At 36.7% G+C, this 64,529-nt stretch overlaps 6 protein-coding genes and 1 long non-coding RNA gene across 14 annotated transcripts in view; 3 read left to right on the top strand and 4 right to left on the bottom strand.

Moving 5' to 3' along the window:
* The first annotated feature begins 5,079 nt into the window (after positions 1-5,079).
* On the top strand, positions 5,080-5,932 carry LOC125799040 (uncharacterized). Its single transcript, XR_007437858.1, has 3 exons — positions 5,080-5,300; positions 5,413-5,454; positions 5,844-5,932. It is a non-coding gene; the product is annotated as an uncharacterized LOC125799040 (long non-coding RNA).
* A 2,209-nt stretch (positions 5,933-8,141) lies between these two features.
* Positions 8,142-16,304, bottom strand: adad1 (adenosine deaminase domain containing 1 (testis-specific)). Of its 4 annotated transcripts, none has more exons than XM_007228023.4 (12): positions 16,205-16,304; positions 14,282-14,469; positions 14,054-14,188; positions 13,286-13,453; positions 12,675-12,749; positions 12,057-12,182; positions 11,827-11,950; positions 11,449-11,619; positions 10,839-11,071; positions 10,389-10,623; positions 9,228-9,360; positions 8,142-8,653 (listed from the first exon to the last, which is right to left on the bottom strand). In XM_007228023.4, exons 2-12 carry the CDS (start codon positions 14,460-14,462, stop codon positions 8,540-8,542), a joined length of 1,695 nt encoding a protein of 564 aa, XP_007228085.3. In that variant the 5' UTR covers positions 14,463-14,469; positions 16,205-16,304; the 3' UTR covers positions 8,142-8,539. The 4 variants fall into 4 exon arrangements, with proteins under 4 accessions (XP_007228085.3, XP_022521436.2, XP_022521437.2 ...); XM_022665715.2 differs by having other exon boundaries at positions 16,209-16,304; XM_022665716.2 differs by having other exon boundaries at positions 16,131-16,273.
* A 5,934-nt stretch (positions 16,305-22,238) lies between these two features.
* tcof1 (treacle ribosome biogenesis factor 1) lies at positions 22,239-32,415 on the bottom strand. Its single transcript, XM_007228024.4, has 8 exons — positions 32,172-32,415; positions 29,997-30,052; positions 29,820-29,872; positions 29,098-29,165; positions 28,047-28,221; positions 24,572-26,536; positions 24,394-24,473; positions 22,239-22,724 (listed from the first exon to the last, which is right to left on the bottom strand). Exons 1-8 carry the CDS (start codon positions 32,286-32,288, stop codon positions 22,659-22,661), a joined length of 2,580 nt encoding a protein of 859 aa, XP_007228086.3. The 5' UTR covers positions 32,289-32,415; the 3' UTR covers positions 22,239-22,658.
* An 11,547-nt stretch (positions 32,416-43,962) lies between these two features.
* arsia (arylsulfatase family, member Ia) lies at positions 43,963-48,908 on the top strand. The gene is made up of 2 exons (XM_007228025.4): positions 43,963-44,461; positions 46,361-48,908. Exons 1-2 carry the CDS (start codon positions 44,160-44,162, stop codon positions 47,757-47,759), a joined length of 1,701 nt encoding a protein of 566 aa, XP_007228087.1. The 5' UTR covers positions 43,963-44,159; the 3' UTR covers positions 47,760-48,908.
* A 2,660-nt stretch (positions 48,909-51,568) lies between these two features.
* On the bottom strand, positions 51,569-54,847 carry LOC103036461 (interleukin-17B). Its single transcript, XM_015608187.3, has 3 exons — positions 54,470-54,847; positions 54,074-54,378; positions 51,569-52,429 (listed from the first exon to the last, which is right to left on the bottom strand). Exons 1-3 carry the CDS (start codon positions 54,488-54,490, stop codon positions 52,177-52,179), a joined length of 579 nt encoding a protein of 192 aa, XP_015463673.2. The 5' UTR covers positions 54,491-54,847; the 3' UTR covers positions 51,569-52,176.
* A 3,579-nt stretch (positions 54,848-58,426) lies between these two features.
* rpl26 (ribosomal protein L26) lies at positions 58,427-62,269 on the top strand. 3 transcript variants are annotated; one of them, XM_007228027.4, is made up of 4 exons: positions 58,427-58,530; positions 59,453-59,625; positions 59,899-60,039; positions 62,095-62,269. In XM_007228027.4, the coding sequence occupies exons 2-4, from the start codon at positions 59,458-59,460 to the stop codon at positions 62,221-62,223; spliced, it is 438 nt and encodes a 145-aa protein (XP_007228089.1). In that variant the 5' UTR covers positions 58,427-58,530; positions 59,453-59,457; the 3' UTR covers positions 62,224-62,269. The 3 variants fall into 3 exon arrangements, with proteins under 3 accessions (XP_007228089.1, XP_015456255.1, XP_022521442.1); XM_015600769.3 differs by having other exon boundaries at positions 58,485-58,535; XM_022665721.2 differs by lacking the exon at positions 58,427-58,530 and adding an exon at positions 58,533-58,623.
* Positions 62,270-63,659: 1,390 nt separating this feature from the next.
* Positions 63,660-64,529, bottom strand: part of LOC111195788 (sterile alpha motif domain-containing protein 3) — a 7,452-nt gene continuing 6,582 nt past the window's right edge. For all 3 annotated transcript variants that reach the window (XM_049474727.1, XM_049474728.1, XM_022684048.2), the window contains one exon: positions 63,660-64,529. This exon is cut by the window's right edge and continues 55 nt beyond it. In XM_049474727.1, the coding sequence (XP_049330684.1) occupies positions 64,288-64,529 (242 nt within the window). In that variant the 3' untranslated portion in view covers positions 63,660-64,287.

Here is a 64,529-nt window from a genome sequence, read left to right as displayed (position 1 = left end):
GTCCAACACATTAGTAAAAAGTGGACAGACAGTGGGGAAACATCATCTGCAAGAAAGCAATGTCGCCAAAAAAAAAGAAAAATGTATGATTGTGATCAGTGAGCACTTAAAATCAAATAGTAGAAAAACATCACAGGAACTCAGGGATATGTTTAACAATGAAAGTAAGAGCATTTCCACATACACAATGCAAAGGGAACTCTAGGGATTGGGATTAATCAGCTGTGTAGCCTTAAGAAGAGAGGGTACCCAGTGTGGCTAACCGGCAAAAGCGGCTTTAATTTGCTAGACAGCACAAAGATTGGACTTTGGAACGATTGGTGAAATCAAATCTCAGAAAAACAACAGTATAATCAAAACAAAATAGAAATTAAGCTGAAATGGGACCTTGTGCATTGGAATCTAATAGATGCCCAGTCCTATTTAGAACCACATAGATTACAGGGACAATGGCAAATCACATGTTGTATACAAGAAGCTTCAGGAGCTGGAACAGAATGACGGCAGTCCTGATCTATCACCAGTAGAGAATGTATGGGGAATTTAGAACATTTACACACCTTAAAATGTGTTTGTACAAAGAATAAGACAAAACACTTGAAATAATTCAGCGCTGTGTACAGCATAAAACCAATGAAATGTCCTCAACAGTAAATGGCAATCAGTATGTCTAAAATCAGTGGTAGACAGGTTGTTATATATAATTTTCACAGTTAAAATGTAATGTAGCAAAATAATAAATAAATAACCCTCTACATTGTAGCACTTTGTATTGTGCGACGTGTTAAGACCATTTCTGTGCAAAGGTGCTTAATTGTTGGCTTGTCCTTCAAACTTCAGGTGCTAGGATGCATCTTACTAACATTTCTATATTTAGCAAACACTGTGTGAGAGAGTGATAGCTAGAGATAACATACGGAAACCTTGGAGAGGTGTAACAAGCTTTCCGTGACAACAGCAGTCCACTGAAACCACTGGCCTACAATGACACTTGTGATTCAGAGGATGCCAGAGGGCTTTTCCCTATCAATCTGCTCTCTTTCACAAACTCTCACTGTTGTTTCCAATATGACTTATATGACCCCTAAAGGGCGTTTTCACTGTGTCCTGTGGTGCTAAAAGCTTTGCTAATATTTTTAAATAGAAACACACATCACTAGGATTATTAGAACATTTAATACTTGTAATCTTAAGACCACAAGACCACTCAGTGTGGAAGACTTAACCACTAAAGGAGCTACACTTACGCCAGCTTATTTACCACTTCCTTGCACAAGTTAAAGGCTTAATTAATTATATTTAAAGAAAAAGTTACATTATTTTTCAGCTGGTACTTCATGAAATGTCATTGGACAGCCTAGTGACCAACTAACAAAATGAAAAATCAGTGGTCTGAAAAAGTACAACTGAATATCACATCCAGTGATTCATTTGACTCAATGGGACCTACACAACTGCAGTAGCGTGTCCCATTTACACCTAAACCACATTTTGACGTCACTATCTTGACCAAAAATCCATTTTGACCACGATTCTAGACCCTTTGTCTATTAGCCTCTTGCTCAGCTTTGAAGGTGCTGTGATGGTGGCTTGGCATATGTGGATTCGATACCTGGGTTTGGTGCAGCCCATCACTCTGAGCACATTTTCACTAAAATCACTGTGTGGGGCTTCTCGGTGTACTCCCTAGTGTGTATGTATTCACCGCACTAAATAGATTAAAGGCGAAGGCCAAATTCCATCTCTATCCTGGACAAGTACGGTGTATAAGGTTGTCTTGTGTTATACCTATATATAAGGAACATATATCTATCACTGCTAAAACTGAGCCTTTTAACATTAGTCTTGTTTCTAGAGGTGGGACCTGAAGGGCATCTCCCAAGACACTGCCCAAAATCACGATACTGTAATTCTGCAAGTCAATATACCACAAGACATTTCTCTACAATACTTCACAGCATTTCTGTTAATTAAGCAGATACAATCCCAAATAAGTAAATACCAGGACTTATTGATTTATTGGTGTCAGTTTCACAAAACTTGACATACCAATATTCTTCACAGCAGGTTTAACCTATTAATTTGATTAGCACCACCATGTGGAATACTGCAGCAGTAACTCAAAATTGGTTAAGTTGTTAGACTTAAGGAGCTTAAAACGTCTATGTCACAATACAATAATCAATATTTGACGGCACATATCGATAATGTTATACCAAATAAAAATAAAAGAATATATTGCAATATTTTTATATATTCCAGTCGTATAAAAAATAGAATGGATACATTCATACAATATTTTAGTCATAGCACAAGTACAACTGGGTGTTCTGGTAGTGTGGAAAACAGACAAACATTTTACAGAAGAGGTTTAATTCCTCTTTTTTGATGACATATTTTTGATACATTTATTAAAATGTTATACATTTTAAATATATATGCATTTTTTAACGTTCTGTACTGTTTGTCATTTCTGCAATATTTTTACAACAAAGCGTTGAGGCCAGTGTTTGCCATTTGATTCGTCACACAGTTTTATTTATTCACTTATTTATTACTTTTTTTTGAAAGCAGACAACCAAAATTACAAACATCATGTACAGTTCTGCTTGTTTATTTTCTAGAAATCGGTTTTACCCAATTCAGCATTCGTTTAATTTATTTAGAACAAAATAGAATATTTACAGTCTGATTTTGTAAGTAATTTTAAAAAAGTTTTGAAGAATGCAGGTTATGACCTAAAAAAAAAAGATTTACCAAGACAACAAACAAGTTGCAACATGTCAAGGCTTGGCCCCATATGACCATAGTAAAAGGTACCAGTCCCTATTTTTCCACTTCAATTTCACCCCACTTTCACATTCAGCAACCACACTGCACCCTGGTGATTAGAATCAGTTGGGTTCCCAAAAGAGGGGAATACCCATTTGTGACACATACATGCCTTAACAACTGCACACCTGTTTTTAACTGTACAAAGATCAGTTCCTTCAACCTCTAATAATCTCTTACATTTTTAATAAGGTTGATATGTTATCTGCATATGTTACCACAGTATACAATAAAAACACAGTAATACAATGTATGTTTTTTTGGTGTACATTTATTAAATGACTTTCACTGATTTTTAGACACACACACACACACACACACTTTCATTTATACTTTTCCCTTCTCCGCCCACAAAGCCCTGCATTTGTTTTCAAATTTCTAGTAGACTGAGAACGCATTAGGGAAGAAAAATGAGGGAAAAAGTCCCCATGCACTCTTTCAACACTGTATTGCCTACATGATTACGACTGATACAATTTATATATATTTTAATACTTTTTATATCACTTATAACCTTTACATACTGTCTGGTCCACTTCCCGCATGCAAACTAAGCCAATCTTTATACAGAAAACCTTCAATACGGTAAGCTTTCCTCAAAAACAAATATGATATTTTTCTGATAAATATTAGACTGCAACTCTTCAAGCATGTTTATCGAGAAAACAATAATTATAAAAATCTAATTTATTACATTAGATTTTTAGTCTTAAAATAAGTAATTTTTCTATCAGATCAGAGTTCTTGTCCTAGATTACATCACTGTCAAAAGTCTTGAGCATGCCATGTGAATGCGACCAATCAGATCCAATGCCATGTGTCTTTTTGTCTGCGCTTAGTGTTTCTGGTGGAAGATGCTAAATTCATTTACTCAGCTCCTCAGGTCACAGAACACTGATGGAAACAGAGCTTGCACAGTTGTCCCCTATGCTGAGAGTGTTGCACCCTGACCCATTTGCTGGCTCGCTTCATCCGTCTGCCGTTTGTTTTGTTTTACTGTATATTTACTGAAACTACAAACTAATGCACCTCATTAAAAAAGCACAGTAAAGATTCATCACTAACTGGACTCCACACATAAGAAAACTTCACTCAGCCCCATACAGTAAGCATCAGACCACAACAGATACACCTTTAAAATGATGAAGTAAACAAGACTGAGATGTTATATTAAAAAACATTTTATTTCAAGGTCAAATGAGCACTGAATGTTAATTTACACAGATTTTTCTCCTGAAAAGCGCTTATGTTTATTTACGGCAGGCTTGGTTTTCCAATTTTGTAGCGTGGTTATTAAAGCTAACGTTAGTAAATGTCATCCGATAGTGCTACATTAAGGAACCCTGAGTGATTCCGTAAGCCAGGGCGCTATCAGCTAGCAGTTCATCCCATGTAGCTTGTTTTAACACTGTAAACACGCAGACTACAGTCCAAAATACTCACCACTGAACAGGGAAAGAGCTAAAATGGCAGTTTGCAGCTAACAGCCAATACTGCTCCTGCAACGGTGCAAAGAAACTTCACTGAAACTCCTTTTTAAACGTTGTACTTCAGCACAGTGACTACTGCTTACAAACCGACTGGTAGAATTCATAAGGCGCAATGTCGAATTTTGAGAAAATTCAAGGATTTAAAGTGCGCTTTATAGTCCGAAAAATATGGTATTCTAATCTTACATGAGATGAATTCCATGACTAAATCATTTTAAAGGAATGAAGGTGGGAATGAGAGACAGAGGGATTGTGGACCGTTAGCTATACAAACACCATACAATTGTGGATGGTTATTTCTTAAAAACTTGCACTGTGTGCAGGAATTTAGCATATTGCACCAACAAATTCTACGCATTATATGTGCACACTTTTTGACAATATCAGTGCTGTATTTTTGTGAGTGCAAAAAATAAGCAATACAGCTTAAACAAGCCCATCAAACTTTTACATGTGAGATTTTTTTTTTACACAAACCTGCCAGTCAAACAGACACCTTCATCGTAAACATACCACAACGACAGTGAGAAAGCAAGGGCAGAGTTTTTTTTCTCTCATCCTCTAGATGGACCACATTCACTCTCTTTCCTTCACTCACTCACTGAACACAGAAGAGGAGGTGTGGTGGTGAAGGTTGGTTGGGAGGGGGGGGAGGTGGGTTGAGGGAGAAAGAAAAATCCCAAGAGTCATCAAAGGGGAAAAAAAAATTCAGCAGCTGATTGACTCTGCTAATATACCACCCATTCATTTTCCACACTGAAGAGTATAAATAAGATGCAGCAATTACACCAGACTACAAGCAACTCTCAGGCTCTTATGCTGAAGATCACTCAGTGGAGGAACTACTCAACCAAAACCATGCTTTCTCTAAACTGGATATTAGTCCTGACACTGGCGCATCTACACTACCTGGCAACTAGCTTGTCATTGAGTTCTGTGAAATGGAATCATTTAGTGGAACTGAACGACACCATCTGTGTAAGTGCCACCATCTGTGTAAATATATTAATTCTGGCTTAAAGTTTTATTATTTAATCGTGTCTTGTGATGTTATTTAAAAAGCTAATTTTCTCCTTTCACTTTACAACAGAAAGAGAACACTTCCTTTCACAGTCCCACGACTCATGTTGAGGTAAGCAAACAAATACAACTTATTTGTTTCGAGTTTTTTTTTTTTCTTCAACAATGTTTTTTTCCCCCAACATACACTCGCTAAACAGATAAACAGATCCGTCACACACACACACACACACACAGGAAGAAGGTTACTATGAAAATGCCAAACCCCAAGCCAGAAGCTCTTACAGCTATTCTGAGAAAGAGAGAAAGCACAAAAGAGAAAGGGTAGTGAGTTAAAAGACTGCACAGAAGTAGCACTTCAAATTCACTGATAAATGAAGATGTACTAAGTGGTAGCTGACAGCATTCAAATGTAAATTTCAATGAAGATTCAGGTATCAATACAGTACACTATTTTGCACAGGCACAATTCTAACACTGCTCTATTTTTTTTCTCCTCAGCATAATTGTACTGTGTCAGCTTTGAAATGCACCATGAGAGAGCTGGAAAAAGCTCAAAGCAAGTGCTCTTACATTAGACATCACCTGCAGATTAACGGGAAGGCAAAGCGCATAATTGATTCTCTGACCAAAAGATCTGCATCTACAGTACGTATTATTTATCTAATTCTGAAACATGTAAAGGTATTTGATGTGACAGAGTTCCTAATCATTATTTTTTGTGTCTTCTAGGATAATGCTACTAACTGCACACCATGTGATGGCTATGAAGTAGAACCCTATAAGAAATTTATCACAAACCTGTATCCACTCATCAATCGGCTAATCGCGGTGGGATAGGAAATTCAACTCAGAAATGTGCTAGATAATTTATAAACCATCTCTGCGGCAATGGATGTATTGAATGTTTTTACTTGTCTAAATTGTTAGGAATAATGCTGCTAAATTCCATGAAGATAGTGAAATTCCAATCTCTTTCCATCTCTTTCTCTTTATTTTTTTACATAAAGCACTAGTAATGTAATATAAACTTATGTTAAATAGTATTTATGTATTTATTGAAGTATTTAAATTAATTTATACAATAAATTGTTCATTTGTTTTAAAAAAAACGTGATCTGTGTTTATTCGAAAAACTTGCCAGATATTTAACTGTTCAGAAAAGTACAGGTTATCTCATTTCCATTAGGGGGAGTCTGTAGGACTGACCTTTATAAAAAAAATGCTTTAAATAGGTCGTAAGGTGTTCCACTGCTAGGTGGACATTAGAGTGCCCTCATATGGGAAATCCCTAGGTCGCACATTGATGAAATGAGGCTATGAACAGCATGGAAAAGTTCTCTTCACCCACTACTACTATCAGCCTACAGGTTACTCATTCTTCTTTTATGTATGGATGCAAACATCATTCTAATTAAACTCCATATATGATGATCCAACTCACATGGTCAGCCAGGTTTGTAAAAAAAAAACATACAAAATAAGATTCTGTGCATCTTAAAGAAATTCTGCCAACATGCTGGTAACTGATAATTATTTTCTAACATGCTGGTAACTGATAATCTTTAATTCAATACAAATGCACTACCCAAAATGCTTGTAAGAGCCGTGACAAGACCACATCTTAATAAGATCAGACAGAAAAAACATCACAAGCTAGTGTGTATTTATTGCACATCTGTGGACATGAGCCCATGTTTGACAACGGTGTCTCCAAAAGAAGTGTAAATGTTTTCAAAAACAGACATTTGTACAGTAAGAAATTTGCAAAAAATCTAGTTTGGGCGTTAACTTGATTGTATAGAACTTCCTATAGCTTATGTCACACTGCTTTCCAAGCACATGGCTATATAAAAAATGTTTCTTTAGACTAGGATAAATACTATTATGTGGGTGACAATATGGGTCTTTAAAGAATACATATATTTATAGATAACATACTCTTGCGCATTCTATCAGTAGTATCACATTTTCTTTGTACCTTACACTGAAAAAAGTGGTGGTTCAGGGAATGACTAGTAATTTAAGACTTCAGATGCCCCCCAAGCTGCTTGTGGTTAGGTAGAGCCAAAATAGGTTAAAATGCAATAAACTTCAAAAGGTTTCTAAGTCATAATTTAGCATATTTTCCTACAGTAACCAATAAGCAGGCTTTAAAACACTGAAGGTGCCCAGGAATTGTATTTTGGATTTTAAAACTGCTACTAACAAACGTAACAGATCATGTGCAGCTTAAAATAAATGCCAATAAAACGTTATTTTAAACTGCTTCCCAGCTACACAACAAGCAGTGTGCATGAACTATGTATATCTGCACCCCAATATCTGTTCTTGCGACTGTTTCCCTAAAAACCATAAAGCTAAAATATATGGCTTTTGCAAAAAGTTCAAATTGGTACATACAAGAAATGATGTTGGCAATATGTGATCCATAATCCTCAGAGATGCGTGTGTATGCCCAACTTTCCTTCCTTTGCAAGTAGCACATGGCATCATGAGTAAGTTTGATCCTGTCTTGCATCTAGTCGCACTCTCACTTTATAACAGGAAGCCTGAGGTTTCCTGTGTACTACTAGTAACGAGAGGACGCACACTTACCTCAGACCCTCACCTTTTGAAACTATTACTTTATGAAGGAACACCTATCCTCACCGCCACCTTGTGTTTCTTACTGCTGTATATGTAGTAATTAGATTAAAAAAATTAAAATAAAATAAACAGGCAAGTACAGGCAACTTCGGTTTGGATTTAAAGACTGGCTATCTAAAGAATAAATAATAGGAACCTAAAATGATGGAGCAATTTTATGTGTTATCTAAGAACCTTTTATTTTGTCAAGTTTTAAGTGCCATTCCCTTTCTTAACACAAGTCCACACTGACCAATAGACTTACACTTCCAAAGTACAGTCAACATCTGAGAAAGACTTTTCCATAGTAATCAAACAACAAATATTTCTTTGGTCTACGTTTCAAATTCGACACCTTTTAAAGCTTAAATTAAAAGAAAATCAACAGAAAACATTTTGCTGATTCTTCAAGAAACAACAGATTCACACAGCCAAATATTCTGTAATTAGGGCCAAAAACTGTTTCAAAAACGTAATGTGATATCATAACATTATGGTAATAATGATAATAAACAAACCATATCCTGAACTATCAAACCTGTCTTCAGTGTGATTTTCATCTGAGGATTTCACATAGTGAAGTGATCACTGATTGGTGGCTTCTCTACCCACTGTCCGTAGCCCCTCGTGGCCAAATATGACTTTAACACACTCTTTGCTTCCTGGTATGGCTTGGCCATCATCTAAATAACAAAAAGAAGCTCAGTCAAACAATTTACATTAACTAACATTTAAGAGGATTTATAAATTTATTGTATATCTGTTACAAACATAAATGAAACAAAGAATAAAATAATACAGTGCAGTATTTGTGGACTTGACTCCAGTGAGAGAAACTGGATTCTCTCTTCACTAATCACACACTTATTTAAACTCAATCTGGTAAGAACTTCCATCTTGTCACTGTTGACTTACTTATCACTTCATTAATAGGGTAATAGGGTCATCATAATATAAAGAGGAAACATAAAGGTGTTGGTAAACAGTAGTACCACAAAATCTGAACATACTAAATAATTGACTAATAAGTTATAACTATTACTGTTAATAATAATAATAATAATAATAATAATAATAATAATAATAGATTTGTTCATTCCTTAAACATATTTAGCTAAACTTTTGACGAGTTCATCAAACACTTCAAATGCAGGCCTCAAAAACAGAATAGACAGACAAGGTGTTAAATCTTGCTATTTAATTTATATAAAAAATGCTCCTGATATGTTTATAAGTGTAAACCACCCCATGCAATACCTTGGCTTCCCTGTAGGAAACAGCAGTGAGCAGCTCTTCTCTTTGTGCCTCTTTTGATACCAAGTTGAAACGACTCAACATGGCAGCCTTACACAGGCGACTGGCAAGAGCAGGGCCACTCTTAAAGGGAGACCTGAGAGTAATGGACATAAAAAATTAAAAACATGCTGCATAAACATATTCAAGGACATCTATCTGAAAAGCAAACAATTCAGAATCAGCCAAATGGGGGTAAATATCAGATCAAACAAACTGTATTCTGCGGGGGTGGTTTTCTGTAGAGTATGCCTTTTAGAACAAACCAAGTTGATCTTTGGTTTCTAAACTCTTCTGCTTCCCATTTTAAAATATGTTAAACCAACAATACACAAAACTCTGTTGAAGCGGCAATAAAAGCTACTTTAGCGTAAACAGAAACTTTGGGGGTAGAGGAGGTAGCACATAAAACATTTAGCCACATATTGCTGTTGTGTTTGCATAGGCAAACTAACAAATTGTTTCACATATTGAGATAACGCATTCTTCTCAATCATGTTGATAAGAGAAAAATTAACCGGAAAGTGTAAAGTCATTTTTACAAACAGCAATTGCCAGGCTTTGCTTGTTGCATACTGGTAGAGGGTGGCTCCTGATGCTAAGCTTGATGTTTACCACTCACCACAACTCCAACACGTTTCCACAAAAAGCTAAGCTTACTCAGCAACTACTGGGGCCATGACAGATGAGTCAAACTTGTACCTACTTACAGCAACAAAATTAATTTATGGTGCTTTTCCTCAAGCAGCAGAAGCACAAAAACACACACACACAGTTCATGAGTGTACTGTGTGGATTAAGTCCCCACCCTCAAATACAAATCTATATACCGGTACATATTCTCTAAAACAACCTTGCAAGACAAGCCAATGTCAGTCAGAAAAGTAGACAAAGCCTTACTTTAGTGTACCTTGCAAATGTTTTAGTAGCCACTTACAATCCTTTAAAATTCTTGCAGTTTCTTGTGTTTTTTTCCCCATTCCACTTTGGGATTTCTTGCATGTGGAGCATGTTTATTGTCAACATTTCTATGATATTTAGTTCACCCACAGGTTGCAAAAGGGTCACTAAATGGTGTAATAAAAGACAGACTCAAGGAAAAGTACAGTAATAAAAATTACTCACTCCTCCACTGTTTTGCCATCCAGACTGTCAACAACTTCAAGTGAGACATCTCCTTGGCTCCAGTTGAGGCTGAGTGTTCTTTGGGTGCTGTGGGCATCTGTAGCCATCACTGAGGGCACCAGACTAATGTGTGGCCGATACACACAGTAATACATAGGAAGCTTGGAAGTGATGCCATCCACTCTCTGATTTATCGCTACCTCCATACCACGAGTATCACTGCAGCTCTCATCACCTAAAGTCACACAAACACACACACAATCATCTTTTACATATGCAGACCACACAATCTATACACCACAGAAAATTTTAATGGACTAACAGCAATACTCCACTTTAATGGTTCTATTAATCTTATAAAACAACTGTTTGAGAATAGAAGAAGATTTATCCTTAAAAGTAAAGACACAAAAAGCTGCTCGGTTTCTATTATATGAAATGCAGGCTTACCGATAAGAATGCTACTGACGTAGATGGGCTCAATGAAATGGCTCAGGAGTGCCCCCTGAAAACCCAAAACCTGCCACTGTGTGATCTTGTCAGTAGCAGACATACTGACCACATGAGAACCACACTGCTCAAATGTAGAGGAGAAAACGGAGAAGACCTTCCCATCAATCGTCACATGCAGTCCAATCTGATTATTTACTTCCCATGCCGAAATGGACAAAGGATTCAGCCGACTAGAGAGAGTACATGAGAGAGAGGGGGTCAGTTTACTAACCCTTCACAACCAATGTAGTTTTGTAATTGCTTTTTATTTAAAAAAAATAAATAAATTATACACACACACATTCAGGATATTTATTTAATGTTTAAAAAACATTGCAAAACTATTTAAGACACTCAAATTATCTTAACTGTTAATAAAATAGTATAATTTAGTCCAATAAAGTAATCTGTGCACTAAATAAAATAAAATAAGTATTAAATACTTAAATGTGCTATATTTTGAAGCTACAGGCAAATCCTAATTAAGAGTCTATTCTAAAACCTCTCTTAGCAGTTCTCTAGCTGAAGTGGTAGCGATTGGCGAAAAAACTGTTGAATGCACTCTTACAGGTGAGAAGGTATTTGAGCAGCTCCTTTGGGCAACTGGTTGAGGTACAAATGCAGGGTGATGTGACTCTTCAGACTCAGCAGTTTGGTATTCTGATCCTGCTGAAAGATAGATTTCTCTTCCAAAGAACGGTTCTTACTGAAGAACAGCAGAAGGTGTCTGTACAGATACCTTTCAAACATTTAACACAAAAACAGTGTGAGACTCACTTTTACTCAACAGAGCAAACACAAATAATTTGCATATATTTAATGTAAAAAAAACAATTAATACAAATGCAATTTAAACTAGCTCAATGACATAATGAGAAGTTGTTTTCACAAGCATTTAAATACACAGTGTACATTTACCTAAAAAAAACAAAACATGCAAACAGACCTCATGAGCGATCTCCGTGCAGTGACCACAGCATGGGAATCATGAAGGATGCGTCCACTAGGTGTTAGGCTCTCCTTAGTGTTTAAATTGCCTGTGCCAAGAGCCACTACTTCACAGCCAATTGCTAAAGGGAGACAAGATAACACAGCTAAAATCAGGTTTGATCCTGTGGCACAAAAAAGTAAAATCAACCTTGTGTCACCCTATTTTTTGTGATCATGTAGACTTACAAGTCTGTGTAACAAAAGCAGCCACTGTTCCACCACAGCCAGCAAACTCTGGGTAACTGTCCATCAGCTTGGAGAACATCTCTTTAATGGTACTGGGTATCTGGTCTTTTACAGGATTCTTCCTCTCTGAGTTACACACATTATAAGCAAATATAAACCAATCAAGCAGTTTCACACAAGCTTTTAAATTCTGCAAAGAGCATTAGGGCTGCATGATATTGAAAAATTCATGACTTCGATAATTTTTTGCGACACATAATACAATACAGGAATTTTACAAATAATCCAAAAGGTTACTGATACACAAATAATGTGCTTTGTTTATCCAGGATTGGGGTGATCTAGGCAATATTGGACAGATAAAATCTGCTTTAGCTAGACAGCTCAGGAATAATTAGAACCCTGTAAGTAATACTTTTGAAGCAAAAGGTTTGGGCTCATGATTTTTGATTTAATGTGCCTTATGTGACCATCCTGCCATGTGACTACAGTGCATGCACATGTTGCGATGGCAATAGTGAAACAATATTTTGCAGCCCTAAAGAATTTCTAATTAGTTTTCTTATTGACACTTCGTAAAGGTCAGCAAGTGACTGACAGTAGTAAAAATAAATTTACCAAACACTGTTCTTCCAAAATGGGTCTCTGACAGTGGGTATTCTCTTTCCTTCACTGGCAGCGGAGGGGGTCCCACTGATACACAGAAGCATATGCACAAAGAAATACATCCAAACGCACTTGTAAACAATTTAAGTAACATGACAACTTCAATAACTACTTGATTTTAAGAACATCTCATACAGACAAACTATTTTACCAGACAACAACCAGAAAAATACTGCAATTTTAAAGATGTATATGGTGAATCTATAACACAAAACATGAGCACTTCATAGGTGAAATAATGCCATCTCTTTGATCAGAACAAGTTTCCCTCTGCCTAACCACAGAACTAATACTGACGTCTGCTACTTCCTACACGCTGGAAAAACCATCAGTAGGGCTGCAAGGATGATTGTATTTGGGAGACGTGCAGTCTTTTCAACATTTAAAAAAGCAACTGCTTACAATCCATGACAATTATGTAATAAATTTGCATGTTCAAAATAAACACGTTATAACTCCCCATGAGTCATAACATTCAAAAACTTAACAACTAAAGATGTGTGTAGTTTAAAATGAGAGCATTTACCAATGGCTTATCAAAAGATTAAGAATGATTTAAATACCAAAAGAATCAGGAAGAACACCATCATTCTCCAGAACAGGCAAAAGCTCCTCGAGAGCCAACTGAGCTGCTTTGGCCCGAGCTTCCTTCTTATTGACGCCCATGCCAGTCTTATACTCCACTCCATCAATCACAGCACAGAATGCAAAGTAGAAACCTGTTATTCCTCCTAGTAAAAATTTAAAGAGATAAGAAAAAAAGGCAAAGAAAAGAACAGTGGTCTGTAACCAGTTTGTCAGGGATATTGCCTATATCTGTTTTTTTTTTTAAGCATCCATTGTGAAAAGTGCTTCAAACACAAAACTAAACTGAATTGATTGATTTGGTAATATTAGTGGATTTTGCAAACTGCAAATTCTTCTATTTGCCTAGAGACTGTTTCCTCAGAGACCCAAAGTTAAGGCCAATTTATACTTCTATGTCAAAGCCTTTACCATAATCCTGCAAGCACCTTTCCAGAACTATAACGATGCAGACAGCAGCTGCTGTGATTGGTCCACAAAGCCACCACACATTCCCACCTTCACAGTTTAAACTGCAGAGTGACACAGAGACGCAATAACGTAGAAGCATAAACGCGGGCAACTGCATAGGGTGCTTACACAGGTTATGTCGTAGACAACCTGTTGACTCAACACAGAAGTGCCGGTATAAACTGGCCTAACTTACAATAAACAACAGTATTTGACTATCTTTGAACAAATTACAGCAGACCTCTTTCCACTCTTCATTTTAATGCATGAACACAACCCAAAAATGGGTTAGATACCTGTAGTGACAGTCTCTTTCATCTCCACCTGGAACTGTAACACCTGAGAGAGTTGGTACAGCAAAGACACAGCATGAGTCTCTCCTCGCTTGTACCTTTCGATCAACTCTTTGGGAATGTTTTTTGGTCCAGAGCCTGTTGAAATACAGAGACAAACATTTAACTGAAGTTTCATCAGAAAAAATCAAAGACAGAATGAGAATGAGATTCAACAGTAAGTGACTAAACTGATTTTGTCGGGAGAGTTGCCAGCCTGGTCGAGTGGTTTGGGTTTGGTGTAGGTGTGGAAATCAGATGCAGGTTGCGGGACGAATGAGGAGCAACCGGGTGTAACAACCATGTTCTTTTTGAGGACCTGAGCAAAACTGGTCCCTCTGGACACACAATATGATCCTCCACGTCCCATCATTTTGGCACTGCAGAAACAAAAGATTTTTTTTGTTTGTTTGTTTTTTTACAGATTGGGCTGAGATTTCATCACAAAGAAAATGGTCGAGTAAGGACTGCACTCAGAACACTCTCTCTCTCTAAGAAAATAAAGTGAAGATACTGAGCCATAATTGGTTGGTTTAACTAGCAAACAGAGACAGGGGAACTTATGGTCAATATAAACAAATAACAGTTAACAGGCCAGCACTTTTGTCAATATTCTGCCTGATATTACACACCTAAATCTTGAATATTTATATTCAAACATTACATAAAAAGGTTATATGTTTGTTAAACTTTACTACAAATTCTTATTGTAACTGTAATAGAAATAATTTAAGAAAATGTAAGTAAATCTGCAACTTTAAAAATATAATACCAATCATAAAATTGGCACATTCCTTAACTTAATTTTAAAATCAGTACTTTCCTGAATACAAATCAAACATTTAAGGTGCTCCAAACCTTTCATTTTGTTGAGGGTGTCTATTTTTTATGTCTATTTTCAAACCTGCAGAATTTGGGGTTGATTTCATTTACTGATCTGGAATTATTAAGTGGAGTAAAGTGGACAGGCAGCTTCTCTAAGTAACAGGGTTCATACACATTTTAACCAATACATTTCCTTGATTTTCATGCCTTTTCCAAGCCTTCAAGGCAGATTTTTTAAAACATCAGTGCAGACAGACAATAAAACCAAAAATCAACTAAAACTATAATCAAAATGTATTATAGTAGATAGAAAATGAATCAGATAAAATGTTGACACACAATCTTTAATAATAAAATGTGTATTAGATCCTGGGAGCTATATTGTGTAGGGCTAAATTACTGAATTAACTCTGATGTATTTGTTAGCTTAAAATAGATTTTCTCCATCAATAAACTGAAACACAAAGATTTGTAGAGAAAAACTTTCTGGGAATTTTTTTTTTCCAAAACTTGTCCAGGCCTAGAATTTGCTATTTTTTAAATTCCAAGCGTTTTCCAGTTTTTTTCATTACCGTAAAAACCCTGAAGTAACCTGTATGTGAATAACACATTTTACTGCAGAGAAAAAGGGTTTAGTATCACCAAGTTACACTTGTAGCCCGTATACGGGACAAGGCATGTTAGAGGGTTAAAAAAGTATTAGCCAACGTTACTGATATCAGGATGGTAAGTTACTGTAACATGGCATAACTAACCTAGCTAATTTGAACTTGAATTAGATGTTATAGGTTAGATATTTTCTTGTTTAAAGCAAGAATGTTCACACCGCTGAACACTTCCGACACTAAAGCTAACTATAAACCCCATATTTATTTTATTATTTATCTATTTTTATTTTCATTTCAGTAACCAAACAACACAGTCTAACTGCCTAACAGTACAGGTAACAGCAATATCTACCTAAAACAGCGCTAGAAGTCTGAGTGTAAAGGCATTAACAATGTGTAAGCGCATTAGTTTACATTAGTTTAGCTCCGTTTAAGAAACTAACGTCAGCTAAAGCTAGGTTAGCTATGGTAACTATTGAACTCAGCTAGCAGAGCTAGGCTAGTTAAGCTAAGCTAGCTAAGCTAACGTTAGTTAGCTAAGTTAGTTAACCGAACTCCGTCCTTGTCGTGTTAGAAACGGGATTTCCACAAATATTCGGCTTTATTACCCCTTTCTGCACGTCCTGTTGTATCTCTAAAACGAAAGCTCCACTAGAAAACCAGAAATGTGTATTTTATTTACCTACAGAAAGCGTTTTTTCACGCCGGTTCTAAAGACTGCCAACCGAAAACTTGGCGGTTCCCTGACGAACCCTCTGCAGCGCGAGGATCACATGATCAACTCTCTGAACCACCACACTGCCAGTTCCCTACAGTTACATTAATTTACTTCTAAAATACATCATTTAATCATTTAGCAACTCACCTTTGGGTTTCGTGTAACTATAAATTATTTAGGGTCATCTTACTGTACACTCAAACCCATTCCTGACACTTTATATAAATTCTCTTTATTAATTAAATTGCAATCTCATTATTATTATAAGATGTTATCAAAAAAAAGTAATATTCTTGGAGTAATTAAGTCGTTATTTTGAGATGACATTATTTTATTATGTTATTATTTTATTTTATCATTTGAAGACAGTATTTTAAAATACGGAGTCATTATTTTTGAGATGTTCTTATTATTCTGAAATAAGTCATTATTTTAAAATACTAAGTCATATTTTTAGATACTAAGACATTATTTTTAAATACTGTGTCACTATTTTGGGATGTTCTTCTGATATAAGTCATTATTTTGAGATACTATGTCATAATTGTAAGATATTTAAGTCATTATATTGAGATACTAAGTCATTATATTGAGATACTAAGTCATAATTTTAAGATACTAAGTAATTTTTTGAGTTACTAAGTAATTATTTTAGATACTAAATTGTTATTTTTGAGATGCTATTTCATTAATTTGAAATCTTAATTGTATCTTAATTGTATCTCAAAAATTACTTAATATATCAGAATAATGACTTAGTATTATAAAATAAGGACTTTGAATCCCAAAATAACAACTTGGTATCTCAGAATAATGACTTAGTATCTCAAAATAGCAGAATGTCCAACTCAAGCTTATCAAATTGCTTAAGCTGGTTGACCAGTTTAGATTTGGCTAGCATGGAGTCGATGGATGGATGGTGGCTAAATTAAAGAGTAATGCATGAATGGGTGATGTATATGTAGTGGATGGTTACAATTTGTCAGTGTTTTTTGTGCTGTAAAACAGCTCTGACAGCTCTGACCTTCCAAGGCACAGTTCTCTAAAGCTTCCCTGTAATAACTGCCTCCAAGCTTTTGCAGAAGTTCCTTCAAGTTCCACCAGTTGAGGTGGATCAGGTTTATTGTTCTTGCACATTCCATACCTGTGTAATAAGACTGAAATCTGGGGGATCAGAGACTAGAAAAACAGTATTCGAAGGTGGCATTATCTCACTGAAAGGGGCCACTGTGACTGAACTCAATGTCTGGACCCATAGTTTCCTAACATAACATTATCCAGAGCCTCACAATCCCCCATATTACATCCTGGTGTCATCATTATCATCCCATGTAAAATTGTACACATAGAGGCCCATGTACTGTAGTATGAAAAAATAAGACCTGTAGAACCAGGTGACCTTGTTCTCTTCTTAAAAGTCACTTTAGGCACTTGTGGTGGTGGACAGGGGATATAATGGATGATTTGACCCATCTGCAGCTTTTAAAGCATTTAAAAATTACTCTTCAATCGATTGATATATACCATTCTTAAGAGATAATTAAGATTATTTGCATCATAGTCACATGTTAATTCTGTTTTAGCTTTTCTGGTTATATTCTGGTTATATAGTGGGATTAAATAATTATTTCATGCTGAAAACAATAACTCATGCGAAATTCCACCACTGGTTATAAATAGCTGTCAGAAAAAAATATTATGCCTTATTATTTGTTGTGACAAATATATTGTGTAGTTACTGGTTATTGGATTCTATTTGTTACAGTCTCCTACCTCACAATCTGTCCAAAGCCTCAGGGACCACAGAATATTGAAGGGCAAAAACACTTACCATGGTCTGTTAATTGATTCACAGCATAAACTTTCAAGGGTCTAGGTTTTCCATCTTTATTTTTTTCCAGAAAAAAGCCCCCGTTATGTAAGAGGTCAAGAAGAATAGGAAAATCATATTTTACAGTTTCATGATTCATGAATTTGTTGTGACACCTTTATCAGTGGACTTCTGTGAACTTCTATTGCTCTATTAGTTGCAGTATGAATGCACTGTGATTAAGAGTGAAAGGTGGTCTGTGTGAATAAGGAGGTGGGGAGAAAGTGACATCATGGCCTGTGCTGGATGGCAGAAAGGGACAGTGAAGGGGTTTTTCAGATGGTTAACTCATGTGTATATCTTTTTTACATCAGATCTTGAGTCCTATGTTTGTGTGTGGTTAGGGTTTTTTTTTTTTGGAAAATTAGGTCAGACTACTCATGAAGATAAAAATGTATAATCTTTTCATTACAAAGCAATAAATCTGATACTACAGAATGCGGACAAACAAAAAATCTAAATCATGCCTTAACCATATCAGATATTAGATGCCTATTTGACATTATTAAGTAGAGGCATGTGTTAAAATTAATATTAACAGTTAAATTCTGTGGGTGGACGACCATTCCATTCATACACGGATCTGGAAACTGTGTAGCATTTAGAGAAAACTCTCATGGAGATTGTTTTGTGGTGCTAAACACAATCCATTGAAATGGAAAGGAATGGGGGACATTGAAAAGACACAAAACCCCCTCCCCCTATGGAAACTTTTACTAACCCATGCTAGGCCAACTCTCTGAGCAGCTCTCGCTGCGGGCCTGTGCTAGGCCTATCGCAAAAACAGTAGGGGTTTCCCCACCTGATTCATCTCATCTACACGCTGCATTCATCCTTATGGAAGTTTCAGAGATACAGTAAAAAGATGATTTTTGCATGGTTTTTTTTATATATTTTTGTAATTTCTATTGAGAAAATAAGTGTGTCCTAAAGACCTAAACAGAATAATTAAAAGAGGAAGCTACAGCCTAACTTTTCACCTCAGTGGCAGACATAGCCCACACATACACGTACACACCAATATCAATGCCTGGAAAATCCTTAATACGTTCTGTTTCCATAAAGAAGCATTCATATCTCAATAAAAGAGAGCAGCCCCTGTTCTGGCCTCAGTGGCCTATATAAATTAGCTTTCAATCAATACATATATCTAAAACAACGATGCACATGATCAGCGAATAGCAGCGCACGTTTCTGTACAACTGCATGTGCTAATGTTGACGCACCCAACCCTGTATGCTGTGGTTCTGTGGTGTGCTGTTGCGACCATGCTGACTTTATCATCTTCCTTCCTATAAAGGGTTTTATTTTCCGTCACTGTGTCCTGGTAATGTAGTCATACGAGGATTCGGGTCGGCCTACCCATGGTGGAAACTCCAACGTATGCTTTTTGGTTGCTTTTGAAAATGAACTTTGATTTCATCCCTAAACAAAAAAAAAAAAACAGTCGCAACAACTAGTGGTGTGAAATTGAAATCATTTGCCATGGGCTTTAAAAAACGCAATGGTTCAAGTGTGCACTTTCCATCCCTGCACCCCCTCACTTATTAACCACATTATTATTTACTCAGTGAATCATCTCTTCTGCTGCTGTCTAGATTGTTTGAGGAATTGATGGAGAGCGCAAATACAACTAAAAGAGGAAGAGCTTAGTCAGATGTTAGTCTTTTGCCAGATTTGTCAAAATGTTATAAGTGGAAGATGCTTATTAGTTCTGTTGTATTAGCTTTAATATGTGACCTAAGCCTTGATTCACACTTCTATCACCTTCGTTACCATCACTAACTACGGCTAACTTTAAAACCACTGCCTGTTTTAAAATGGAGCTCAAGACCTGAAATTTTGCTGGTAGCTGCATTTCAGTGGTCTAACTTTGTCTTTGACGATTAAGGTGGTTGAAAATCTTGACATCCGAACAAAAAAAAAAAAATTGTTGGTTAACCAGCTATAGACTAGCAGAGTGTATGTGCCATTTTATTTTGTTCTTGCTGGTCATGCTAGTTAATCATCTTGATGATCCTGGCCTTGCTGGTCAACCAGCTTGGTCATGCTGGTCATGCTAGTCAACAAGCTCTTGACTAGCACAATGTATATTGTGTTGCTTTGAGTGATCCTGGTCATGCTGATCAATCAGTTTCTTGCTAGTCATGCTTGTCAACCATCTTAGTCAAGTTTGGTCAGGTTGATCATGTTTACCAAGCAGATAAACCATCAAACACAAACTAAAACATATCCTATTGTGCTCAAGATCTAAGCTGGTCTTCCAATTATTCCAACCTGACCAGCTCAAACTGGCCATGCTGCTTTTACAGAGATGCCACAGCTTTTAAAAAGCATAGTACCTAAACACAACCTTTCTCCCACTGCCAGAATTAATTCTTAATCAAAGCATTATAAATTATGAACTCCCAGCTTATTTAGTAGACATTTTAATCAGCCCTGTCAATCACACAGTTTCTATTAACATTAAAGTGAGTAGATAAGAACTGTGACATCAGGAAAACCCCATGTGGGTGACTGATGAGGTGTGAACTAGAAAATCACAGTTCTATTACAACCACTGGAGGGCAGAATACTCAACTATATTTCACATACAAGGTCACAAGTTCAGCAACACAGTTCAGCAGCGAGTTTTAGAATTACACTGCGTTGCAGGTTCTTTCCACAGGAGCTGAATCCATTTTGAGTGTAACCTTTAAAGTAGTCCATCTGTGCTGTTTAAAACTGTACAGGAATATTTTAAAAGGTCAACATTAAACACAAACCAAAACATCTTAAATATAAAAATATTTGATGCAACAAATTTTGGGGCAAAAATTAAGGATCATATGTAAGGTTTTAATTTATGGGGTTAATCAATTTAATCTCATCTCTAATAGTCATAGCGAGAAACACTGACAGCAGCAGAATCCATACAAAACTATACAGTACTTCCTTTAGTCTTTCAAAAGTGTAGAAATTATTTTTAATTTCTTAAAATATCTCATAAAAATATTTTAGACATTCTTGTCCTTGATGTGAGAGTTAAAAGTCAAAGTAATAGGAATTTTATACAAATTTACAGATTTTTTTTTTTTTTTTGTCGTCATCTACTACAGATTCTTCCAAACAATATCGGTCACACTTATACAAAAGCTATGCAACTACCAGAGATGTATTTATGTTCCTTAACTAGAGCTAGATATCACATCATGGAAGGACAGCACAATATATTGTTTAAGGGTCTACACTGCAATATGTGCTATTGCAATAATTACATTGCAGGATGTGCAATGTCCATCCATCGATCTTCTTATCTGCTTCTTCCTGGTCAAGACTGTGGTTCAAGTGTCTAATTGGAATCATTGGAAGCAAGGCGCGGTATTATCCCCTGAACAGGGCTCCAGTCCACTGAAGAGTACCATATATAACCATTTACTGGCAATTCATCCAATTTATCTACCGTGAGTATTTCATTGATTTCTATGATTCTATGAACACAAGGAGAATAAACCAAACTTAACTGACAACTTCTTTGCTGTTTCATACCAAGTTCCATGATATACAAGAGGTAGTTTACACCTAGTCCAAATTAATAAACTGTTCTCTCCAGTTGAACACGTTTACATGAAGTAAATACTGAATAAAATTGATTACATTACAGTAACCTACATAGCAAGTAATCAATGTTTTCAATGTACAAACACCATCATTAAAAAAAAATAATAATTAGGACAATATGTAAAAAAAACACACTCTGATTCTTATTCTTATTGCAAGTGATTTTAACTTCAAGGTCAATAGATTAAACCGGATCAACCTAAATATTCAATAAGAATATGTAAACAGAAAAAACAATTAAAGATATGTTTGATTGTGTTTATGTAATGAAAGGTAAAATAGGATAATTATAGAGAGCTGCCCTGTATTATTGTGCTTCTTAATCCTAAAAATCCATTGTGTTGTGACAGATACCACGCCAATGTCAACTCATCTTTAAATCTAGAGAATCACTTCTGAATTTTACAAAACACCAAACTGAACCATGTTACTCACTACACCTCATGGTCAGAAATGTTCCTTAATTGGTAGGCCAGACGACTCCCAACATTTGTTTAAAAATCGTCTATTTCATTCAACAGGCAAATATATGAAAATGTAAAAATATATTTACCAAAAACAGAAATACAGGTCTTCTTTAGCACATAGCAGACACCAGATTTTGTTTAAGACAAACATGAAAAAGCATGTACAGATGCATATTCAGCAGCATCTATGCATCTGCATCTAAAATGAGTTTCACAACATGTTGTTCATATTTAAAATCATTATACAAATATAAACAGATCAATCAGACTAAAAATACAATTGTTTTTAAAAAACAACAGCTATGAAGCTTTTCTGTCAACAAAAGTTAAAAACTCACATACTCACTTACACATGTATATATACACATATATACAAAGACAGACAAATAAAATATATAGGATGGCATAAAGTCATTTCCATGTCCATGACTGAAAGCTGATTATAAGAGTTGTGCAAATTCGGACCAATCAGTTCTTGCTTTCAAATATGACCCTCCTGAGTCACATCAGTTATGTGGTCTTCCTTTTCCTTTGATGACTTCTTTTTCTGAATGGCAAAAAAGGGCAAAATAAATTAATTAATGTTTTCATTTTACAGTATACAGACATGACCTGCAGATCTGGTTCTAAACACTAAAGCACAGAGAGATCTAACTTATATACATTGGGGCAGGGGGCAGGGTGTAAAATCCTGGTCCTGGTGATCTACTGCCCTTTAAACCCAACCTAGCACAATGACTTAACCTGGGGGGTGGACTGCTGACCAGACTAGTGTCCAGGGGTCCCTGACTGCCTCATGGCCTCAAAAGGCTGAAGAACAAAAAGGCCTTCCACCACATGTACAAAATATTAAACAAAGTAAACAAGCCAATCCATTAACTAATTATACATACAACCATGCATGTACAAGCTTTTGTGTAAAACATATACTGTATAATAAATTATTACATTAATAATTATATACATATTTTTTGCCAGAAAAGAGAGTTCAGGGTGGGCCTTCTAAGACTAGTGGTGTGTGATACTGATACTGTACTTGAATCGATCCACCCACTCCTACTTGAAGCCATAAACTGCTCATGTCAGGATCTTCTGAACATTAAATGTCAATGTGCTGAAACTAAACTTTACAGGACAGAAGATCACCAGGGACCAGGTGCACCAGAAAGCAAGTGTTTCCCAAATTCAGATTTTCACATTACTACATTTAATCGGGCTGCACCACACAAACTAGTATATACGTAGGAGCTAATAGCTACTGAACATTTACACCTTGCAGTAGTGTGGGTGAGGTGAATAGAAAGAGCCCTTTTTAAATACCGGAAGTTTAAGAGAACCGTACACATCCAATTCAGGTATAGAGTTTCTTGGTAATGACATAAAACATAATCAATCATTTACAAGCGGTTATTTCACAGCATTCTTTCTTTCCCAGATGTTACAGGTAAGCAGAATAATTAAATGAGATAACTGCACCAGCAATGTCCCCCAGCCTACTGGAAGCTATAAAAGCAAATTGTACCGCTCGCAGCCCCTCCCTAAAGACACAGGAAAATATTAGATTTAAGTTCATTATTAGTCTTTTAGATTTCCTGTTCTATTCTTTAATATCTTCTAAAAGTGAATTTAGGTATGTGTCTTAAGGCTGGTGTTGGGTAAGGGTACCATACTGTATCACACACTAACCCCTCAGCAGGTTTAAGTTTTCACTAAACCAATGACAACCAACATATATGGCTTGTTTGGAGTGCTTCAAGAAAGATTATGGGAGTCACATGTGCCACTGGGTTTTGGCAAACAGGCTATGTGTTATGTTATAAAATGTATACAGTAATATAAAATAAAATGTACTAAGATATTCAGTTTATTAATACTGATGCTGCCAATACTCAAAATTTGTCCTGAGGAAACACCAATGCAAATAAACACACATATATCCACAAGTAATTGATTAAGTTTTGTTTCATACCTCTCTGCACAATTAGTTTGATGTGACTAGTTACTAAAATGTACCAATTGGCTACTATTAAAACTACTAATTTGATTTACTAAAATTATAACTACTGATAAATAAGAACTAAGCAGATACTTAACGCGCAACCTTAAGTAAAACTGACAAAACTGGCGCAACCAAGGCCAGAGCCAGGTTTGAACACTTCCAAATTAGGGTTTCTGCACTGTACACACGGTTTCACCAAATACTTTAATACTATTACCTTTTTTGGAGGTTCTTCCTCAGAAGTAGGAGAAGATAGAAGAGATTTTTCCCTGTCTTTATCTTTCTTTTTCTTCTTCTCTGCAAATAGTTTAGAGACAAAGTGAAACATAAATAAGAAACAAGTGTTTTCCATTATCAGGACATTAGAAAGTGTCTTGCGTCAAAACTGGCCTTACTTTTTCTCTCTGGATTGCTTGCCAGGCTGTCCGCCGTCTGCTCTGGTTGCTCTGGAGTTGGTGCAACTTCTTCAACTTGACTTTCATGACGTTCTTTCTTCTTTTTCTTGTCCTTCTTGCTCTTTTTTGGTTCTGGACTTTCTTCCTGAATGTTAACACTGACAGTACCTTCTTCATCTTTCCTCTTCCTTTTCTTTTCTTTGTGCTGATGTTGGGTATCAGGACAGCTCATTTCCTCTGATGCAGTATTCTGGTTGATTATACCTGAAGAAGTCTCATCACTTTGGACTTCATTGTTCAACTTCTTGCTTTTCCTCTTCTTTGAGGAGCTTTTTGTCTTGTCTGCTTCCTCAGTGTCCAAACTAGCCTCATTAGAAGGAGTCACAGCTTGATTAAGCTCTGGACTTTTTTTGGTTTTAGACTTTTTAACTGGAGTCTCTGAGATGGGAGCTTCTGACAGGTTATTAGATGTTAGATGTTTGGGGGATTTAGAAGGTGTAACTGCAGGGGTAACTTTTTCTGGGTGTGTATGATCTGTATGGAGTTCCTTTATCTTTGATGGAGTTTCAGACTGATTGAGCTCTGAGGTAGAGTCTGTTTTCTTAGCTTTTTCTTTCTTAGAGAGTTTCTCTTCTGCACCTGGATCCACAATACTTAGCTTAGCTTTCTTAGACACTGGTTTATTTGATGGAGACTGCAACTGATCAGATTTGGAAAGACTACTGACCTCTTCAGCCTCGTCTTCTCCAGACGGGGTGTTTAATTCTACAGGTTTTTTATCTTTCTTAGATTTAGTCTTCTTAGAAGGAGTCTTATCTCCAGAGGCTTTATCCTGGTCTGACTGATCAGATGATAGGAGCCTGCTGTTAACCATAGCATCAGCTTCTGCTGAGGGTGTGTTCACCTCTCCAGATTCTACAGGTTTAGCAGATTTTTTAGATTTAGCTTTTTTAGAGGGAGTCTTAACCAGTGTAGAATCTGAAAACTCATTGTTTTTTTCTGACTGGTTAACTATTGTGCTACTACTGTCAACCCCAGTGTCAGCTTGTATAGGAGTGTCTAGATCTGCAGCTTCTACAGCTTCACCAGATTTCTTAAATTTTATTTTCTTAACAGGAGTCTCAACTGGCTTACCGTTTGGAAGACCATTTGTTTTTTTCGACTTCTTAGACTCTGAATTGATACTGGTCATTTCAGCACCAGCTCCTTTAGAAGGAGTGTCCACATTTCCAGCCTCCAGCGACTTTTTCCTTTTGGATTTATCTTTTTTAGAAGGAGTCTTAACCAGTCTAGAATCTGAAATCTGATCAACTTCTTTGCCATTGACACCAGTGTCAAGTTGATTAGGAGGAGTGTCCAGATCTTCTACAGCTTTAACAGATTTCTTCAATTTTACTTTCTTAACAGGGGTCTCAACTCCTTTAGAAGGAGTGTCCATATTTACAGGCTCCAGAGACTTGTTAATTTTGGATTTACCTTTTTTAGAGGTAGTCTTGTTCAGTTTAGGTTCTGATGGTTTATTATCAGGTTTCTCAGTCACAAGACTGTGGGTTCCAGTTTCAGTGTTATTAGATTCACACTGTTTTTCTGACTTTTTGAGTTTTTTCTTTTTATGCTTAATACTGTCATTCCCTGAGAGGCCATCAGCCTTAGGAATCACAGCTTGTTCTGACAGACTGTTAGAAATGTCCATTTCTAAAAGGTTGCTTTTATCTTTAGTGTTCTTGGATGGAGTTTTAACTTTGTCTGCTGTGACAGTGGTGCTAGTTTTCTTGCTTCGTGGTTTTGAAGGTTTGTCAGTTTTCTTCGTTTTTGAGGGACTGATGGAAGTTTTTGCTCTAGTTTTCTTGGCAGAGGGCTTGGCGTTGACATCCTTGCTTGTTTCTTTCTTGGCCTGTGCTGGCTTTCTTTTTTTTCCAGTGCTGTTGGAAGGTGTCAATGCATCCAGCTTAGCTATATCCACATCTGAAAGACAACAAGGTAATACATTGAATGCTACACATATTAAAAGCTACACAATCAACACTCCAAAATTAGACCTGTTTCACAGTTGCTGTGACATCAGGTCTGGCTACAAATAGTAGCGGTATTGTACTTCCACCTAGCACTGTTTAACAGGGTGCTCCCCGATTTTCGCCTCCCAAATATCTTTACTAGGCTTCAGTCTAGCCAGTAGAAGCACAGCTAACATATGTTGGTGGCACTCCAGCACAGACTAACTAGTTTGTATTGGGAAAACCTTTTCATGCTTAAGTTTAAAATATATGACCTGTGTGTGATCCTGAACGGCAGCGCTTTGTGTGAGCCTTATCCACCACTTATTACTACACATAGCTGAAGAACAGCAGCAGTATTCAGATTGTGGGCATGTTTTTTTTTTGTTGTTTTTTTTTTACAAAGCAGATCAGTCCTATATATATCAATACCTCATCATATCTCTGAATGGCCAGAGAAAAATTTTGTTCAAGGCATGATTCACATCAAGCTATGCTTCTTAAGAACAGCAAACTCAAAACTGGTGTGTGTTTTTAAAGGGCAGGGCAGCTTTAACCACCACATCCAATCTCATCACAATGATCAGACTCCAGGTTGGATGACTGTCTCTAATTAGCTCTTAAATTTCATTCATCTAGAGGTTTACATACTTTTCACACCCTGCACTGTGAATGTTAACATGTTAAATCATGCAAACATTATTTTTTGTGTGGTATTAGTTTAAGCAAACTGTGTTTGTCTATTGTTGTGACTTAGATGAAGATCAGGACACAATTTATACAGAAATCCAAGTAATCCTAACGGGTTCACATACTATTCTAATTTTTTTTTTTTTATATAAATTTATTTTAGATTTTTCCCCATTTTCCCCCAATTTGTCTATCCAATTGTCCCACCCTTCGTGCGTCCCCATCACCGGTGGCACCTGCGACCCTTGGAGGATGCATACGAGCAAACGCCTCCTCCGACACGTGTGAAGTCAATCACCCCTTTTTTCGAGCTGCTGCTGATGAATCACAGCGCGCTCGGAGGAAAGCACAGCGTCTAGGTTCCGATTAATCCGCTCACAGACGCCTCCTTCAATCGTGATGGGGAGAAAGCGCCATCTACCCACCCAAAGGGAGCAAGGCCAATTTTAATCCCTCTGAGTGCCGGCCGCTTGATGGCAAAGCTGCATGAGCGGGGGTTCGAACCTGCTACCTCCTGCTCATAGTGCTATTAAATTTTTTTGCAACTGTATTTTAGCAGCACTTTTACTGTGCGACTTCAGCAGTAAAAATGTTGCTAAAATATGTGTTGTCTAGATAGGGTGTCATTTTAGTTGGCTTCTGAGTGAGGAGGTTAAGTACCTAAGCTAAGTAAAGTGAAAATTAAGTTAAAATAAAAAAGGGAGATTTGTGCTCGTAATTCAAAAGAAGAAAACAGAAGCACAGAACAAATCATCTATTGAGATAAAATACTGTGCTCTCTTTCGTCTCACCTGACAACTCGAATGCCAGTCTCTTCCACTTCTCCACATCCAAACTGGAATCAGAGTCAGAATCATCTTCTGCTGTTGGGCTTTTGGGGGTCAAATCCGTTTGGCCTTGGGCAGGTGAACTGTCCTCCTTTTTCTTTGTTCTTTTCTTTTTCTGATTTCCTGATCCAGCAGTCGTCTGGACAAAGGATGGAGTAAAGTTTAATCACTTAGTAAAAGACTAATATCTGGCTCACACTAGCAGATTTTTCACCAATTTTCTCTCTGTAATGGATGTTAATTTTCAATACCCTATGCTACTGTATCTGCCCTGAATAAAACACCATACATTTTAAGATTAAACACACTCAGCCGATGGCTCTGTTTCTCATGAAGTGTGTTTAAACAAACAGCTGATGACAGCAAAAACATTGCTATTCTATCTGTGATGCTTTCTGCTTATAAACAGCCTAAAAACAAAAGGGCTATAGATGAAAGCATGGCTGAGTCAACAGAGCCTATATGTATTGCAACTCAAGCTAAAGGTGACTATAAACATATGTTTGTAGAGATATTTATAGTGCACACATACGTTTAAGATACGTTCATATACTGTCCACCTTAAAAAAAATCAAATCATATTATATACCATGCTTGAAGTTAACCCAATTTACTCCCCCCATATACACCTTATATAGCCATTCAGCTCAGCTCTCACTGATTGAAAATCTTTTAGTCCTGAGACCAAAGTCACATTTTCCACCAGAGAATTGGCTCCACCTCTCACTACAGGATACAGATATATTAAAACATGTTTCATATTTATAATTTTATAATTCATGATCAGGCGGCCTGAGTGCTCTAGGAGAAGACCATAGGACTAAAAGTAGATCATAGGCTCCACACACAACACAATAATCTACAAATATCATTCTTCACATTTCATCACATCCTGGAGTCTACAGAATTTTTACGATTGTCAGGGAGAGCAAATAGGCTCGATTATCCTGTAAGGTGAGCCAGGCAAGGGCACACATGAATGAACATGCCATGAATATTAAGGTAGGATGCATACCTGTAATTTTTTCTTGCTTCCAGTGGCGGTATTGCGTTTTACACTTGTGGCCTTTTTTGATTTTGACCCTGGAAAAAAATACAATTAAAAATCAATGTGAAAAAGAATTTAGGTCACTGTTGTTCTGTCACACACTACACATACAAATACATTCTCTTAAACTCCTTTGAAAACTCTTTGGATACCCCAGAAGGCTTTAAAACTCTGATGTTACATTATCTTAAGTGATGGAGCACCACTCACCACTCACTTAATTTCACAATACCTAATCTTATTATTACACTATTATTACAGCAAAGCAGACATGCATGTTTTGACTCCCTTCCTCATGAGATAAACTGCAAAGCCCGAACTAAACTCAACATCAAATAGCGACATACTAAATACTTACTAAATACTACTAAAGTACACTGCAATTAGTAGAGCATCCACTAGAATAATGCATAGTTTAGTAGTATGTAGTTTTGTAAAAGGCACTATTAAAAGAAAGAAAGAGAGAGCTATTCTTTGCAGAGCTGTAGCCCATTAGAAACCCAATTTCACAGAAATGTTTTAGAAATTATTCAGTTTTGAAATACAACAGGAATGTAATGTGTGTTACATGTAATACCCTATTAAAAATAGCCAATGTTTATAAATGTCTAATAGAAAGTTAAACAAAGGCACTGGCAGGTAGGGTGTTTTCATTTGATAGGTGTTTTCAAACTGCTAGTATCAATTACCTGAACTTTTTGTTTGCTCTATACCAGCATGTGTCCCTTGTGGATTGTTCTCACTGGAAACAAGAAAAAAAAAAACATGGACACATTATATTTAAACAACTCAAAAGAAAGATCTGTTGTTAGCCACTGTACAGCTAAATGCTAAATACCAGTTATCAGAGCAGATACAACACTTACCTCATCCATTTCTTGAACAAGTCATTCAGAGACACCTTCACACTCTTAGTTTTCACCTACAAAATATTCAGAAACAGAATTTGAGGAACCTAGAATATATTCAGCTACTTATAACAGAACAAACCAGTTACTGTATCCGTCACAAACAAAACATCAGGCAAGCCACGATTATTAGACTGTTACCTTCACCACAGAGTTTTTTTTTTTAACATAGTCTATTTTAACCTGTGAGCTGTAGCTGTCAGACTATTTTAAGTGTAATATTCTTGATTTCAACACTCTCAAGTCTCTTCTTTCGTTTCTCTGTACACTAGAGGGTGTAGCTTGGCATAAGAACATAAGCTGCACTTCTAGTCAGTGAAGTGGCGCTAAGCTCACACACAGTGACTCCCCAAGATACAGTTTGTGTATTTGGTTGTGGCTGAACATACTTCTTTTGTTTTAAGTTACACTCACTGAAAACAAAGTTCTTTAGGATTACATTTTGTGTTAAACGACAATATTTTCAGAATACTCTGAATTTAATGTCTGAGTAATAATGCTCCAAAACAAGTTTTACAGGAGAAGGTAAAATCCTCTTAACTTTCAATAAAGGTCAGTGTAAACCAATTATATTGCAAGACATTTTAGAGCATTTCTATTGTTTTTTTTTTACAATAAAATGTTGATATAACATAAAGAATGGCCAGATTCACATTACGTATAAAGTTGGATATCACTCTAATACTGTTGAACAGAACTGGGCTTAGGGCTAGATGATACGGCAACAATCTATATATTAATATATATTTCTCACTTTTGGTTGATACAGTACATTCCTAATATCGATATAAACAGTTAAAAGAAGCCACAGACCTTGGTGTACTTGCTCCCTGACATAGCTGGGTGAAATGGTTAAATTACAATAATTAAACAGTTTTTATCATATTTTGACAGCAGCAGTGACAGATTTTGCTATTCAAATACGGTTTCATGAAAAGTAAGTATTTTTTCGCTGCACATCATCGTATTTAACAGGCCTGTACTGTGCAATAAAATGTACAGTTGGGTTTTTGTTATTTAAGTAGTCTTAAAAGATGCTATTTTATTGTATATATTTACCTAACAGTTATTGGTGAGGTATTGGTGACATAAATCAAACAATATATATATATATTCTTACTATCTAGTGAAATACAATCTAATACAATCTAATGTTAAATTTTAATGCTGAATCTAATCTGAGATCAAATGTTGTTACAGATTGGTAGTGGTCGGTAACATTCTTTACACTCAGCTTTACTACAGTAATGTAAATCTATTGTTAACACTCTGTTAACTGTATGATTTTCTAGTTTCAGCTACTTGTATTATTTGCTTTTTGTTTGTAGTTGACATTTCAACATTGATTTACTTTCAAATCAACACCAAATCCAACGTTGATTCAACCAAAAACATCAACGATTATTTAATGATTATTTAATGTTTATTAAACGTTTAAATGACAGTTGGGTAGCATCATTTTGTCTGTTTATTTACAAAGCTATGTTATATTATGTATTTAATGGTTCATTTATATATTATTTTTCACTCTGGCCACTCAATGGACACAAATTGTAATATTTCTATAGTTTTAGCACATTTTGCACAAACGTTACTAGTTTAGTTATTGTCCACTGTTTACATATGTACAAATATGCACTGCTAAATTATTATATAACTGCGTACTCTGTCTGCCTGTCTATAACATTGGCCACTTTCAGAGGTTAGGTTTCGATTCAGGATAATTTGAAAGTTAAAAGAGCGACCCTGTAACATTTAAATACACTGACAACACACGTGTCCTTATACATAATAAAACATAAAAGCCTTTTGACATGACTCGACTCGACTCAACCAGCAAAACAAGCTCAGGACACTCGCAGCTACAAACACGAGGGGCATAAATAACGTTACACCACACCACTCCCCACCCCCTCCTCCTCCTCCTCTATCTCTATCTACCTCTCTCTCTCTCTCTCTCTCTCTCTCTCTCTCTCTGTGCTAAACTTTCTCCTGCATTTCTGATCTTCAGCAGCTGAAACACAGCGACAGTTATGCAGGCTATCACTGCAGTCCAGAACAAACACATGCACGTATAAACCTGCGCTCAGACGGTATAAATGAGGTATAAATAAGGTAAAACGTGGTGTAAACCTGAGGGGCGTCCTTTCTCAGCACGTTGGCCGCTTTCTTGTGTCCGTTCTCCTTCAGATGCCGGTAAATCAGCTTGATTAACTCGCCCTCTGGAAGCTCAGAGCTTTTGGAGGCCATGTTTCTCAAAAGCAGTGAAAATCCGCTGTTTATACAGAAACTTTACCGCATGTGTTTAGTGTAGCTATAGCTTCCTGTCCCACCATGCTTTCTGCCGTGCACCTTTGAACCAGTGACGTCGCGTAGCTGGCCCAGAGCATTGTGGGAAATGTAGTTTAGAAGCCATGCGCGCAGAAAGGCTTGTATGCCTTCACTGTTATGTTAAAAATAACAGTCTTAGACATCTTATATAACACAGTTTGTGCTTTTAACTAAGCACAGTCAATTCCATTCATGAATAAAGGAAACAAACATTTTGTCGTAAAAATGACTTGTAGCACAATTATTTAAACTGACACGTTAAAGTTATAAGCTTGTCTCCAAAACTCTAATGTTTTAAATGCATTTAACACAATTCTCTGCATAAAACACATCAATATGACATAAAAACACGTTTCCATGTCAAAACAAATCAGCTAGCTGTCTAATATATGTGCCACCTGGCCAAACATCTCAATGCTTAATTAGGAATTAGGCACCACAAATTAGTTCATTTTTACAACAACAGAGGAAGACGCTGCAGAGAGAGGAAAAGGGGGTGTGAGTAGGGGAGGAAGACTGAAATGGGGAGGAAGAGTGAGAGGTAGGGGTAGTGTTGGTAGAAAAGTTAATATGTGCATGTGATCTATTTGAAGATTTTTTACAATTTGGACTATTGCAGTGTTATTGCAAAGTTTACTAAAGATATGAGTTTTTTTTTAAACAGTATGAAGTTGGTTAGACATAAATCTGGTAATATGAATGAAGTGTGTGTTATTTGGTGCAAAAAAATTGATATGTAGTTTTGGTTGCAGTGCTTAATTGTGCAGGATATATAAGGTATTTTGCAGTTTGTGTGTGTGGTGGTTTTGTGAGTTTTGTTAAGAATTTTGATAAAACCAGCCTAGTTAATGGCCCATGTTAAATTGTAGTAAACATTGTTTTTAGAAGACCTGAAGGCATTTACTGACCTACAAGCTTCATGTAATAGTATTTATTGATCCAATGTAGGCACATTCTAATGTCCACACATTCTTTAAACATAATTGTACCTGTATTATTTGAACACGAGTGTCAGAGGTCAAGATTGTAATGCTACCAACCTAAAATGTGTTTTTCATGTTGAATGTCTACAGACTAGTTGCAAATGTGGAGTTAGAATGTCTTTGTTGGAGCACTGTACACGGTCTGTCAGAAGTATGTCATAAATATGCAGAAAAAGACATTACATTCTTATTTAAAACAGTTCAAACTATTTAATTTATTTCTGCAACAGATTCTGGTATGGAGACAACTCAACCAGTAGAACTGAAAATGCAGACAAGTGCAGTGCAGTGTATTTTTTTACAGTTCTGTAGGACACCAAATTGGCAATATGTAAATTCATATCAGTTTACGTCACTGTATTACTGAAGGAGAAAATAAAATTGAATCAGTTAATTTATTTCAGTTGAAATTGTTCTATTTACTGTTTTTAGAGGTCGTAAGGACATATACAGCAATTGACCTATAATCATAATGCTGAAAATAATCATGTGGTTTGTAACAGACACTGTTATCTGATTGATTTTTTTTAACAAGTGCTCTTAACAGATGTCATAAGAGTGGATCAGTGACACTGTTTAACATCTCGTCTGGATCTTGATGAAGAATTTTTTGGAAGGTGAGATGTTTCCTGTAAGCTCTCTTTACACATACAAAAATACACACCTAGCCCAGATTTATTTGAAAGTGCTGAAATGTTTTAAAACAGCCCTCTCTTTTCCTTCCTGAGTTCTGGAGTTCTGGTTCCTCAGCGGTTTTAAAAATGTCCTCAGTCAGCACGCACATGACTGTCATATTTGGAGAAAATATCCAATCCTAAAGCGGTTGGTGTAAAACCACAAACAAATCTTCCATCAACATGATGCAAATAGACAGATCGCTGCCTTTTTTAATGCTTGCCAGTTCAGTCTCATTTAACAGGAACAGGTGTGTTTACTTTGGGGGTTAGGTTGTGTGTGTGGGTTTGTGTGTGTGTGTGTGCTTAGATGATGTGTGCCACAGGTTTAGGGCAGTGATGATGTTTGTGTACACTGAGTTGAGGCCATATGTGCTGGAGTTTTATATATATATATATATATATATATATGTGTATGTGTGTGTGGATTGAAAAGAGAGAAAATTGAGGGCATTGGGTACGCAAGCTTGCTGTGTGGCTGTGTGCGTGTGTGTTTTGGGTAGTAACAGGGCTGCTGGTGTGTGGGCATGGCCGTTTGAGTGTGCAGTAGTAATGTTGACACTTACAGGATGTGTGTTTATGGTTTCAGTCACACAGATTGGGTCTGCAACAAGTATTAGTGCCACCAGTTTTGATCCTGGAAGTGTATTCAGTGGTAGTAGTGTGTTGAAGAGCTTTATTTTTGCATGTCTCAGTTTTGATATGCTTTGCATTATTGTAATGTCTCATGGGCGAAGAGTCAAGAGTGGCCTGCATTACCTTGTTATGGGTACAATTGATATCTAAAGGTCTGATAATGAGCGGACTAAGGGCTGCCACTGTGATTTAAGGATCACTGGTTCAGATCATGCTACTTCTCCATCAGCAGACAGAGTCTGAGAGAGCAAAATTGGCCATGCTCTCTATGGGATAGGTAGATGGTGCTCTCTTTCCACATCACTTCTAGTGTAGAGGTCAGGCACTGTGCTTTTCTCTGTGTGCACTGTCTACCTGGTGATGCTGCATCATCACTACCAGTTTGAAAGAGGTGGTTCTCATGTTTAGATGAACAGTGGGGTCAGCCTCTGATTGGGATTAATTTAAGTTTGGACTGTTTCAGCTGTTTCAAGACAATGTTTTTAAGTGAGCCACGATATAGGATAATAAGAACATATATATTTTACATTAGATTAACCATAGAGATCATCTCTATAGAGTTTAAATCTAACAGATATAGACACGTTGGGTAATGACTGTACAAAAATGTTGCTGGCAAATAAACAGACAAAAAATTGGTAGTCAATCTAAGGACAAAAAAATACACAAAAAATGTAAGAGACACCAGTCCACATGTTTTCTTTTTAGGATAAATCACAGAAATGTAGGTGGTCTAATGAGTTTTCCCCTCATATTGTGCAGCGTAATGTGTTGCTGTTGGTCCAGAGTGTTGGAGGAGAGCTGTGTGTATGAGTTGTACAAATCCTGTTAGTTGTGAGTTTGTGTGTGGGGGGGTTGAAGGGTGGGGGTTCAAATGGGTCACCTGAGGAGGGGTGAGTTGGGTGACCAGGGGGTCAGAGCAGTAAAAGAGCTCCTTTCACGAGCATCAGCGAAAAAAAAAAAAAAAAAGGCTGTTTTCCAAACCTAACACCAAGAAATGTTCAGACGGGCAAAATGAGTTCGGTCCTGCTTCATTAATATAGTGCAGATATAAATGTGGATGGAAACATGGATTAACATGCGATTTGAAATGAGTAATACTAATATAATCATTAATGTTAAGGATGATTTGTATTCATGTGTGTGTATAATGAGCCAATTCTTTGCAGCATTACCCACTTGAACCCAAGTCTTATTAATATAAGAAAACATATTACTCAGGAACTATAGGACTTCAAAATTTCAGCTGTTAAATCCCTTACATGAAGGGACACTCTTAATGATTCAGACTTTTCCTGGGCATCGTTATAACTCATATGTAAGAAGTCTGTGTGTGTGTGTGTGTGTGTGTGTATGTGTGTGTGTTAGTGTGTGTGCCAGCTAGTTCAGATTACACTCATTAAAAACATGTTCCTATTTCCCTATGGACTAAAAAACTACGGTACTATGCATTCCACAAGTTCTGCTGCTGAAGATGAAATAAAGCCACCACCCATATCCACTTTCCTCTATATGCTGCCCTCTCCATAACCATCATGTTTACAGAATAAGTGATCATCTCTTTTACCCAAATACACTCTCTTGTTCAACTCATTAATTGGAGAAAGTGAAGAAAACTTTAAATATGTCTCAAAGTTATACTCAAGTATGCTTGTACAGTTGTGAACATAAATTAACATACACCCTGGAATGGGTATTTTTTGTATGTCAGAAAAAATAACATATAACATGTTAGAAGAAGTTAGAATTTAATGGAATCACAAACAGTAAGGTCAACATTATATATGCATGGTCATAAATATAGACACACATCACTTAAAATATTTAGTTAGGTGTCTTTTAGCAATTTTCACCTTGACCAAGAGGTGAGTCAAAACCTGCTGGTTGAACCATTGAAAAAGCTTAATGTTAGCATGATTTATCCTTTCTGCAGCCACCTTCAATGTGTGTTTGGGGTCACTGTTCTATTAAAACACTAGATTGTGTTTTAATGGTTATGCTGAAGAATTGTGAGCAGTTACTCTACTCTATTCGCTTTGTGCAGTGTATGAGTACCACTGGCAGAAAACAGAGCCATAGAGTAAAGCTACCATCACTGTGCTTAACAGTTAATACAGCTTTGTTCAGGCTGAATGTCTTTCTGTTTCACTTCCAAACATCCTTGTCTCGTCTGACCATAAAACATTTAATCAGAAGGTTTTTCTTTGTCCATTGTTGGGTTTCAGTTTGAAACAATCCACAGATTAAGGCACAAAAACATGAAAATGATCAACAGAGAAGACAACCATATTTACGTTCATTTCGTTTCTGGATGCACCGGTGGAAATTTGATCTACATCTTTAACATTCAGTGAACACACACACACATACAGTGACAAACAGTGAGCATATGTGTCCAGAGCAGTGGGCGGCCATTGTTTTACAACCCCCAGGGAACAGTAAAGGGTTAAAGGCCCAACACTGGCAGCTTGCTGAACCCATGTATCGAACTCTGTCATTTATAACCTAAGCTCTTACCCATGGAATATTACTGACCTACACACATTTCCTTTTAAATGCCATTCATGCCCATATTTAAAAAAAACTGTAACCCCTAACTATATAACATTTGATTCAGCAACACTTTTCTCTGTTTTAAAAGTGATTGTCAGATGTGTTCAAGATACTTTAAACATTTGCAAATTAAGTTTAAAGTATGTTGAATTTAATGAAAATATATTTTTTTTTTGTAAAAAAAATATATATATATTTAGAATAAAAGGTAGAAAATTATGAAAGTTGCTGGCATCAATCAGTTAGTTTCACACATCAGCAACCAAGGAGAAGCTTGCTATTGCTATGCATGAATAAAACACTGACCTGGACCTGGTCTCTCAGAAATATATAAAACATAAGCAAATATACAGTCTAAAACAAATATTTCGGTAGCCCTGGTCAAATTGCATGGAAGTCTGGAACCTGTCCACAAGAATTGCCCCAATTTCTCTCTTCTACCTAAACGCCTCCTCCTTAACCACTTCTGATTCTGTCTCTCATTTGCTCGACCGCTCCCTTCCCTCTGCTACCTTCACATATGCTGCTCTTTTCCTGTGATTAACTAACAGAACGTGCTTTCACGCCGGGCATTGATGTGCCACATTCCGAAACATCAGGCACATAGGCGTATCACATAAGCTTACACATGCTACAAATGGGTGCATACATAAGCACGTATGTGTACATAGGCTGTGAATCGAGGGGGTGGGGGGGATATAGGTTATGACATTAGTAAGGGAAAGGTCAGTCCTCTTATATCTGTGCACATTTACCACTGCAGTATGTAATTTCTGTTTCTTAACTCTAACACACATTCTTTTTCCTGTCTAGAAGTACAGAGAGGCAGAATAGATGAAATATATGGAAAATATGCAGCAGAATCCGTACTTATCCATCCAGTGAAATGAAGTAAATGAACACATTCATTCTGTATCAGATAAAATGACTGTAGTGGTTTGAGAGTGAAAGGTGCGCTGGTTTACGGGAAGTGCTGGCCTTGATTACGGATTGAGTGAGTTTAGCGTTAGCAGAAGTAGCCAAAGCTATTCAGTAACGCTGCTCTGTGTTTGCCAAGTCCAACATCTGCTCCATACTCTGCATTCAGCTCGACTGGGTTCTTCTCTAATTATTTCCTTTCATGTGTTCAATTTCTCTCCAACTGTAGGCAAAAGCTGGAGTAACTCAGTGCAGAGGGATTAGAGGAACAAAAGAGCATGTGTTAAGCAAATCTATTTTTAATTAAAAACCAAACACCTTCAATAGTGAAATTTATTTCTAGTTATTCTTTATATGCCTGACGTGCAAATGATGACAAAGGGTTTATTATTATGTGTAATTGGCTCTTTTCCACCTTTGTATTGACAAAGAAATTGGAACAATACCTATGCGATGGTCATTGCACAAGAATAGGACTGTAATGCTCAGTATTGCACCATCATCCCACCTTGTCCAAGCTAATGAAATGACATTATTCGTATGTTCCCCTGATGTTATAGTTTGGTTGGGGGATTTTATTTTTAAACATTTGTGGAACTTAATTTTCTATTTACATTAATGTGGGAATGTTTGCTTCTAACATTGGGGGAACTTTAAACAATGTTGTCCAATGTTTTTAGAATGTTCCATTAAGACTACTGTTGGAACAATTTTTCCTTAAACAATGTTACTGTGGGCTTGATTTCCCAACAATTGGGGGACTTTGAACAAATTCTTGTAATGTTTTTAGAATGTTTTATTAACATTACTGTGTGAACATTTGCTCCTACTATTGGGGGAACTTTAAACAATGTTGTCCAATGTTTTTAGAATGTTTCATTAACTTTACTGTGGGAACGATTGTTCTTAACTTTTAGGTGATTTTAAACAACTTCTTGTAATGTTTTTGAAATGAGTGGTTCAGATGACTATAGGCTCTGTCACTATGCTCTGTGGATGCGAATCACCATCAGCAGCTGGAGTCCGAGATAATAATATTCCATAATATTCCTTGCTTTCATTTTGCAGTGGGTGGATGATACTCTCTCCTCACATATCTCCTCACACATTAGCTGATGTATCAAAGCCGGGTCGCTGTGCTTTCCTCCGGTGCACTGGCTACCTTGTGATGCTGCATCAGCAGCAGGTCAAGTAGTTCGAATGAGGCTTTACATCTATTGCAGGAGTGTTCTAGTGATGGGATATTTACTGGAGATAGGTGAAGTCTATTTGAACGGGGACTGGCTGATTGGCCTTTAAAATAGAAGTAATATTTAAGTGTACAGAAATAAAACTGTCCTAAACTAAATATCTTACAAGTAAAAATGATCTTAATTTGTAATCGCTGATGCTGTTTTCTAATTTTAAGCCTTTTGAAGTTTAACTACATGAAAATGACAAGATCGTACACCTAGCAACTAATCTTGCTGTGATCATTGCTGTGATCTGACCAGCAACATTTAACAGCACATACACAAGAAGATCCAACTCTGTCAGTATATATATATATACTGACCAGATACAATGGAATTATTCAGCTTCAGTCTCAATCTGAAAAGGGCAGGCTATGATAAACATGCTAAAAGGAGATAAAGCCAGTTAAAGGGGTTATTTCTAGGCCAGGTGTGTTTACATTATATTTCTGTTTCTTTGGCTTTCTTTTTCTTTCACTCTTTGGTCACACTATTGAAACAGTGGTTGGTCAGATCCAGGTGAGTGCAACCAAAAGAATGTGACTGAAGAATTCAAAACATCCATTAATAGATTTTAAGAGGTTTTAAGAGTGTTCATTCCTTTAAATACCACAAAGTAAATATTTAATGTAATTAAGTTTAGAAACACATCAAAATGTTACATTTTAGGTTTAAGATTCAAAAGGTGTTGGATGTTTTTCATGTGTGGATCAAACTCTTTGGATAAAGTCCATCTTTGGGTGGATTTAGGTGGATTTGCTGTTTTTGACCTAATGGTGCGAAATGTTTACAGTGAAGGTGCTTTAATGAAAAATAAAGTAGGAATTATGCTGCTTACTTCTTGTCTGTGTTGTTTGTGACATAAATAAATAAATTCAGTAAATATCATATAAGTACAGTCAGTGTCTGATCATACACTCATACAGCTGAGTAAGTCTTCCCCAGAGACAAACATGCTGAATATGAGGATGAGCAGTGGATGAGTAGCTTGCTCTGTTGCTGCTGCTGCTGCTGCTGATAGCTTCCTGATTTAATGCACAGCTCGTTGAATATCCAGCTTCTATCAGTACTCTTCAGATTTGCTCTGGAGATACAAGGTGAATGTAGATAATGAAAGGATATACTTAAATAATGACTTAAAATCATCACACACTTGCCTTAATAGGGTTTCCAAAACATATATACAGAACCAATCAAAAGTTTGGACACACATTCTCATTAGTATTTGTTTTTTATTTGTATTATTTACTATATTATGGATTAATGTTATAGACTTAAAAACTATAATGGAACACATATTTCAGTATTTCAGTATGCAACTCAAAACTTTTTTTGTCTTAACAGCACCTGGTATAAAACCAAGGCAGGTGGTTTGGTTTTACAAAGTTCTTATTATATGTAAAACTAATTTAAAACCTTTAATTCATGAAGACAACTTAGAGAATCAGCCAAGAGTGGGCAAAGCTGGCATTAAAGCAAAAAAGGACCTAAGCTACTTTTAAGAACCTAAAGTATAAAACATATTTTGGATTGTTTAACACTTTTTTGTGTACTCCATAATTGCGTATGCTTTCATAGTTGTGATGTCTTCACTATTCATCTATTCATAAAATGTAGAAAATAATAAAAATAAAGAAAAATTAAATGAGAACGTGTGTTTAAACTTTTGACTGGTACTGTATGTGATATATATTGTTATGTAGAAAAGAGCTAAGAGTACAGATAATGTTCATCCTTTATGATGACTACCCCTGCTATTTCAGGAATACATTATATGTTTACGGTTTTTAAAGGTTACAGTTCAATTTATTACAGCATGAGTAATAATTACATTTTGAAGTACATTTTTCAACATTACATATATAAATGATGCAGATACAAAAATGAAAAAGTTAAAAGGGTCAAAAGATATAGTAATATAGAGTAAAATTACATCAATAGATTAACACATCTCTTCCCGAGTTTAAAGCATACGCAATTACACAAACATGCCAAAGTCACGGGATAGCAGTAAATTGTAAATTGATCATGAAATGCTTATAGACTATGAGGTGTTTTCTTGTGAGTGTGGTTAAACATTGTCGAGGGTACTTGTGGCAAGGTGGTACAAGCTATCAAGAGTTGCAGCGAGGTCTGATTGTGAGTGCCAGAAGGATGGGATGTTCCATTTTTGAAGTTGTGCAGGCATTTAGCATTCTTCAATCCACTGTGCCATATGTATGCTCTCAGAGGGAAAGCACAAAGGGTGTTAATGATTGTGATGGTAATTTGTTTTTTGGTTGTTTTTTTTAGTTTTATAACCCTGAAAGGTTCCAGCATGTCTGTAATTTGGCTTACAGATGGCCATATACAAGTTCTTATCTAATGTCACCACGCCCTCCTTAAAACAAACCATTATTATCTTGCCTCCAGAGCAGAAATACAGAAAAAAACATCTGATGGGAGTATATTCACATAATTTGTACCATGCTGAAAGTAATGTGCCTGCACTAAGTTCTTTGCTTTAACAGTGTACAGTATATAATATGATTCTATAAAGACAGTACATAATTAAAGACCTTCCACACAGTTCTCCTCTTCTTTGTGTTTTAATACCTGTTCTTTAAACCTTTATCAAATGAGTCTACAGGCTTCTAAAGCTAAACTGTGGTAGCCACACATTACAGTGCTCCTTTATGTTCCTCTCCAGCAGAGATGTTATCTGTGAATCCTGTGTGGGCTCTGTGGGACGACGCTATACGACTTACTACCTGATCTCAGCCATTCGGTTTCTACTCACATACAACACAAACAGTCACAGCCCAATAAAGAGGACTCTTGTGCACCAGAACACGGACCCCGTTGAAGCCCGGTGAGTACCCCAGCTCCCGCAAAATGCCCCCAAAGGCCCAAAAAACGTAAGCTTTTAGGATGGGGCCTCCTGTTTCTGTTTGCACAGTCCTGAAGAGCATGTTGTGATGGGTTAGGCAACTTTGGGGTCTGAGCTCTGTTTTCGATTTGAAGCCATTGCAGAGACTCCAGAGACCCAGTGGAGAGGCTACAGGTTTTATATATTAGCCATGTTTACAGAAAATGCTGAGAGTTGGAGAATAATTTGTTTATGATGATCAAATTATATACAGCAAGGGAGTGAGTGTGCAGCCAAAATATATATGGCACAGGCAATGTACACACATTTCAGAAGTTCATTGAGTTTATATGAAAGACATCCCTACTGAAAACCCAGCGTAAGACCTCGTTTTGCTGGGTTTGATGGTCTTTTATATGATCTAAGCTGGTCTTTGATGGTCAATGTGGTTATAAAGCTGGTCATCCATATGAAAACATGCTCTATGCTGGTAACTGGTTGTAATCAGCTTTTGGTCTGCAAAGTGTACATTGCATTTGATTTTGTCTTGCTGTTCATGATGGTCAACCAACTTGGCCATTGTCTTGCTGATATTGCTGCTAAATCTGCTTGGTCTTGCTTATCCTGTTCGTTATGTTGGTCAAGCAGCTTGATCCTGAAAAACATGCTGGTCAACCAGCTTTTTATAGTGGTAAAGCAGGTCATCCAATTTGACAATGGTGGCCATGGTAAACCATTTTTTTTTTTATCCTGGTCATACTGGTTGACCAGTTTGATCATCTTGGTCAACGAGATTGGTCATGCATATGGACCAGCGAATCATGCTGGTTAACAAGCTTGGTCCTGCAAATTATGCCGGTTAACCAGCCTGGTTGTGCCGCTCTTGCACATTAACCAGCTTGGTCCAGCCAATCATGCTGGACAACCAGCTTGCTCATACTGGTAATGCAGGTCATCCAATTTGGCCATGGTGACCATGTTGGTGAACCAGTTTGTTAATGGTGATCGACTGCATTGGTTTTGCTGCTCCTTCTTGTCAATCAGCTTGCTTTTTCTTATCATGTTACTAATGTTGGTCATGCTGGTCATACTGGTGGAATAGCTTGATCATCTTGGTCAACCAGCTTGGTCCTGCAAATAATGTTTGTCAACCAGCTTGGTATAGCCGCTCATGCTGGACAACGAGTTTGCTTATATTGGTAATGCAAGTCATCCAATTTGGCCATGGGGGGCATTATTCTGTTGGTCAACCATTTTGGTTTTGCTGCTTCTTTTGGTCAATCAGCTTGCTCTGGCTTATCATGTTAGTAATGTTGGTCATACTGGTCATACTGATGGACCTGTTTGATCATCTTGGTCAACCAGATTGGTTATGCATAAGGACAAGAAATCATGCTGGTCAACCAACTTGGTCAACCAACTTGTTCAAGCTGGTCAACAAGTGTGTTTATGTTGGTTGACCAGCTTTGTCATGCCCATAATGCTGGTCAAACTGCATGCTCAGGCTTGGTCATAATGGTTGTCTAGCTTGGTCAGGCTGTTCTTGCTTATAAAGCAGCTAAATCCTTAAATTATCTCAAACAAAACATGATAGATGCTGATTAAAATCTAAAGAAGTCAACCAGCTGAACAAATCTAAAATCAATGCTGTTTTTTGAGCTTGTCTTTCTATAGTGTTATATCTTATGCATGTGACCCACCTGGTTCTGGGAGTCTAACAGGGTGGGGTTAAAGACCAGAGCTTTTCAGGAAACCTGTGATAATCCTCGAAAGCAAGCGGAGCGTGCAGAGGTGGGGGAAGCTAGGGGAGCTAAGGAGGGCTCGGATGTAGCTTTTTTTTCCTCAGCACTCAGCCAGTGCAGACCCTCGACATGGAAATAGCACATCCCTCCTGTCTGCTCGCTCTCACCAGTGCTCTGTAGGCTGTGGAGTGAAGAAGCAGCAGCATGGCTCTGTCTCCGGTCACTAGCCTGTCGGTGATGAGCCTGCTCAGTGTGGGCTACCTGTCCTGGGACTGGACGAGCCCCAACCAGGTGGAGAACGAGCCCGCGGCCGCCCTGCCCGGACACCGAGCCCCCCACATCATCTTCATCCTGACGGACGACCTGGGCTTCAACGACATCGGCTACCACAACCCGGCGATCCGCACTCCCACACTGGATAAACTGGCGGCGGAGGGGGTGAAGCTGGAGAACTACTACGTGCAGCCCATCTGCACCCCGTCCCGCAGCCAGCTGCTCACCGGCAGGTACACTGACACTGATCTCATTAACCCCTTAAAATGCCTTGTTCCATATATAGGCTACAGGTGTAGGTAATACAAAACCCTAAACAACTTTTTTGTCTGCAGTAAAGTAACTTATTTACATTCTGAAATTTGAGGGCTTTGAAATCTCCTACAGAACACTGGGAAAAGCTGCCTGTTTTCTCTCTACTCCACGTAATCATTCCAGATCAGTAAAAGGAATCAACAACTCAAATTCTGCATGTTTGAAAATAGACATAAAAACTAGACAAACATAACTAAACTAACGGTTTGGAGGACATGAACTGTTTATTTGTATTCAATAAAATGTTGATTTTAAAATGAAGTTCAGCAAGGAGACAATTGTATGATTTTATTTATTATATTTTGACATTAGCAGATTTACTTAAATATTTTCTATTACAATTACAATTATGCTTTTCAGTAACGTTCCTTATCAAACATGAAAGCTTTTTATGTAATGCTTGATAAATATAAATCCTCAGGATTTAGTGGTTTAATGTCAGGCAGACAATTGACAAAAATCCTGGCCTGTTTAACCAACCATCAGGCTCTTTACTATAATGGTCAATAAAACTCCAGATGGGAAGTAAATTTCAGTCACACTTGGTGTGTTTTCTGGCATCTGATTAGTGTTACTTATTAATAATGACTAAAATAATCATCTTTTTACATTATGTACTTTCTGAGAACAATTATATCCACATATGACTTTAGTTGTATAGTTTATATATATTTTTATATTTTGAAAGAACACAATGAAGTCGCAATTAGTAATGATGTGCAAAACGTTTATTTTGTGCCTGAACAAAAGCAGCATTTTTTGCCTGAGTGCAAAAGTAGAAACAACAATTGCTCATTTACTGTATTTACTGTTCAGTTACATTTGTAAACAAAATGTAAACTGTATTGTATTAAATTTTTCGCCCACCACTAGGTGACAGTATAATGGCCTCATAAGAGGACACCAGACCTTTGTAAAGCAAAAAATTTAGTTTTGTGGTCTAGACAACACAACCTGTGATGTCCACACCATGTCCTAGGAGGTAAAAAATAGTTGTCTAGATCTCTGATATCATTACTGATATTTCGGTAATATTTCATAGCTGATATCTGCTACTAGTTTAAACTGCATTACAGAGAAATTGAATTGGACTTGTATTGCTAGCATTATTTTTTGGCTAAAACAGGTTATTGTATATCCATTTTTCCCTTAGGTCTTCATCAGCTACAGACTGAGACTGTGTTTGAGTCCCAGTCAATGGAAGGTTATTCAATGCAATGCAGCAATTCAAACTTAAAGTAGAGCCTTCAATTTTAAACCTTTTGGCAAGGGCAATGCTATATCCCATCCTGCCTTTTGTCTTTCACCCAATCTTCAGTCTTTTTAAGATGAAGTGTGTAATATGGTGTATACAAATGTGTCTTCTTTATTAGTATTGGAATCTGATGATGCCATGTTTGTGAAAAATAATACCTATAGTGGTAGCATGTATTCGACAAATAGAAGACATCCTAAAACAGAACCTTGTGAGATGTCATGTTTTAGCCTGTCAGGTATAGGATCAAATGTTGTGACACAAATAACGGTTCCTAGCCTGTATAGAAGGATATTGCTATAATCAGTATTGATTCACTAAAGTGTGCTACACAGCACAGTCAAATTGAATTTTTGAAAGTTTATCTCAAGCATCAAGTAAAAGATTGCATCTGTTCTCTGGGGATGTGATTTGTTACAATATAGTTTAGAGAACCAAAGCAGCAATAATCCTGCCAAGCAGTCTGAAATCTAACCACTATTGTCTTTATTCTTTTAATCACATTAATCTACATTATGGTAATTCATTCATTTATGATAAAAGGTCCTCTTTTTCCCCTCAGGTATCAGATTCACACTGGTCTCCAGCATTCCATCATCCGTCCACGTCAGCCCAACTGCCTGCCCTTTGAAATGGTCACCCTACCGCAGCGCCTCCAAGAAGCCGGCTACTCCACCCACATGGTCGGGAAGTGGCACCTGGGTTTCTACAAGAGAGACTGCCTTCCTACACGAAGAGGCTTTGACACCTACTTTGGCTCTCTGACAGGAGGTGTAGACTACTACACTTACGACTCTTGTGATGGTCCAGGAATGTGTGGGTATGACCTCCACGAAGGGGAATCGGTGGCATGGGGGCATGGGGGTAAATATTCCACACACCTGTACACTCGTAGGGTCCGGAAGATCCTCGCCTCGCACGACCCATCAGAGAGGCCTATCTTTCTTTTCCTGTCCTTCCAGGCCGTACACACGCCACTGCAGTGTCCCAAGGAGTACATCTACCCCTACCGTGGCATGGGGAACGTCATGCGCCGCAAGTATGCTGGAATGGTATCGGCTGTAGATGAGGCGGTGCGGAATGTGACATACGCACTTAGGAAGTATGGCTATTATCGCAACAGTGTGATCATTTTCTCCACAGATAATGGGGGCCAGCCTCTCTTTGGTGGGAGCAACTGGCCTTTAAGAGGCAGGAAGGGAACATACTGGGAAGGAGGTGTCAGAGGAGTTGGGTTTGTCCACAGTCCACTCCTCAGGCAGCGGAGGAAGGTCAGTAAGGCCCTGGTCCACATCACCGACTGGTACCCGACACTGATGAGCCTGGCAGGGGGTAACATGTCTTGGACGGAGGGCCTGGATGGGTACAACATGTGGGAGACTCTCAGTGAGGGCAAAGAGTCTCCACGTCTCGAGATCTTGCACAATATCGACCCACTTTACGTCCAGGCACGCCACGGCTCCGTCCGAGCTGGTCATGGCATTTGGAACACAGCCGTGCAAGCAGCAGTAAGAATGGGGGACTGGAAACTGCTGACTGGAGAGCCAGGTTATGGGGACTGGACCCCGCCACAGATGCTGGGAAACTTCCCCGGGGGCTGGTGGGAACTTGAGCGCCACGCAGAGCCACGCAAGTCAGTTTGGCTCTTCAACATCAGTGGAGATCCATACGAGCGGTACGACCTGGCCGAGCAGAGGCCGGACGTGGTAAAGCAGCTGCTGGCAAGGTTGGCCTTCTATAACCGCACAGCTGTGCCCGTGCGCTACCCACCTGAGGACCCCAGGGCAGATCCCAGCCTGCACGGTGGGGCCTGGGGTCCTTGGGCCGGGGATGAGGAGAAAGACTGCTGGAACAAGATTTTTCACAGAAAGAACAAAGACAAAAAGGCCAAAAAGAAGATGAGCAAAACAAGGTCGTTTTTTAGAAAACTGAACACGAGGATGATGTCCAATAGAATATGAGTTCATAGTGCTTATATGGACTTTACTTTCTTTTGTATTAACGTTTTTGACTCTTTTGTGGGATCATATTCTTTAATTCTCACAGAGACAAAGAGAAATTTTGAATTAACAATGTCCTGTGGACAAATTCAGTTGTGTACTTGACTGCATGGTAATGCATATTCTACCTCTCAGTTTTTTTTTTTCTATTTTAGTGATTGTAATTTGCTCTTTGTATGATTTTACTTCTGTTTTTAACTACAGCCTATGAATGGACTGAAGAATTTGGGACTGAATAATAATAATAATGAACAAGGATAATAATGCAAGTATTTTTTGTTGTTATCTGCTTAAAAATGATACAAATCATGATAATTTTCACAATATTTTATATGGAGACGGGCATCTCTGTTTCTGTATCAAATTCAAAATAATGACTGGCATGCAGAATTTTGTCACTGTCATGTGAAAAACATGTATTTCAAAATGGTGAACTTAATGTTATATTATTTAAAATACCTGAAAAACAGGAAAAGTGAAGATGACAGCAATGATTGCTCTTTAAGATGGAAACCCTGGTTGATTTCAGTAACTTTCTTAATTATGCATTTTTAATTGTTTTTGTATTGTTATGATCAACCACTCACCACACAGTATTGACACATTGTTTTGTGATTTGACAGTAAGAGCTGTACTGGAGATATACTGTATGTGATGAATAAAGTAAAAGAATCCTTTCTGATTGTTGGATGAATGGGTCTAACCGTTATTGCCGTAAGCACACTGCCCTCTAGTGGACCCTACCGTGTACAGTGTGTATACGTCACAGGTTTCTAACTCTGCTTTGAATGCTAGGGCTCTAATCGGCTTGTTAACCAGTCTTGAAGCAGAAAAAACATGCACAGATCTGGAAAAAAAAAGATCACTTAAAAACGATCAGTTTCTTTGATTTTACCAAATTGAAAACCTCTGGAATATAATCAAGAGGAAGATGGATGCTCACAAGCCGTCAAACCAAGCTGAACTGCTTGAATTTCTGCACCAGGAGGGGCATAAAGTTATCCATAAGCAGTGTGTAAGACTGGTGGAGGAGAACATGCCAACATGCATGAAAACTGTGATTAAAAAAACAGGGTTATTTCACCAAATATTGATTTCTGAACTCTTAAAACTTTATGAATATGAACTGGATTTCTTTATTATTTGAGGTCTGAAAGCTCTGCTTCTTTTTTTATTATTTCAGCCATTTCTCATTTTCTGTGAATAAATGCTCTAAATTATATTATTTTTATTTGAAATTTGGGAGGACAAGTTGTCTGTAGTTTATAGAATAAAACAACAATGCTCATTTTACTTAAACGTATACTTTTAAATAAGTAAGTGTTTTCAACCAATCATGCTCCTTAGTGTTTCCGTATATATGTTTTTCTTTTTGTTTGACATAAGTTTGACATAAGTACAAAAACAAACCTTCTTAACTGTTACCAGAAGTCAGTGTAAAAAGATTTAGTTCCAGGTAGTTTTTGGAAAAAATCTATTACTCTATTTTAACACAAGTATAAAGAAGACATGGCACATTCTGCCAAATAGTGAAAATGTTAAAAACACTGCATAAAAGCTATAGGGTTTGGAGTAAAATTTTGGAACTACCTGTATTTAGCATTGCCTAACAGGCATCGGTTAAAGGAGATATCACAAATCATGACAATCACAAATGAATAGGCAGGATCTGGAAACAGACTGCTAAATGAATTCCAGCTGTTGCTGAAAGTACTTATTAAAAGAGTTTGTAAAGTTTAATATAAAGCCATGATGTTAAATCAATGTAAAATCGATGTGCACAAAAAAAAAAAAAAAACAATTCTGATGCCAGATCAATGCTGTTTCAATGAAAGATAGAACAAGATGGAAAAATACGTTTGCTATTTGGGAAAGGTTTAGATACACTAAAGATGCAGTTGGCTAAAATTTATTTTAAAATTTATTTTAAATATTTTAGGATTTATTCATTGACCAATTTCATATGTGGTAAATATGTTTAAAATGTTATTTCTAATTATATAATATACACATTATTGACTATTTTCATATATTATATATTTTAATATTTTTTTAATATGAGTTCATTTTTATGGACCTAAATGAGAATCAAATATTGCAACCCATGAGAGAGTATTATTAGTAATATTTATTAAATGTTTTATGTTAATAATAATTATCACATTTTGTAAATGCTGTCGCTAAAAGTGAATCTGATGTTTTTATTTAAGGTTGAAAAGAAGATGGAGAAGTTTCAGCTTGCAGCTATGGAGAGTTCACCACGAAGTCAAAGAATACAAAGATCTGTCCATATTCTGAAGTCACCACTTGAAGATTTTATGCAGAATTATTTGGATTATGAATAGGAACCACATTATTTGCAACAGCTTTTATTATTTATACAAACAAGATGAACATGATATGATGTGCCAGAATATAGGGAGGCTGCCTAAAACATACAAAAAAAAAATACAGAACACATGTAAACAACTAAAGAAAAACAGAACATGGAACATGTAAATAAATCAAATAAACACAGCACAGACTGCATGAAATTGGATTTCTTTATTTGTTCTTTAAAGGTTTGGAGAAAGGAAACCTGTGGAATACAAAAGAAACTTGAAAAATGACTGCATTTGATACATGAATATAATTAAACATTTTAAGAACATTACCTACCTTTTATTATCCTTTCTTTTTCTGGGAGAAAATATACTGTTTAAGAAAATGAAGACAAGAAGTATGACTGTGTTAAACTTGGTGTTGTTTGGATTCAGTATTTACTTTATTTATATAAAACATTTTTGCAATTATTATTGAGAATGAGAATATCATAATTTAACAGAAATTATACATTACACTACATGTAAAGTGACATATTCCAAATCATTTTTACCTGGCTAAATGTTCATTAAACCATAACTACTGTCCTAACCTTAACCCAGTTTACTAGAATATGTAGTTTAAACTTCAAATAAAAAAGTTAAATGTGACCGTTTACTGAACGATATTAAACACAAATATATATTTTTCACTATTGAGATGCACTAGTAAACAGGACTAATCGTGCTGTATCTTAATTACACAAGCATTTTAGGACTATTATTTACTGTTGATATCCTCAGTTAAAGCCTGAATTGAATTGTTAACAAATGTATAGAATATATATTAAATATAAACATTAAAATCAATATCATAAAATAAATACTGGTCATATCTTAAATTATCTCTGTTAAATTAGTTAGTAAAGAGACAAAAAGCAATTCTAATAAATCTCCTTTATTTAATGAGGACCGGCCTGAGAGGGGTACAGTAAGTGTAATATAGCTCAATATATTTATTTAGACAGTGGCCATTACACTAAGCAACATACTTTGCAGCAAAGTGTAAATAAGGTATTGCTAAACAAACCGCTAACTAGGTAGTATCTTGTCTATAATCGCACAGTCCCACAGCTAACTAGCAAGATAGGTAGCTATAATTTAGCTAACTAAGTTACTATCTCAGATTCTACAGTAGTAATTATCTTCCACACAGTCTGGCTGTATTTATAAATAATTGATCTAGTGTTTGTGCTTGAAGCTCTTTCTGAAATGAACAGAGGAGCTTTATTTATTTATTTAGTTAGTTTACAAGTTATATCTGGATATCTATCTTAATTTAATATGTTTACAAACCACAGAGCAAACCCATGGTTAAAGTGATGATTTCTACACCGTTCAAGTGATATTACATGGCCACAGTGGTGAGGTAAATGCCCTGTTTTCAGCTGTTTTACACTCACCTTCTCGAGAGCAGCAGCGGAGGGGGCCGTGAGCCGCGTTGAGCGGCTCTGCTGTACTACTGGCCGTGAGGCTCTACCTGTCACGTGATCTTCGGAGCGTGATATGATTGGCTGGTTGTTGGCTCGATTGAAGACTGAATCGATTGCTCATCCTGTGTGTCCCGGATGTTTACAGCGAATTTTGAGCGTTGTATTTTAGCAGTCGAATTTGAGCAACCTGAATTTATTTTAATTGAATTTTTAAAACTTGAATTTTTGCTTTTGAATTTTTTTACATTAAAATAAAATAAGTGAAAATGATATACTGAAAAATTAAAGTGTTTAATTCAGAGGCAAAAAAATCACATGCAATAATTCAATGTAAAATAATTCAGTGCTAAAAATTCAAGTGCTTTTAAAATTCAAAATCTGGTGACACTGTTTTACTTCCATACATTAGCCTTCTCCAATAATCATGAAGGATTAGATTTGGATTTTTAAAAAGGTTTATTTTAACAAAGTGAACATAAGCAGTAATTATAAAAACATGCACAACCAAATACCAAAGCGTACATACATTATTATACATTTTTTATGTATGCAGAAAGTTCATTGTGTTCCTCTCTGTGATTCTGATCAGCCCACTATACAGGTGCAGCCCACAGCGATGCTCTCCACCACGGTCCGGTACCGGCGGACACATTTCTTACGGCGGGCCTTGCGGCCGGACGGCGGGTCACACAGCAGCCTGCGGACCGGGAGCTGGGTGTAGATCAGCGCGCTGCTCATGGAGAGGTCCTCCTGCATGGTGAACGGGTTGATGCAGCCTGAACACGAGCACTTAGCCTCCGGGATGTCCACGGGCCTGCGCTTCTCATCATGGTTGATTCTGCACAAAAGAAAAGCAGCTGTTACCAAATGCAGTTAATAGTGTTGTAGTACTCGAGTCTCCAGACCAAAAAACGAGCAGAAACGGTTTTGTCTGGGTCTCGGGGTGAGGACTATGAGACTGTGGATGAGACTGTTTAAGTCCGAGTGCTCTGTCTGAGGTGAAGTTCATTAGAAACTGAACCTTTTTTCTATCATTCCTGACCATCAACAGTTCATTCAAACATACCTAATCCGTCCTTTTTCTGTGTGTCTAAAATCTGCACACAGATTGGCTAACAGCAAAAAAAAACAACCTACTCCTGCTTTGTTCAGTATCCAATCAATAAGCACATTTAATTTTGAACAGTCCGAAGTTAAGTTAAATGTGCTCTTGTTTATGTGAATCATTGTGACCTCTGAGACCATAATTATTTTTTTCCAGACATTAAGAAAGAAAGCACAAGGAGAAATAAGTGCAAACTAGCTAGATAACTAAGGTATGCAGCGGGCTAGCTAACCGTAGCAACGAGCTAAATAAAATTAATGGAGAAAGAACTAAAGTTAGCGATGAGCTAGCCAACCTTAGCGATAAGCTAGCTAACCTTAGCGATGAGCTAGCCAACCTTAGCGATAAGCTAGCTAACCTTAGCGATAAGTTAGCTAATCTTAGAATTAAGCTAACTAAAATGCTAATGTCTTGGTCTTCACTCAGACTCAGCTCTAGCGGTCTTGACTACAACAATAGTAGTTAACAGTCTATAACACAGAGGGAGGTTTTTGTTTTCCACTGTTTTCTCTAAGAAAACCAAACTAAAATATTCAAATTATTTTTAAAAAGTAGCATACTGTATATTATACACTGTAACTTTCTTCCTGATACAATAATGGAAGCAAAATGTTCATCTTAATGCAAGAATGAAAGCAAAATTTTAATGTTAATGCATTTACTTAATCGCTATACTGCTCAAAAAAAATGTGCTACAAAGTGTTCTTTTTGAGATTTTCTTCTCTGATTGCAACACTGAAAAGGCTAGCAAAATTATATGGCTAATAAAATTAACTCCTCCACTAAAACTAACTTATTTGTCCAACTAATAATGACCTATGGCATAAAATAATATATTTTTTTCCATATGAAGACATTTTTGTAAAAGAGCTTTGGATATGAAGAACTTTCTAGGAATCGTTACAGTAACTTCTTTTATGCCATAAAAGTTCCTGATCTCTTTAATAAAAAAGGTTCTTTATGGAATCCAAAATTGTTATTTTGGGGCAACACTCAAATAACTCTGTTGCAGCACCTTTATTTTTAAATAGCCAAATATTTTTAAAGCTCAAATAAATTTTTGATTGGCAAATTGTTTCTTAAAAAAGACAAAAAAACCTAAACATTAAAGGGTTTAACAATCAATATAAAAAGTTGTATAAGGAAAATTACAAGATATCATTATATCATTATAGGGTGCTTAAATTAGTAGCGTTCATTTGTCTTAAAAATGTTACATACACACCTGATGTGTTTTATATTTTAGATATTTCTATTCTACATTTATTTGTCTGCTATATATTACTATTTTAATGAATTGGTATACATAAAACCATAGATCAAACTCTCAAAAAGTGAGTAAGTGTCAGTAGATAAAGCAGGAGAAGATTAGCTCACCTGTAGGACCATGGGGAGAGGCTCCGACTGTTGGACATCCAAAGCTGCCGGTCCACCACACATTTACTTTTGGACAAAGCCGGGTTGCTCTTTACCTGGGACACCATGTCCTCTATAGTTTTATCAAAGTCTATGTCTCCTGACCCTGGTGTAGCCTCGATATTCAAGATTGGGTCCAGAGGCATTTTTAAAGAGGAGCCATTCTTCTGGAAGTGAGGGTCCTGGTGGCTTTCCTGTTTGCGCTTCCTCCCTTTATTAGCTGATGTCCATGCCAAAACATTCACCACCATCAGGAGCATTACCAACTGTCAGAGACAACCAGAGAGTGTATGATTCAAGCCTTTCTTCTGTTTAGTTAAAAATGATAGAAAACATCAGAGCACTTGAGCTACTCACCTCATTCCAGAATTTGCACATGGTCCAGTCAGGATGTTTTTAACAGCAGGGCTCAACCATGTATTGAATGCCTTTTTTTAGGCAAGGAACTTATGAATCAGTTTCCACCACATCACATACCAGGTTTTGTCAGAGGCAGAGACACACCTGTGCTGGGTAGCTTGAGGTGTGGCCAGAGGAACACTGCATCCACTATCACCTTACACAAAAAATAGAACTAAAGAGTCTTCCAGCATGAACCTTTGAAATAACCTTGTGCTGTATGATTATACTTACACATATACTGCATTGATTATTATGTGCTGATGGTAGTTTTATAACTGTAATTTACCTCAATTCCTGAATTTGAATTATATAATGCATTAGATAAAAACTGTACTGATATACTATACTATAAAGGGACAGTTTAACCAAAATCATTGAACGGTATGAAGTATAGGATTGGGAATCTCATTTAAAGTTGAATTTTCATCAATCTAACCACAGAATAGTTTTCTATTTTGCCTCAGTTTTTCCATTTGTTTATTGTTTTAAATGAGCTAGCACTAAGAAAGCAGCTGTGTTTCTGGATAATGTTGACTGTATGGCTTCTTCTTTGCATGATGGAAGTGTTTTTGATGCCATGCAGTGACTTCCAGTACAGAATTATGCCTGTTTTTAATGCAGCACTGTCTGAGGGCCCGAATATCACCAGTATCCAATACTGACAGTTGGGCTTGTCCCTTGCGTGCAGATATTTCTCCAGATTCTCTGAATCGTTTAATGATATTACGTACCACAGATGGGTGTAAATCCAAATCTTTACTTTTATGTTAAGGAACATGATTCTGAATGTATTTAATTTTTATACAAAGTTTTTCACAGACTGGTGAACCTCTGCCCATATTTGCTTCTGAGAACCTCTTTACAATAATTTTCTTATTCAATCATGAGTTAATTGTAAATTTCTCATAATGCAGCTGTTTTTTAAATATTTCCATTAACTTTTTCAGCATTTCGTTGCCCTTTTCTGACTTTTTGAGCTGTTTTTCTGCACTCAAGTTCTAAATGTAATCTAATTTAGATAATTCATTTTATTTATTTAAAGTTACATTTGTTTTCAAATTTATTTGGAATTGGGGTTGCATTTGAATCTCATTAAATCAGTACACAGTTATTTGCAATTTCTATCTGTGGACATGTTTTTATAGTTCAAGGATGCACAAAATGAATGTTTAATGCATTGTCATCAATTGGTATCAATAAGAATGCCAGCAGTGCTAAGGTTGGACAACCATATCGCAAAGAATATCAGAATTAGTAATTCACATAAATTCAGACTATAAGAACTGAAAACTTTACAGTAAGTATTGTAAAACAGAAAAACTGCAAAATATATTATGTTTTATGTTTGAACAAAAATAAAAACAACAAAATATGTAATTGTTTCTTGTAGTGTGCCCAAGCTATTGCAGTATACCTTGCTGAAATAGTCATTAGACATTAATCCTTGAGTGTTTTTGAACTTTTCATGTGTGCTTTTACTTAGATACTCAGTCTTTTATTCCTATTTCAGTACAACCTAAACCCTGTTCACACAAAGCAAACAACAAGCACTTTGAAGGTCTACAGGTGCACTCTGGGAACTCCCTTGTGGAGAATGGTGCCAGCTACAGCGGATGTGAGCCATAAAAAGGGTTTCTCTTTGATCTTCTTTGTATTGGCATGTTCATTTCAATAGGTCCTATTGAGAGTAAAAGAAAGAACACCTGCTTCCACAGCGTGTTATGTATAATTCAGCTTAAGATTTCCTCTTCAAAAGAACTGATCTTCAGTGTGCTAAACCCCATCTGTTAACACTGGAACAAGTACAGAAATGACTGGAAATACAGCATGTACTGCAGTAGCAGCATATTTACAGTCATCAAAGCATTTTCCTACTAGCTGTGCTAAGTGTGACAGTTTGCAGCTTTTATTTTGGAAAAATTGCAAAAAAAAATTTTTTTACTTTTTTTTGCGACATTTATTAATAGATCCTATTTATTAATAGCCATCATGTGCCTTGTTTGTTGTGATCACACGGTTGGATATGTCTAGTTTATTTGTAGATAACTAGAGAATTGTTTTACTGTTTGTGTGCTGATCCTATTTATTAATAGAAACAACAATAAAAAAATCAGAACAATTCATATCTAAACAAACATAATGTTACAGTTATTTTTATATTAAACTATAGTAAAGTTAGTCAGGGAAATAAATTATTCCAGTTGCAAAAGTTATTCAATGCCAACAAAACATACAGCTAGCATGTTAAATAATTACTATCAGAACAGAATGCATAACACAAGTTTGTTTATAGAAAAGCACACAAATAATAAAAAATTGCTTTGTAACTCAATGTAGAGGCCAACTATTTGTGAAGTTCAGAAGAAGCTCTTCATTGTCACTGAATAAGTGCCAATGCCAATTGTGCTTAGATTATGCTGAAACTCTGATTCCTGTAATGGTTATTGAATACAATAATGGTATCCTCTCCTTTTTTGTGAGCAAATATACTTACATTCATACATATTTAGTAAACAGTGATTTCTAAACCTGTAAAAAAAACAATACTAGCCAGGATTGGGATGTCAGGATTAACAGTTTCAAAAGATATATATATATATATATATATATATATATATATATATATATATATATATATATATATATATATATATATATATATATATTAAATACATTTAGTTAGTGTTTTTTTTAATAGCAAGGCTTTTTTATGGTGCTAGATGCTGTACCCTGTACCCTGACATCAGTTGTCGTAAGAGCTACCTGTACAAAATTGGATTGTTGGACACTTCTTTACATATATTGTAATCTGCTCTTGGGCTTGCTACGACAGCCTGACCTGGCCACGTTGGCAATTGTTTTACATGTATTTATATTTCAGGCAATGAAAGGGCTGATTTCTAATAGTTCTGAGATCTTTTAAAATCCTTCTCCAACTAATCTGCATCTACAGGTGTGTAAAAGCATGAAAAGAACTAAAAGAAGAGTTGTGAAAAGCAACAAAAAGTGATTTTTTTGTTAAAAAAAGCAGGATTGAGAAGTTATGTTTTAAGAAATAATTATCTACATGTTTTGGATACTGGGTGGGGAAACTTGATATTATAAAATGGTGCATAACAAACATTATAGGAATATTTCACACATAACATTCTCAGCTAGACACATACTAGCATTATGGAAATGTTAAAAGTAACATTCCAAAAACTAAAAATCAAAACATTGACACCAGTGACGTTGCACTGGTGTTCTAAAAACATCCAGAAAACTTGATTGAATGTTCTAAGAATGTTAATTGTAACGTTCAAACTAATGTTTTACTAATAAAAAACTGTTATCTGGGTCCATAAATCTAGCAAAAAAATGCTCTAAAATATGTTTCTGTTAAATGTTAAAATGAAACAATGTTAAAAATATTTATATATATATATATATATATATATATATATATATATATATATATATATATATATATATATATATATAAAGAATACACTACTGCAACAAAATTAATATAAAATTTTGTTTCCCGATTTTATTGCATACGATCCCTGCTGAAAAATCCAGCTGATTATTCAGAAAAACATACCCTATGCTGATTAAGAGCTAGTTAACAAGATTCACAGGGAATGTTTTTTAATTTAAAAAAAAAAAAAATATTTAAAAAAAATGTAATAAATCAGGTTGGTAGAGAAACATATTTATATAGTCAATGTTTTGTTTTGTATAGCACACCCTAGCATGTACCATGTCATGTTACAAATGATGCACTCCATATGTCCAGGATTGTAGTAAACATAAATGCTACTGGAGAGATATAAACTAGTTTCTAGTAAATGTTTAATGGGAAATGTAAAATTACTGCATTATTTTAATGTATGTATCTGGACTCCTCCAGCCTGAGCTGCTGAAACTCCTCCTCAGTTCTCGTTCCTACGTCTCGCGAGATCTGGAGGCCGACTAATTCGGGCGGAAGTAGTTTTGCAGCCTCTTTTCCGGCGGCCATAGCGGAATACTCGGTACGGTGAGAAATGTCGGCAACGCTGTTTAAACTGAATCTTAGTCCATCCGCGCCCCTGTAGTCTTTCTGTAGTCCTAATCACTCACTGACGGTACAGCGCTTGTTACAGATCACTGTGGCTGTGTTATTTGTGTAGGATTGGGGTACAGACTGTTATATTTTGATGTATGATGAGAGCTGAGTTAGCGGGTTGCTAAGAGCCTGGCTGTGAACTGTCTCACCCTCTCTCTGGAGCTGCTGTTTGTCCTCCAGCGTTCTGAATACCCGCCTGTGCGGAGTACAGGGCGAGCACGAGCCGGGGTCTGGAGTTTGTGTAGCTGTACTATAAGCTGGCACAGAGGCGGTTTGAGGCTGGTGTTAGCCGTGTGAACTGTAGTTAGCTTAGTTAGGCTGGCTAGCTGTGTGTGGGGAGGCACACTAATGTACAGGGGTCGTATTCAGCTCCCGAGACCCACGTGAACCTAAGTATTATCAACAATAAACAGCACTTAAAAAGACGATACTGTAGTTTTTTAATAGTGCATACTTAAGAGTTGTTTTTGTTAATGGTAAGCTATCTAGCTAATGTCTTGAGACAAGTTGTCAATCTAGAGTTCCCAGTCCTATTCATGAAGACCCCACATTTCCCACATTCTGCAGTTATTCAACTTTACTAACTAGACTCTCTTGATTTAATTCTCAAGTTTTAAGTCAGGTGTTTTCCTATATCAGTAAACTAGAAAACTAGCAGCTACAGAACATGGGTAATTTCTTGGTCAGTGAGTGATTCTTCAAACCAATAGCTAACTAGCTAACCTGTTAGCAAAGTCTCTGATTGGTTGATTTAGCCATCTAGCTGGCGTTTTCACTTGTGTTTATTCCCCTCTCCCCTTAGTGGGCTGCATATACTAATGCTCATCCTTTTTCTGTTTGTCTCTCAGCCACTATGAAGATCAATCCGTTTGTGACCTCCTCCAGGCGCAAGAACCGCAAGAGGCACTTCAATGCCCCTTCTCACGTTCGCAGAAAGATCATGTCTTCACCCCTCTCCAAAGAGCTCCGCCAGAAGTACAACGTCAGGTCCATGCCCATCCGTAAGGACGATGAGGTCCAGGTAATGTAATCACTACTTTTTGTTTAATAGGTGCCTGTCAGTCAGTGTAGAAGTGCTTTGAATTGCATGTGATTTGTGTGCAAGTGTAGGAAGTAATCTCCTGTGCAAGAAACTGCTACTGTATGTTGGCTTTGTTTAGATCAGTTTTATGCAGTGTTTGTAATATTTGCTAGTCTTTTACTTGTTGCTCAAGTCATGTGGATTTATTTTCTGCCACGGTGATGACATGAACCTCTTTGCTCATGTTTTGTTTTTTATTTTAATATTGAATAGGTCGTCCGGGGACACTACAAAGGCCAGCAGATTGGCAAAGTTGTCCAGGTGTACAGAAAGAAGTACGTCATCTACATTGAACGTGTGCAGCGTGAGAAGGCCAACGGAACCACAGTGCACGTTGGCATTCATCCTAGCAAGGTACGAGATGGCAACTTGTAGCCGATTTTATTATGAACTGTTATTTCAACGAGGCAAGACAATACAGCCATGTCCACCGTGCGGTGGCCTGCTATGTTAAATCAGAGTTTAAGGCCTTTCTCAAGGGCCCAACAGTGGCAGCTCTGCTAAATCTGGGAATCAAACCCTCAACCTAGTCATCCATAGCCTGGTGCTTTAACTTGACAGCAATTGAGACAATCCTCATGGAGAAGTTTTTATATGAGGTATATTTTCTTTTACCAACACTTGAGGCATACAGATTAGTGGGTTAATAAAGACATGACATTTCACAAGAAAAAATACACATTCAAATTTGGTGTATTTTTGGTTGTGTATTTTAAAATGGAGTTGGAAAAATCTGGTAGTCTTTCCCAGTCTAAGGTTATAAACATTAGTTACATGAGTAAATACAAATATAAACATACTTGTATTTGATTAGTTATTTTTTTAAGGGTCAGACTTTTCTCAGAAATTTTGAAGCCATCATGTGCCTTGTTTGTTGTGATAACACGGTTGGATATGTCTAGTTTATTTGTAGATAACTAGAGAATTGTTTTACTGTTTGTGTGCTGTTTAGCACTTGCTTTGTAATCTAATCAGTTGTTTTAGTTGTATTTAGTGAAATGATGTGACTTCAGTTTAGTCCACTTCAAGAGTCAAACACACTTACTGTGGAAGCTGTGCACTGTTTCTACAGTATCCAGAACTTAACTTGGGACTAAGTGATCAAGTAACTTGCTTGCATGCCAAAAGCCAGACTAAACTTAAATACTAATGTTTACATGGTTTAAAAATGTATATATAAACAGCGTAGGTTAAATGTTTGAATTGCCAGTAATCACAGATTTGCATTTAATTGAAAACTGAAAGGACCAAACAGTGAATTTAACAGTATGTATGTAAAATGTTGGTGCTCTAAAATGAGGGCCTTACAACTCCATCTGGCTGCTTAAACAAGTAGGTTATTTTTATGTGACACTTGGGGCAATTGTATACCTGCGTAGAGTGGTATTCGGGAAAATTGTAGTTTATTAGTGCTTGCTTTTAAAGGTTATTAAGCTCTTCACATGTGCTTGAATGTTGCAGTATCAAACTAAGCTTTTTTTTTTTTTTTTTTTTTTTTTAATTGACAAATAGCTTCTTTGGGCATGTTTGTTTCTAGCATGTTGTCTTTTTGCTGAGCTTGATTTACAGAAGCTCTGAGACTGTTCAGAATCTCAAAGATATGGTGAGCTGTCAGGGGTTGCTTTTGATAGATGGCCATCATTCTGGTTTCATGTGCATATGTTAAATTACTGTACACACAGCTTTGCTGAAATATTCAAGAAAAAAACAAACAAGCAGACCTGGCCCGAGAAGCTTTGTCAGTAAAAGTAGTCATTATTGGTGCTTTAGGTTGGTTTAAGCTCAATTATAAAAAAGAGGGGGACTTGAGCTATTGCTATTGGTGGGGTCTTTAACTGCCAAGTACCTTTTCTTTACATTAATTGAACTTAAGCATTTCTTAAAGGTGCTCTATATTGAGTGATACTGTAAAACTGCTTGTTCTATACAGAACCGTTTGTTAAAGTTGATTGTAAGCACACCTTTTAGGTCAGTGCTCAAAATTTTGTATAAAAGTGTACTCGTCAGATTACTTCAATGTGTCCTTAGTGATGCTTTTCTCTGGAGAGGTTAGTAAGATTATTGTAGGACAAGCTGGTTTCTGGTGTTTGCAATATTGACAGTTGTGTCGAAACATCTACAGTTAAAGAGAAACTTGCAGATTGAAGCAATATTTCATCAATCATTTTAAGAATGCCACAGAGTTCAGTTAAAAGGGTAGATGATTTCACCAAATTAGCTTCTTTTCCCAGAGGATAAGGGGGAAAAATATCTGAGCTGGATGCTGGCAAAATCCCAAATGAGCCCTTTTGTGAAATACATAATTACCTCAGGACTCCATGTATATTTGACCCCATCTGAATACACCTTTTTGTTGTTTATTATGGCTATTTGTGCACAAATATTTATAATTGTGTCTGTTTTGACCAGGTCGTGATCACCAGGCTGAAGCTTGACAAGGATCGCAAGAAGATCCTGGAGCGTAAAGCCAAGTCTCGGCAAGACGGCAAGGAGAAGGGCAAATACAAGGAGGAGACCATTGAGAAAATGCAAGAGTGAACATTATCTTTTGCTACCAATAAAAGACTGGAGAAAACATAATAAACTTGTGTATTTTGGTCATTTTGTGTTAGCATTGTGTGGCTAAAATTCAGTTTCAGTAAAAGGTGAAGACTCTGTGTTGAAATGTATTGGAGTCGTAGTGAGTTGATTGGAGGTTACCAATATATTGGTTATATCTTTACTAAACAGTTACTGTAATACAGCTGTGCCAATGCTCTCATTCCGCAAAGCTACTCTGCACTTCAGAGTATGTATTTCCATGTATTTTGTGAATACAGAATAAAGCAGTAAAGTGACTTTTCAACTGAGCAATCAGTCTAGGTTTGTTGATGTGGCCTGTTTTATAATATGGGGCACAATGTATTAAATTGAGATGGAAGATGTGCCAGTCACCCTGTTATTTGTATATTTTAGGGACTAGCATCTTGGTGCAAGTTTAATGCTGGTCTAGTAATTATAAATACACCTTTTTGAATTTAGAAAATATAAATCTGACTGATTCCTCCTTTACCTGTTTTAAGCTGTCTGGTGTGTGTTTTAATAGCCATTTAAATCACATAATCAAACTTTAAAAGTGCTTTCCATTCCAAAACCAGTTTTAACTGATTAACTTAACAAGTCCTTTCAGAGTTATAGGGGGTTATTTTACCACATGCAGCACTAAAATGTGCAAGACTGTACCATAGTTAAAACACTGGTTGAAGGATGATTGTCCTTTTTAATCAGCAAAACATCGTGTATTGTAAAGAATATCAGAGTGATATAGTTTTTTAAAAGAGACTGGTTTGACGCTGGGTATTCATCCTTGTTAGAATGTTGTGTCTGGGGGAATTCAAATAGTCTTATAGTTGTAGAGTCATGCCAATTTAAGAGTGGGAGAGAGAAGTACATTTTTACCAAGATAAATATGGTTAAATCACATTGTGTGTTTAAGAAACCTGTTTTAACTGGTATAAAAAACCCAATACACTGCCACAGTATATACACTGAAAAAAATAACTTGTAAGATTTACTTAATAAAATCCTCGTAACAATTTGCACTAGCATTTTTTAAGTAAATTTTACTGATGGAATATCAAGTAAAACTTGCTTGCAAAAATCAAGTAAAATGTACATGCCACCAATCCTAACCTTTCTGAAGTCATTAAGTAAAGGTTACTTAATTATATTTAATTCAAAAATGATATGTACTTAAACTGATTAGGTAAAGTTCATTTAGTTTTCCTTCATAGACAGAAAGGTCATTACATAAAAAAATTAAGTAAATATGTTATAAAATAATATCTTTAATTCTATATGCTTTTTTCTGTTTTACATTGTAAATTACTTGGTTATATAAATATATATTACTCATTATATGCACGTAAACTTTACCAAATGATGTCTCTATGTACACAATGTACATTTATGATAAAAAAAACAAACAAATACAATATATTTCAACCATTTATTTGGTCAATATTAGAAGCCACTTAATGTTCGCATGACCAATATTTGAGAGTGAATGCAGTAAAACAATGGAGTGTAATTAAAACATTCAAACAGTCTGAAACTGTGCACTAAACACATTAAAACATTTTTTTAACATCTGTGGAATTACTTTGTATCACTTGTACATTCAGCTGAGAGCAGTATGAGTGATTTGAAATTAAATGGCTCACTGTAAAGAAATACCTACTTTACAACTGTAGCGACAGGAACCTGGGCAAAAGTCAGGACTTACCAATAAGAACTGAGGCATGACTTACAAAGCAAACTTTGAGGACTAGGGAAAATTGGGCAATGTCCCATAAAACAGTCAAGAAAAGGAACTCAGAATCCTGTAAATTATCCACAACAATGCAAACAGTACATCACTGCAGCCATTGGGGCCAAGCACATACCTAAAAATGAAATTCAAGGTCTGGGTGTCTGGACAGTGGACAGTCCCATGGAACAACAAACTGCAGTTTGTGAGAGGAAGGTCCAGTGTAGTGGTCAGCAAACTGAAATGAACTGAACTGCTGACCAGTCAATCAGGATGTACCATCAGCTGAGAAGTATGTGCCATTGCAGTAGTCCTTAAGACAGCAACTTTGACTTTAAAGCTTGTACCTTCGGGGACAGTTTAATTACATCCAGCTCCAGGAAAAGCTTCTGGAACACCTCAAAAGTGTATCGCAGTGACAAAGGGTATGCCAGATTCAGAGCATAAATTAGCCCCATGAGCAGCGCACAAGCTTTGGCAGTGTTGCAGCATCCCGGCAAGATCTCTGCACCATCAAGAAGGATTGAGACATCCACTGGATCCTCTCCCTCAGCAC

Source organism: Astyanax mexicanus, chromosome 2 (assembly GCF_023375975.1).
Source record: "Astyanax mexicanus isolate ESR-SI-001 chromosome 2, AstMex3_surface, whole genome shotgun sequence".
In the NCBI taxonomy this organism is placed as follows: domain Eukaryota; kingdom Metazoa; phylum Chordata; class Actinopteri; order Characiformes; family Acestrorhamphidae; genus Astyanax; species Astyanax mexicanus.
The sequence above is the reverse complement of the archived record's forward strand: the minus strand, read 5'-3'. Positions and strand labels throughout refer to the sequence as shown.

Coding starts and splice junctions, on each gene's coding strand:
- adad1 (XM_007228023.4), bottom strand. CDS start 14,462: ATGATGGGACGTGGAGGATCATATTGTGTGTCCAGAGGGACCAGTTTT. Junction 12,750..13,285: donor TGTTCTTCCTGATTCTTTTG/GTATTTAAATCA, acceptor TCTGTGTATCAG/TGGGACCCCCTCCGCTGCCA. Junction 9,361..10,388: donor GATGGCAAAACAGTGGAGGA/GTGAGTAATTTT, acceptor CATTACTCTCAG/GTCTCCCTTTAAGAGTGGCC.
- tcof1 (XM_007228024.4), bottom strand. CDS start 32,288: ATGGCCTCCAAAAGCTCTGAGCTTCCAGAGGGCGAGTTAATCAAGCTG. Junction 29,873..29,996: donor TTGTTCAAGAAATGGATGAG/GTAAGTGTTGTA, acceptor TCTTGTTTCCAG/TGAGAACAATCCACAAGGGA. Junction 29,166..29,819: donor AGAGCAAACAAAAAGTTCAG/GTAATTGATACT, acceptor ATTTTTTTCCAG/GGTCAAAATCAAAAAAGGCC.
- arsia (XM_007228025.4), top strand. CDS start 44,160: ATGGCTCTGTCTCCGGTCACTAGCCTGTCGGTGATGAGCCTGCTCAGT. Junction 44,462..46,360: donor AGCCAGCTGCTCACCGGCAG/GTACACTGACAC, acceptor TTTTCCCCTCAG/GTATCAGATTCACACTGGTC.
- LOC103036461 (XM_015608187.3), bottom strand. CDS start 54,490: ATGTGCAAATTCTGGAATGAG. Junction 54,379..54,469: donor TGTGCAAATTCTGGAATGAG/GTGAGTAGCTCA, acceptor TGTCTCTGACAG/TTGGTAATGCTCCTGATGGT. Junction 52,430..54,073: donor CTCTCCCCATGGTCCTACAG/GTGAGCTAATCT, acceptor TCTTTTGTGCAG/AATCAACCATGATGAGAAGC.
- rpl26 (XM_007228027.4), top strand. CDS start 59,458: ATGAAGATCAATCCGTTTGTGACCTCCTCCAGGCGCAAGAACCGCAAG. Junction 59,626..59,898: donor GTAAGGACGATGAGGTCCAG/GTAATGTAATCA, acceptor AATATTGAATAG/GTCGTCCGGGGACACTACAA. Junction 60,040..62,094: donor TTGGCATTCATCCTAGCAAG/GTACGAGATGGC, acceptor TGTTTTGACCAG/GTCGTGATCACCAGGCTGAA.